We start from the raw sequence: 60,948 nt of genomic DNA, 5'->3' as shown, positions 1-60,948 counted from the left end.
CGTTTTGTTGTTGTTGCTATTTGTTTGTGTGTGTGTGTTTTTTTTTCTTGTGAAAAGGTAGTTCCTTTCTGCGTGTTTCAATGATCTCGATTTTCGTTTGATTGTTGTTTGTTTTTGACTTGTTTTGTCTTCAGTTTTCATTTCTTTTAATTAACGATGGCTTTTACGCGCGCGCAAAGATGTATGTGTGTGTGTGTGGATGACGATCCAGATCGCTCTTGGCACATTGCACTCCTTTTTTTTGTTTTGTTTGTTTGCTGTTCTCTCTTTACTACTTAATTATGCAAGGTAGGTAATTAGGTAATTCTTTTCCGGTCGTTTACCGACACTATCGCCTGCAAGCAGGGAGGAGCAGAGCGTTCCCGGAAAAGACAGGAAACGATATCAAGCACCTACAATACACTCAAGGGTGTCCTTTTGCCCCGTTTGTTGTCTGCACTTTTTTCTCTCTGCACTAGTACACGGGGAAACGAAACTAGCCAAAATTGACATAAAAAGAACTCAAAATTAGGTACTCTTCTATCACTACGGTTTTGGATACTATTTTGTTCTCAGTCTTCAATACTTTTCACTCAAAGCTGAAGTACGTCAAAACTACTCGCTTTTGAGTAAAATGGAACTTGAACGCATCAGCGCTTTTTGTTTTGCTTCCCATTTTCGCAAAGTATCCAAAAGGGAGTGTTGATGCAGTACTCAGCATTGGCTGAAAATTCATCACGTACGCCATATTGGATCAAATTGATGCGTGCATTCCGGGTAAGTTTTTCAATTTTCTCCTTTTTAACTATGTCCACTGATAACGCCAACTATATTTTTCAGAACACCCGACCGAACCGGCGGCACCGATGGAAACGTGTGCATGGATTTCAGTCGGGAAAATATTGAAACGACCTGCTGAAAATCATCTTTGCTGTTGCCGTCGCTCGGATTACAACATTTTCAATTGGTAGGTAATAAAATTATGTGCTTCTAACGATGCGTTTCTGACTGCTTGATTTCTTACCAGAACAGCATTCCCGATACCGATTCTGGAAACAAAATCTTCACAACAACGGAAGTACCTTGGAGGAGCACCGTGCGAGATCGGAACAATTAAGTGTGAAATTTGTGGCAAGTGAAATGTGATTGTATTTATTGAATTGTATTTGGATTCGAAATAAAATGAATAAATTAGTTATTGTATGCATTTCTTATATTGTAAAATGATCGAAACCCCTAACAAAATCATGAAATTTTCATGAAAAAAACAGCTTCAGCACAGGACTTGATTTTGAGTAATTTTAAACCAATATTAAGTAGTCCCGAAACACTTAAATTCATCCAAACTTATGTTCCAGTGAAATAACTCAAATTTGAGTTATATCGAAATAACTCAATTTTGACTGGTTGTACTTAGCTGTCAAGCTGAGTGAAAAATACCTAATTTTGAGTAGTTTCGTTTCCCCGTGTAGTGTACTATTGGAGGGTAATGTGTGTCTGTGTATAATTGTGTAAATTGTTGTTTTCCTAGCGAAATATCTTTCAGTGTATGTGTCTGGTTCGGTTCTATTCTCTTGAGGATTTGTTATTTTCATAATCTGCTCCGGTTCACTTAAAACTGTACTAAAAAGGGGTTTCCTGTTTTCTAAATTATTGTAGATCTATCCGTTATAATGTGTGTTTCGTTTGTTAGTTGTTCCCTATTAAGAATAGGACTGTAATTCGAGTGTAATTAATGGAATTTGTCTCCATTTGCAATTCAGCGTTTTGACATAAATAGAAGAACACTCTATCAAGAAGATTAGGCAATCGAGAGACACTGATAGCAGCGCACCAACACACTCTTATACTTCTGTGCAAAGGTACCGCCTTAGCTCACCAGGAGGCACCCTATGTATAGGACGAGGTCAGAGTTACAAATCTTTTCGATAAGAGGTCTTCGTATAATTCATAATTTATGACAAACAGCCATATAGCAAAGTAGAAAAGTGCCATTCATTGGGATTTGTATAAGGATTTGCTTGACGCAAGGAATCGATAAACTGAGAATGATACTCGTTTGAAAAGTCTATTAATGCGTAAGGATTTTTTTTCCATACAACAAGTTACATTTTTCTTCTTGTGTGACTGTGTTTACACTTACAAGCTATTACACATAATGACAAAAGTTGCGCTTTCTGCCTAAAAACGAAATTTGACCAATTTTGTTCCTACATTTTTTTTTCTTTCTTTTTTTAAATAGTAATTATAAGATCAGCTAACGGTTGCCTACATTTAGGATTAATTACAAAACGAAAAGGAAGAAGTTCATAAAAAACGAGACTACTTTTACGAGACAAAAAACAGAAAATATCTATATAAACAAAACTACACATCGTCCGTAACTTTTTGCATTTGAAATGTTTTTCCACTTTGATTCACACTCACGATTATCTCCGGTTATCTTCCTAGTAGTGTGGGTTGGGTTTTCTATTTATTCTGGTGTTGATTGAATGTCGAGATGCAGCACTCTCGCCACGTGCAAACCTAGTTTTAGTAAAACACCTGAATCTGATTCCTTTTGATTTCGCGTGTATCTTCCGCCAGTTTTGCCCAAAGGGAACGTTCAAAAATTACGTCCATATTTTGGGGGAGGGGGGGGGGGGGTCTAGAAAAGTGTGACAGTACATGTATTTGAAATAGGCAAATAGCGTGACAGAGGGGGGAGGGGGGTCTAGAAATCCCGAAAAACGATGGACGTAATATTTGAACCTTCCCAAACTAACCATTTCAAATGTCCGGCAAGTTACTTCTTCAAGCTGATTAGGAAGAAGGGATTATCTCTCTCTCTTTCTCTCTTCTTTTGTCATAATGTATAGGTGTGTGTGTCTGTATGTGTCAATCAATGTACATCGGTTCTCTGGCTTCGCTCTTTTTGTTTCCGCGCGCACTGACTTTCGTTCTCTTTCCACTCATCCACTCTTGATCTCGTCGCATCGCGTTCTTATTGGCTTCCGGTTTCTTTCGGTTCGGTTTCCCACGTTTCCCCCTCCATTTGTTTCCCCTTCTCGCGCGTTCGATTCGACTTTCCCCCCCGGTTATTAAACATTAAAAATATATAATATTTATATAGCAAAAAAAATAATAAAAATACTTCTTATCTTATGAATGGTAGGGCGCCACGTATATTGCTGGGAATAGTCCTTTCCGGTTGCCGATTTCGCCGTTCCACCAGTGCTCGTCGGAGCGATCCGTTACCGTGATGACGTCCCCTCGCCGGAAGTCCAGCTCACCGGACTCCTGCGCAACGAAGTCGTACAGAGCTTGCACCAACATCTGTGGAAAAATAATGACATAATTCGCATTGAAAAGCAAATCAGAAATATATACTAAACAAACAAGATATGCCTAAAGTTCTAAAAAAAATATACAAAACCTAATACCAATGTACAATATAATTAGGTCTTTGTATTCAGTTTACAAAACCAAATAGCATGAAATGAGCTCACCAGGGCCGGATTTACAAATGTGGGGGCCCGGGGCCACAGTGTTGTGGGGGCCCCTTGATTTTGAGAATTAATTTTTGCTCACAAATCTTGATAAAATATTAATAGTTCTTAAAAAAAGTGATAATCTCGTTGAAGAAGAATTTAAATCTAGGACAATTAGCATAACAAGAAATCGTTTAGGTGCCTACTTCATTTAATACATAACAACGTTGAGTTTTGAATTTCTAGTCATATCGTTCTCGAAATTATGAAAAGTAAAACGCACTTTTCGCGAGTGTGTTCGTGGCATCAGCATCATAAAATGAATTTAGTCGGAATATTTGAAGAGGTCTTCAGTTAACTTTAAAGCTGAAGTCTACGAAAATTTCGATGACAAACTGTAGCGCAAGCACCGAAGATAATTTGAAGCGAAATACTTGGAGCAGTTTTCGGAAAATTTGCTGATGGACTATCATGACTTCTTCGTTGAAGTTCGGAGCATAAGCTTCGGAACTAATGGAATTCCTGCCAGACAACATTTTTCTGGCGAAACTTCATGTAGCAATGTAAACCCTATTACAAACTATTGAAGTTTTTTTTTCGGAAATCTTTGATAAGTTTTCGATTTAATGTATGACTTATTTCTTATACAATTTCCTGTCAAATTTCTAGAAAATTTTTGACGGAGATCGCAAACGAATTTCAGTAAAAAATGCGAAAGTTTTTGAATTTTCAACTAATTTACACCCTTCATCCAGAAAGAAAATTTCTCAGGAAATCAATCATTACCTATCTTCTCTAAAAAAAATCGGACCGAATTAAATCAATTTGTAAAATTGTTTCAGCAGTTCTGAAATTTTATTTAAATAGTAAGATTGCCAAGCAAAATGTACTAGTTTGTCTGATTTTGATTAACTGCTTCGATTTTATTCAAATGACATTGGTTTCTATGGGGCCTTTCCCCCTAACTACATCATAAATTGGCGCGTATGTTGCTTTGTAAAATTAAACCCTGGATTTCCAAAAAGTGTACTAAATCCCAAAATAAATTCTTACAATTTTCTTGGGAAAATTGAGGCCTTATCGGTATACTTGCCAATTGACAGTAATTTGAAGCTCTTATGATAAAAAACACATTCAAGAGAAATTTCTTGACCTACTTTTCCTTTATTGTTTCACTTGTTCACATTTTTATTCGTGAAGTGAGATTTTGTGGGGGCCCCTGAAATGTGGGGGCCCGGGGCCCCGGCCCCCCTGGCCCCCCCTTAAATCCGGATCTGGAGCTCACCAATTCATATGTGTACATTTTCCCTATGAAAGTAAGACATTTTATGGCTGTTGGTATTTTTTAAGCTCCCTATAAATTATAAGGACGATATGTTTGATTTTTTTTATTAACAGGCAATCGGCACAAATCGCAAATCGACCACGATTTGATTGACGGACGGCACTTGTCAGACATCATCGACGTCAGGACCTATCGTGGCGCTAACATCGACTCCGACCATCAACTGGCGATGGTCAAACGCAGCACGGGCGGTAATAACTACAGTAAGGAATCCGGCAGAACGTGGAACGTTACGCCTGTAGATTTTCAGGCCTTTACTCACGGAAGTTCATGGATGACCTAGATTACTTATCTTTGGAAAATAGTGCTCTACACTCTACAGAACTATGCTCCATGAACCTAGATCTAGAGGATGTTACACCGCATCAGTAATGTAACAATAAACTGTTGATTACGCTTGTAGATCTTCAGGCCTTTACCTGGGAAGTTCTTGGAGGTCCTACAACAGCTTTGAAAGCTACTTCTCTACAGAACTATGCTCCATGGACCTGTAGGATAAGTAATACTCCAAGAATCACCCTGAGGAAACTCTCATTTAACCCTCTTAGTCCCATGGTGCATAACCAAACCTCCAGTCACCCTAGTCATGCTGTCTCCGAAGCAAAATTTTTATCATGATCGTCACTATTTGCGTTTAATCTTAGGTTCATCGCGTTGTTGTAGGCACTTTGTACAACACATGAGAATTATCTGTTATTACTTTGTAGACCTTGATGATCCAGCAATCGAATCATACCTTACCAGACGATCGCTGTGTGTGAAGATCGGGACGTACGAATCGAGGCCGTTCACAAATCTATCCGGAGTGCCACAAGGGAGCAACCTTGGACCACTACTGTTTTCGCTTTTCGTCAACGATGCATCTCTCATTCTTCCTCCAGGGACCAGACTCTTTTATGCCGATGACGCCAAAGTATACATCGTTGTTAGTGGATTGAACGATTGTCATTGCCTGCAGGTGTTACTAAATACCTTCGAATCGTGGTGCTCAAGAAACTGTTTGACGTTGAGTGTAGAGAAGTGCCATGTTATATCGTTCAGTAGGAAGCGACATCCAATTCGTTTCCCATATACACTGTGCGGAGCCAAACAAAAACGAATGCAATGTGTCCGTGATCTGGGTGTTCTGTTAGACGAAGAGCTGACATTCAACGTGCATTATAACGACATCGTCTCGAGAGCAAACAAGCAGCTTGGTTTTGTTCTTAAGATGAGCCAAGGATTCAGAGACACACTGTGCTTGAAGTCATTGTACTGTGCTCTGGTACGTTCCATTCTGGAATTTGCTGCTGTGGTATGGTGTCCATTTCACATAAGCTGGATAACTCGAATTGAATCTGTGCAGAAGAAATTCGTGCGATATGCCCTGAGAAATCTTCCCTGGCGTGATCCGGAAAACCTGCCTCCATACGCTGTCGTTTATTGGGGATCGATACTCTGGAGGACCGGCGTTGTGCGTCGCAAGCCACTTTTGTTGCAAAATTGCTCAAAGGTGAAATCGATTCGCATAACATATTGGCAAACATCGATATCTACGCCCCTGAGCGGCCCCTGCGTAACAGGAGTTTCGTTAGTCTCGGTAGCTCAAATACTTTATACGGGCAACATGATCCGACTAGACACATGACAATGAAATTCAGCCAAGTTTTTCCTATCTTCGACTTCAATATACAAACTTCGACGCTGTGTAACCGTTTTATAGAATATTTTAGACGTAATTAACTTTGTGCTGTTTATGTTTTAAGTATGTTTTTAAGTTTATATTCATTAAGACAATTTTTATGTCAGATGGATCAAATCAAATATAAATAAATAAATAGGGTATTGGTTCCCTTCTTAAGCATGTGGCTCCCATTTTCATCCTACGAAAAACAAAGGATTGAAGCGCTGTTTGTTTTGTTTCCTATTTTTGTATGTTTTGTTAGAAGTGAGCACCCATGAAAACAAAAAGAACGGAATCAATCGGTGCCGTAATCGCTTGTTTTCGAATAGGATGAATATGGGAGCGTGAGATTGATGATGGAACACATACCCTATGGTTGCCTACAGCAAAGTTACTTGGGATTAGAGGTGTGCGCCGATTTGAAATCGGTCGGCGGCGGAATTTTGCAATTGTTTGGCCGGCGGCGGCGGCGGAATTCACGGAAGAACTCCTAGAGGAATTTCCTGAGGAATTCTTAGAGGAACTACCGGAGGAACTCATAGAGGAATTCTCGGAGGAAACTCTGGTCATTCCATGTGCAACTCCCAGAAATACTTTTAGAGGAACTAGTAAATAAATTGCCGGAGGAGCTTTCGGAGGAATTTGTGGAGGTACTCCTAGAGAAATTGCCGAAGAAATTCGGACAGGAATTCAAGGAAGAACTCGTAGAGAAACTACCAGAGTTATTCCTAGATAAGTTCCCGGACGAACTCTTAAATGAACTCCCGGGAGAATTTCATGAGCAATTCCCGAAGAATTTTTTTAAAGAAATTCCCTGAGGAACTCATAGAGGAGGTCGTAGGGGAACTCGTGAAGGAGTTCCCGGAGGTACTCCTAAAAAAATCCCGGATGAACTCCCACATAAATTCCTGAGATAAGTTGTAGGGAAATTCTCGATGGAACTCTTAGAAGAATTCCCAGGAAATTCATGAAGAAATTCCCGGAAGAACTTCTAGAGAAATTCCCCGAGATACTTTTAGAGAAATTGCTGGGAGAACTCCTAGAGGAGCGTTCATGGAAACTACTGGATGTTATCTTGAAGATATCTTGAAGGAACTCCTTAGAGGAATTTCCGGAGGAACTCCTAAAGAACTATACAGGAATTTCCGGAAACACTTCTAGAGGAACGTCAGGAGAATTCTTAAAGGAATTCTCGGAGGATACTCCGGCATACCCAGTGCAACTTCTAGATAAAACTTGTAGAGCAACTCATAGTGAACTTGCCTGGGGAACCTCCGGTGAAACTCGTAAAGGTGTTCCCGAAGATATTCGAATTCCCAGAAGTACTCCCAGACGAGTTCCCGGGAGAACTTCTAGAGACAGTCACGGTGAAACTCTTAGTATACAATTCCCGAAAAAAAAATCGTTAAGGAATCCCTCAAGGAACTCGTAGAGCAATTCCCGGAAGAATTCCTGGAGGAAATCTTAGAGAAATTCCCACAGGAACTTCTACAACATTCCGGAGAAACCTCTGGAAGAATTTCAAGAAGAACTCTTAAAGATACTTCTGGAAGAATTCCAGGAGGAACTGCTACAGAAATTGCCGGAAGAACTCACAGAAGAATTCCCCAAAGAACTTCTAGTGGAATCACCGGAGTAAATTTCTGGTATTTCCAGTGCAAATTCTATGAACTCTCGAAGAAATTCCTGTAGAAATTTGTAAAGGAATTCCTGGATGAACTCGCTGAAGAACTCGAGGAGGAATTGCCGGAGGTGTTCCTTGAGGAAGTGCCGCACAAACTCCTAAAGGACTTCCCAGGAAGAATTTGCCGGAGGATCTCCTAAAATAATACCCGGAGTCACTTTTACAGGAATTTCTAGAGGAAGTACTACAAAAAGTCCCAGTGAAACTTCTGCAATGCCCGGAGAAACTTCTAGAGGATGTCTCGGAGGAAACTCTCAGAATTCCAGAAGAACCTTCTAGAGTTCCCGGAGGAACTCCTAGCGGAATTCTTGGCGAAAGTGCTGGAAGAATCCTCAAAAGAGTAGCTGGAGAAATTTCATCTCTTCTGGAGATGAAAACGACAAAAACATATATTTTAGAATCATTAGCATTTTCTTCAATCTTCGGAATCCGAAGATTCTTCCTGCAGCCTTCTGGAACCCCCAGTATCTTTGTGAACTCGATTTAATTCAATGGACAAACTTTTTCAATTTCAAAACATCGATGACGCGACATGCGAAGTTTAGAATTTAAAACAACTACCGGTGGAATTGAGCGTAATTTGATCTATTTTTAGCATTTCAAATTTTTAGAACTGTTGTAAATTTGGACCATAAGAATGGACCACCGCTGAAAACAACCTTACAAATGATATGTATGCAGATGACTCCAATGAATTGCTTGAAATATTGTAATGAAATAAATCAAGAAACAATATCAAGCATAACTTTTCAATCCGACGTAACTCGAGAATGTAAACAAATCCGGGTTTACTGCTGCATGCACGATTCATAAAGCAAATTGAAGAATCCACATCACAGTTTGATGATTTATTGCTTAATTTGTTTAACTAAGCATATTTTCCGAAACGACGTATCTAACTATTTTGATGTTTACAACTTTACTGATAGATACACCGTTTTGATATATGAGAAAACCAAACGACGTATCTAGCCAAAATCAAAAGTAACAGATACACCAAACTGGCACCATACAAAAGCGACGTATCTGGCATGACGTATCTCGAACCAACCCGGTGTATGTGTATTTTTGTCAAAATTCATTGTGAAAATGATATGGAATGAGTAGGTTTTGTTCTTTACCTAGTGCGTGCAATATCCCTGGTGATGTTAAGCACGAAAAAACTTATGAAAAGTCTTTTTATAAAAAACTATTTTAGTGAAATGGTCGTCAACATTGACCATGAATTTACTCAGATCAGTGAAAAAGTTAGATACGTCGATTTGAAAAATTATGCTTGATATAATTTTTCAATGCGTTTTTGAGATCGGCGTAGAAAATTGGAGTTCGGCGGCGTAAGCGGCGGCGTGCCGAAAAATAATCGGCGGCGGCGGCGTGAACCAAAAATCGGCGGCGGCGCACACCTCTACTTGGGATGTCAAGGGCCACCACGAGGTGACCTGACATATTCCGATTTCTACAACCGATAGGTGGCACTAGCTAGCCTAAAACTTTCATAAGATACACCGGGGCAAGTTGGAACGGGTGGAGCAAGATAAAACAGCGGGTTAACATGATGTTCTCCAGTTCGCATCGTACTCTTGTGCTGTGCGGACGTAAGCTCTCTCTGCTGCAGGAAGTTTTACTACCTAAAGCAATTCAACAGTACTTCTCAGTACTACCCACAATAGCACTTTTCAGCGCTAAATTTATACCTACTGATTCCTTTCCGATCCTTGCCTGGACCCGTGCCTTCGATTATTCGTTGGACCCGTTTACGGAAGTCAAATTCCGTGAAACGGTGGTAATCCTACTTGGACACCGATTAGGGAAAAAACCTCCTGGAAGGTCGCTTCTAATTAAATCATGGTTGCATCATCGAACAAAAGGAAGGGTGAATCCTTGAATTCACCGCTTCCTTCCAAAAAAGTCGGTTTCAAAACTGTCGCTAAACGCGGCAAAGTTAGAAGGAAAGGAGAACTTTCAGCTTCTCCGCTTCCTTCTACTAAAACAATTGTTTCGGATGAAAATTTCGTTGAAATGAGTAATCCTTATGAAACGCTGAACAATTTTTCGGAACAGCAAATTGAGGATGCCTCTAGCCCAGATACTTCAATTTCTGCTAAAAAACAACGGGTGCCGCCAATTGTGGTCAGCGTCTGTGAATTTGCTGGTTTTAGGCAGGAGATCTTGAACTCCATAAGGGGAATCAAGGTTTCCTTCCAAATTGCCAGGAAAGGAGACTGCCGCGTATTGCCGGAAACCCTGAAAGATCGGGATCTTCTTCTCAAGTAGCTTACTGAGAAGAAGCATAAATTTTTCACATACGATGACAGGTCTGCACGCTTGTTCAAAGTCGTATTAAAAGGTCTCTCTAGTGATGACAAATCACCTGAAGAGATCAAAACTGAACTCAACTTATTACTTGGATTCACTCCAGTCCAAGTAATAAAAATGAAAAAGAGAACCCGCTCTGAGAATCCTCGGCAGGGTATCTCTCAAGAATTTTATTTAGTTCACTTCAACAAAAGTGATCTAAATAACTTGAAATATTTAGAAAAGGCGAAGAAAATGTTTCTTGTCCAAGTGACATGGGAACATTTTCGTAAGCCTGGGGGAAATTTCCAGAACCCAACTCAGTGCCGTCAGTGCCAAGGTTGGGGGCACGGAACGAAACATTGCCACATGGATGCTAAATGCATGATTTGTGGAGGTTCTTCTCACGCCAAGGACGACTGTCCGGTAAGGGAAGATACCAGAAAGTTCAAATGTACGAATTGCGGTGGCAACCATAAGTCAAACTTTTGGGATTGCCCTATCCGCAAAAAAGTTGTCGAATCACGTGCCCGGCAGATGAATGGGAACGCTAGTCGTACCCGAAACTCTGCAGGTAGAATTTCTAACAACACAAATTCTTCCATCAACGATCTGTTGAATAATTTTCATACCGCTCGTACCTATTCGCCGGAGGTAGTTAACCACCAAACAAACCTTAGAGCGAATAATCTACCCTCCAGCAGTGGAGTGAGTAATATTTCTAATTTTGTTCAAACGAATCGAGCTACCTATGCCCATGTGGCTGCGGGTAAGCAAAATTCAAATAATTTCTATCACCAAACATCAAATTCGGAAAATGCACGTGATTCAGGCATGTCTGCTTCCGATTTTGACTTTTTATCTGAACAATTGCAACAAACGATTGATGCAATGTTCAAAACTCAAACTATGGCTGAAGCGGTTCAGGTTGGAGTAAAATTTACAAATAAAATAGTAATTGGATTACGTTTTGGTAATGGATCCAAGTAAATTTTTGAACATTTTAAATTGGAATGCTCGTTCTCTAAATGGCAAAGAGGATGAGCTATTCCATTTTTTAATGTGCATATTGCAGTTATTACTGAAACTTATCTAAAACCTGGGTCTTCAATCAAACGAAACCCAAACTATTTTATTTATAGAAATGATCGCCTAGATGGAGCATGTGGTGGAGTTGCTATCATCGTTGACAGGCGCATCAAGCACCAAATTTTTTCATCATTCGAAACCAAAGTTTTTGAAACTTTGGGTGTTTCTGTTGAAACAAACTTTGGTAAACATACTTTCATTGCGGCCTACTTACCTTTTCAATGCACTGGCCAGCAAATAGATTTTCTTAAATCTGATTTGCGAAAATTAACTCGCAACAGGCCCAAATTTTTCATAATTGGTGATTTTAATGCGAAACACCGCTCGTGGAATAATCTTCAGTCCAATTCAAACGGCAGGATTTTATTTGATCAGTGCTCTTCAGGATATTTTTCCATTCTATATCCCGATAGCCCCACTTGTTTTTCTTCTGCTAGAAATCCCTCAACAATTGATTTGGTCTTAACTGACTCAAGTCAGCATTGTAGCCAATTGATTACTCATGCTGACTTTGATTCTGACCATCTTCCTGTAACATTTCAAATTTCCCATGAAGCGATTTTTAATCCCATCAGCTCTACTTTCAATTATCACAGAGCTGACTGGGATACATATAAAGCATATGTACATCGATAGCCATTTAGATGTTAAAGTTTCATTGGAAACACATTTTGATATTAACAATGCCCTCGAAACTTTGACTAGTACTATAGTCGAAGCTAGAAGCGCATCAATACCAAAGTGTGAAGTCAAATTCGACTCAGTTATTATTGATGACGATCTGAAACTTCTGATCCGTCTTAAAAACGTGAGAAGAAGACAATTCCAACGAACTCGAGATCCTGCTTTGAAAGTAATCTGGCAGGATCTTCAGAAGGAAATTAAAAAACGTTTCACCGAATTGAGAAACAAAAATTTTGCAAATAAAGTTTCTCAATTAAACCCCGGCTCTAAGCCGTTTTGGAAATTGACAAAAATTTTGAAAAAGCCTCAGAAGCCTATTCCTGCGCTGAAAGAGGATAACAAAATATTATTATTTAATTCTGAAAAAGCAGAAAAACTTGCCAAACAGTTTGAAAGTGCGCATAATTTCAGTATAGGTCTCACTAGTCCAATAGAGCATCAGGTTGCCCGCGAATTCGAAAACATTCTCAATCATGAGAACATTTTCGACAATTCATTGGGCACTGATTTGGATGAAGTGAGATCTATTATAAAGAAGTTTAAGAATATGAAAGCTCCGGAATTTTCTATATTCTCATCAAAAAACTTCCAGAATGTTGCTTGTCATTTAACAAATGTTTTCAGTTAGCATATTTATTAACAAATGTTTTCAGTTAGCATATTTTCAGTTTATTTAACAAATGTTTTCAGTTGAAAAATGGAAAAATGCTAAAGTTGTTCCAATTTTGAAGCCTGACAAAAATCTTGCCGAAGCTTCTAGATATCGTCCAATTAGCTTACTGTCATCTATCAGTAAACTTTTTGAAAAACTTATTTTAAATAGAATGATGATTCATATTGATGAAAATTCTATTTTTGCCAATGAGCAGTTCGGATTCCGCCATGGTCATTCGACTACTCATCAACTTTTACGGGTAACGAATTTCATACGTTTCAATAAATCTGAAGGTTACTCCACTGGTGAAGCACTTCTTGACATAGAAAAGCATTCGATAGTGTTTGGCACGAAGGCTTGATCGTAAAATTGAAACATTTTAATTTTACACTATATATTATTAAAATTATTCAAAACTATTTATCGGATCGAACACTTCAGGTGAACAATCAAAATTCCAAGTCAGATAGATTACCTGTAAGAGCTGGTGTTCCACAAGGCAGCATACTGGGACCAATCTTATACAATATTTTTACCTCCGACTTACCTGATTTGCCACAGGGATGTCAAAAATCGTTATTTGCAGATGACACAGGTATCTCAGCCAAGGGGCGAAGTTTGCGTGTCATTTGTAGTAGATTGCAAAAAAGTTTAGATATTTTTTCTTCTTATTTGCAAAAATGGAAGATTTCTCCAAATGCTTCCAAAACTCAACTTGTCATATTCCTACATAAGCCAAGGACTCTTTATTTGAAACCCTCAAGTAGACATATTGTCACTATGAGGGGAACTCCAATAAATTGGTCGGAAGAAGTTAAGTATCTAGGGCTCTTACTAGATAAAAACTTAACTTTTAAAAACCACATAGAAAGTATTCAAACTAAGTGCAATAAATACATTAAGTGTTTATACCCACTTATTAATAGAAAATCAAAACTTTGTCGCAAAAACAAGTTTTTGATTTATAAACAAATTTTCAGACCGGCCATGCTGTACGCTGTCCCAATATGGTCGAGCTGTTGCAATACCAGAAAGAAGCAACTTCAGAGGATTCAAAATAAAATTTTGAAAATGATTCTGAAGTTGCCTCCCTGGTATAGCACTAATGAGTTGCATCAAATTTCTAATTTTGAAACATTGGAACAGATGTCAACTAAAATCATTGCCAACTTTCGTCAAAAATCGTTGCAGTCTTCTATTGCTACGATTAGTTCTTTGTATAATTAGTTTAAGTTAGGTTAGGGTTAGGATAAGTTGAAAAAATGTATTTCTGACACGCAGGTGAAAAATAAAGCCTTCAAAAAATCTTAACTGCAACAGCAAATGAAATGTAATATGTTATTAATTAGTATTGATAATAGCTTAAATTTATTTCACCCAATTAGGATGATAGTGTGTTATAATACACAGAACACCTAGATTAAGTTGAAGAATGTAAAAATTGATTGAGATACTAAGATTATTAAAAAAAAAAAAAAACATGATGTTCTCCAATGATGATGAAAAGCTTGAACACATAGTTTTTGATTCAAACAATCTTTTAACGAAAGAAAATTTTTGATAACTATTTCAAAACTTCGCGTTTTATTTTGCCCCATCCATTTCAACTTGCTTATCTTAGAATCCTTTTCACACAGAAAGCTGACAGATAACTGGACCTTGTACCGACTTTTCGAACCCTCTAAGCAGAATACCCTCTTCAAATGAGTGTAATCAGTTTCGTTCCTTTTAATTCCGCCCTATTTTGCTTATCCTTTGACAGATACGCATATTTCGACTACCACTTGTAATCTTCCTCAGTGTCAGTTATCCACTGAAGAAGTCATCGCATTCACCCCGCTTATATACCAAAATCCTACCGCTACTATTGTTAGGGAATATTCAAATATTACGTCCATCGTTATTCGAGATTCCTAGACCCCCTCCCCCCTCTGTCACGCACTTTTCCTATACCCAATACACCTACTGTCACACTTTTCTAGGGCGGAATTAAAAGGTACGAAACTGATTACATTCATTCGAAGATAACTGGACGTTTAATTCAAAATTCCACCGATAGGCGGTGCTGGTGAGCATGTAAACTCTCGTATTTCTCTGCATCCTGAACACTGTACTTGGAAAGATAGTGAGTTTAGCAAAGTTTTTTGATAGATCAAATACTAACTGACGGAGAGCCTTATAGTTCAAAATTCTGATCCTGATTACTTGGCACGATAGTTCTCCGACATAGTTGTTTAGTAGATAAAGAGTTTACAGTTGATGCTCCGTTTAATGCGAGATTTCGCTAAAAGGTAACGCTAGTTTGCTAAAACAATTTCTCAAAATGTTTTCAAAAGCTGTAATTGTGTGGTAGTAACGCCGCAGTGTCCCACCCCTGCACCACTTGAGTTTGACAATACGTAAATCGACATCGATCAACGATCGGCTCAGTCGGCAAACGCTTTCGTCGAGCAAGCACCGCATCGAAGCTCGGCCTCTTTCGTCGCCCGACAGTCAAGCGAGCAGGTTGTAAAGCAAGCCCTCCGCTTACGAGTGCGAACAGCAAATGGCGGAATTCCACATTTGGCGTTCCTTCCAGGAGTAAAATTTCCGCCACTTTCAGTTTCAGTTCGCTTTACTCGTAAGCGGGGGGCAATGCTTAGTGATAAATTAGTCCATTGATTTGTGAAGAAAATAACGTTTTTCCGCAGTGCGTTGTAGTGGATTTTTGCTAGTCGCGAGTGTAAATGAAAGGTGGTGAAAAACGGAAGCTGCTGCTGCCTTTTTGGAGCTGTGGAAATTGGAGACCCGTGAGTGAACTTTTCCTGCTTCGTGAATCAGCCGGAACCCCGGATACGGACTTACCGGACATTACAGGTCAGTGTTAAACTGAAATGGAGTGGAAAGAAGTGCTCTAGGATGCACGCGATTTTTTTTTTTAGGTTAGATTTTTTTCTTATACAGTACAGTCGCGTTGCGATGCGAAGTGAATGATCCCCATATTTAGGTTAGGTGCCAAAGAATGAGTTATAAGCATCTTATCCTTAAACTATTTAAATTAAAGGAAATTGAAATTTGTTAAATGCTTGGGAGCATTGTAAACGTGCATAGAAGCAAGACATAACGGAAAATTTTAGGAAAAAGACAAGTGTTTGACATTTACAACTCTGGTTTTCTTTCAATCTTTTCTACAGGGGAAAAACAATTGGAGTGAATATATTATCAGTTTTCTAAAGAACGACCAAACATTTTCATTCATATTCAAACATTTTTACGTGCCTGGGAAGATCGACTGAATTGTTGTTGAGTTAATTTAGTCTAATACTTTGAAAGGTAATTTTTTGCTTCGAATTCTAGATTTTATACGGTATTCTTGAAGTTAATAGGAATCATTTTTAATAGGTTATCATTTTTCAAAAGGTTTTAGTGTATTCATACAATTGTGCATTCCAGATGAGTAATATATTATTTCACTTTTCAAGATCGAGATTTTCAACAAGTCAATGATTTAAATTATCGTTGAATTATATGGTGTATGATGTGGTAAAATAAATGGTCTTTTTTTACATTCATAGTGATGGTCTCAACTGAACGAAGTTAAAGTAGAATGTATTTAGCGTCGCTTGCAATACGAAAAGTCTTCTTTTGTGCTTGCTTTGGAAATCCATGGAATCTTTCGGCAGAACCGCTATTTTATATTCGCTGGATCAATGGACCAGCATGACGATTATTCTTGTTGAATAATCTAACATTCCAGTAGTTTTATATAGCTATTAAACGAAGCGAGCACCGCTCTAGATTGCGCTGAATCGGGATGATCAGCATGATGATTATTCTGGTTGAATAATCTAAATGTTAACTGTTTTTTTGGCTTTCGCTGGATCAGGTGGTCCAGCATGATGATTATTCTTGTTGAATAATCAAATATTTCACTAAGTAAAGAAGGCAAACAGATTTGTTGTGCCCAATAGAAAACCGGTACGGTATTTGGTATTCGCTGGATCAGGTGGACCAGCATGATGATTATTCTAGTTGAATAGTCCGATTTTCACTGAGTAAGGATGGATAGTAGATTGTCGTGCCCAATCAAACACCGTTCTACACATACCGAGTTAAAAACATTTGTGATTTGCGCTGAATCGGGATGACCAGCATGATGTGAATTATGTGAATAACGTTCACTGGCTCAGGATGACCAGGGTGATTGGTGTGTTAGGTGGAACACCATGCTTATTTTATATACGCTGGGTCAGATAGACCAGCATGATGATTATTCTAGTTGAATAATCTAACATTCCACTAGTCCAGGATGGCTAGTGCAACTGGTATATTGAAAGACATTCTCTCATTTAGCGAATGGTACAGTTCAGCAGCTTAAGTACCCACATACCAACGTTAATTTTTTTTTCGCTGAATTGCTATTGCGATTTTTTTTTTCGACTTAGACTTTGATGCGATAAATTTCGTCGTACTCATATTTCGCTTTCGATTTCGCTGTCAATCTCAGTCGCAGGGTTTTTGCAACTCGCCCGATAATGTGACAGTTTTCGCCGGCCGTCTCAATGTTTACCATTAAGGTCTTTTGTTCTCGGTCCACCAGCTGGTCATGTTTACACAACAAAACCAGCTGGTTCACCGATGTTTACGTTCATCCTTATTGTTCTCGGCTACCAGCTGTTTATGTTTTCATAACAAAATCAGCTGGTTTCGCCTGAAACGGGGAAAGAAGGCGAAAATGTGTCATAAATGTTAGGTTAGTACCATATTAGGGCGAGTTCAATTTCGTCGCCAAAGTCTGATTATTCGTAAAAAATACAATATGATCTGCACGGCAATTATTGAAGTGAAATAATTCGAGATTCCTTTCCCTCATAGTTGCTAGAGTAACCATGTTTGGCCATGCGAACAAAGATTCTAATTTAAGCTGCCCAGAGCCAGCAAGCAAAGAAGAAGATATAAGAAACCAAAGAAAAAAACGAGCGTTAAGGAAATGCGTTTTCAAGAAAAAGTGAATGCTTAGCATGCCTTTGCTACAATAATAATTTAACATGGCGTTCAGTTGAGACGATTTCTATTGCCACACTCCACTCATGAAGAAAATTGTCACTCTCGTAGGCTCTCCTACGACTTATTCCATTGATTTCATTAAGAAAGTATGTTGGAAATCATTTGAGTTTATCTACATCACTAGAGCAGTTCTCGTTTGATAATCACCAGAAATTAATTGTTTATTGATAGTTTATGTTTGTTGATAGTTTGTCTTGGATTCGTCAAAAGTGATGGTGCCCTACAGCTGACATAAAAAAAATGGTTGATATTACCCTAAGGACTAAGAAATAAACAATCTGACAATTGGATTTACATCGTTTCCAAAAAAAATAACATTTTAGAAGCACAGTTTGATACAATAGTTCTGTAACTGTGGGAAAGATGGGATGTAGTCTAGAAAGGCACATTTCAGATCAAAATTTTACCTATGTCAGGTTACATAGATTTCAGATTCGCGTTTTATCAACTGTTTCAGATGGCGGGAAAATATGTTCGGTTGCCGCAAGGGCATGAATCAGAATATGAAGAAAATTCTGGTTCCGAGGATGACGTACTTGATGTAAACACCGAATCGTTTTCATCTGAGGTTGAACAAGCAGTTCAATCTATCAACACGGTCCAAGGTGATGACAGTCAACCTTCAACATCGTTAACAGATCACCGCCTCAGGGTGGTCGAAAAGGCCATTGTCGATATGGCCCAAGCACTCATCGATAAAGAGAGAGAGAATAAAAAGCAACATACAAATGATCCGAATTGGGGATACATCGGAAACCATCAAAACGAGAATGCAGAGGTCCATTCGGGGGGCCTGTCCATTAGGTTTGATCAACTGCGTCCGTTCCCGAAAGATATACCATCAAATCGAATGTGGGAAGAATGGCGAAAATACCTAGAAAATTTCGAAATCGCCGCATCTCTTCAACAGATAAAGGAACCAGACAGGCTCGCAAAGGTCTTGTTCCTTGCCGTAGGAGACGACTTGCAGAACATCATTAGAGCGGCAAGATTACGTCCAAATCTGGAGGGCCCTGACTGTTACAAGGTTTTTGTTAACAATGTCGACAACTACCTACGCTCAATGACTGATGCTACGACGGAGCACGAATCCTTTTTGGCTATGCGTCAAGAAGTCGGAGAACTAGCCGTAAACTTCCATGCTCGGCTGGTTGCTCGTGCAAGATTGTGTAATTACGGACGGGAAGTTGAGGAACGTTTCGTGCGATCACAATTGGTTAAGGGACTGCGAGATCAAGAAATAGCCAAAGCTGCTCGGCTATACAACTACGATACCGACTTTATCGTCCAAGCAGCCACTCGAAGCGAAGTCTGTGAACCATTGGCTGGACCTTCATCTACCGGAGCCGTATTAGCGGTCAACCACGAGACTGATTCGGAACGCATGTCACGAAAGAGGACGTTCTCTCAACGCGAAAGACAGTACGGCAGGAACCAGAATATCAACTATCGGGGCAGCAGCTACCGTAGCGCCAGTTATCGTGGCGCTGCTAACCGCACACCTCACGTAAACAGAGATAAGAGTGACAAGAAGCAAGGACGGTTTGGACGTGGTAAGCGGAGTAAGTGTTCTCGTTGCGGCCGCTGGAACCATGAAGACCCTCAACTTTGTCCAGCGCTTCGAGCAGAGTGCTTCGGATGCCGCAGTACCGGCCACTTTGCGTCAATGTGCCGTTACAAGGGAGACAGCCAGGTCCATAACGTGGAGGACAAACTCATGGAAGACGAGGTATGATATTTCTCTTTCAAGCGTAATTGATTATTTGAATAAGGTGGGTTTTAAATAAAAGTGAATTCGTTGTTTAATTTTAATCATAGAGTCTATCTGTTCGTACCCTGACCCTGGAGGATGTGTTAATTGACTGCAGCGTAGGTGCCTCCAGTTCCATTAGGTTCTTAATTGACTCTGGCGCTGACGTAAACATTATTGGCGGGGTAGATTGGATGATCTTGGAGTCCGAGCTGTCAAAAGGCCTGGCACATTTGAGCCCAATCAACAAAGAATCGAAGAAAATTACAGCGTATGCTTCTGACAGTCCAATGAATATTCTTTGTTCATTTGAAGCAGAAGTCTCCGTAAGAGATTCTGCAACAACGCCGGTGACAGCAGAGTTTATGGTCGTTCCTAGCGGACGACGCTCCGCATCCTGGGAAGATCAACGGCCAGTCAGTTGAATGTACTTCGGGTAGGCCACGCCGTTAATTCATGTGGCACAATTGAAACCCCATTTCCGAAAATGCCTGGCGTTAAGGTTAAATTCAACATCGACCCTACTGTGACACCCTCAAGAAATGCTTACTATAATGTTCCGGCTGCCTTTCGAAGTGCTGCACGAAGACGGCTCAAAGAAATGGAGACTCAGGGTATCATTGAGAGAGTCCAAGAGGCCCCTAGATGGATAAGTGGAATGTCCGCTGTCCCCAAAGGACAAAATGATTTCCGCTTAGTCGTCAATATGAGGGCTCCAAACAAGGCGATTAAGAGGGAGTATTACAGATTCCCACTCATACAAGAAATGAAAATCAAACTCCACGGCGCGAGATTTTTTTCAAAACTCGACTTGTCAAACGCATATTACCATTTAGAACTGAGCAAGGATTCTCGTGAGTTGACAACATTTCTTGCCGAAAATGGAATGTTCCGGTTTACTCGGCTCATGTTTGGAGTAAACTGCGCGCCGGAAATATTCCAGCGCGAAATGTGTCGCATTTTGGAAGGCATACCTAACGTAATAGTATACATGGACGACATTCTCGTTTTCGCGGAAACTCTTGAGCAGCTGAGAGCGACGGTTGCCCACGTTATGCGAATCCTTAGAAACAATAATCTAACCCTAAACGCATCTAAATGTCAACTTGATCAGGAAAGGGTTACATTCTTGGGCCATGACTTGGACGCTCAAGGTTTTCACATTGAGGAGTCCAAGGTGAAACACATAAAGCAATTCCGGCAACCGACAACGCACTCTGAGCTCCGAAGTTTTCTAGGTCTGGCTTCCTTTGTCAGCCCTTACATTCAGAGCTACGCAAATATGGCGGGACCTCTATGGAATGTCGTTACTGGAAAATCATGGAACTGGGGTGAAGACCAAACGAAGGCATTCAATCAGATCAAACAGAGTATAACCCAATGCACGTCATCCTTGGGATATTTCTCAGACTCAGACAAAACTGTTTTGTTTACGGATGCTTCGCCTATTGCGTTAGGGGCAGTCTTAGTACAAGAGGACATCCATGGAGTGTCACGGATTATTAGTTTTGCTTCTAAAGGATTAACCCCGACGGAGAAAAGATATCCCCAAAATCAAAGAGAGGCGTTGAGCGCGGTCTGGGCAGTGGAGTATTTCTCCTTCTATTTGCTGGGGAGACACTTCACCTTGAAAACGGATGCCAAAGGAGTTGCCTTCATACTCAACAGAACTCGCGAAGATTCGAAGCGTGCTTTAACACGAGCGGATGGATGGGCTCTACGACTCAGTCCGTACAGCTATGACATTGAATATGTGAGAGGTAGCGAAAACATTGTCGACCCATCATCCCGTCTCTATGAAGGAAGTGATGCCCCTTTTGATGACGTCAAGAGTCCTTGGGAAGTAGCTTGCCTCGAAGCCAATGCGGTCGAATTTTTGACGGAGGAAGAAATTTGTTCCGAAACCATGCGCGATGAAGTCTTGCAGAGAGTTCTACTGGCCCTGCAGGATAACGATTGGCCAGGCGATTTGAAGTTGTTTCAGGCGGTTGCTAGTGATTTGTCCATTGAAAGGGGTATCTTGACGAAGAAAGGTTGTGCGGTCATACCGTCAGCTCTCCGGAATAAGGCGCTAGAAGTAGCTCATAAAGGACATCCGCAAGCAGCAAAACTCAAAAGCATACTGAGAGAACGCATTTGGTGGCCAGGTATGACTGTTCAGGCTGAAGAGTGGGTTAGGTCGTGTTCGCTATGCTCATTGAATGGTACGTAATATAAGATTCTTTTCCATACTGTATTTGACATTTTTCAATTTTCCAGGGTTACCAGAAAAGCCCACACCTATGCGTAGAATAATGGCTCCGAAAAACGTGTGGGAAACGATTGCGATGGACTTTAACGGCCCGTACTTAAAGTTTGGTGGAATATTAGTTCTGGTCATCATTGATTACAGATCGCGATATATATTTGCACAGCCTGTCAAGTCGACTAATTTCGAATTCACCAAAAAGGTCCTTGAGGAAGTCTTTAATCGAGAAGGCTTTCCCCGATTCATAAAAACTGACAATGGTCCGCCCTTCAACGGTGATGAATTCAAACAATACTGCAATGCACGTGGTATTCAAAATGTTTTCTCGACCCCTCTGTTTCCTCAGCAGAATGGCCTTGTTGAGAACAGTATGAAGCTTATTAACAGGGCTAGGTCTGCTGCACTCACCGATAGTACTAGCTACTCTATTGAGCTTCAACAGGCCATCCAAGCTCACAACTCTTCCGCCCACTCAGTTACGGGAGTGCCTCCTGAAGAGCTGTTATCGGGTCGCAAAATCCGACGTCGGCTTCCGCTATTAACAAGTTCTAAAGTGCACCACAATGATGAGGTTATCAACCGTCGGGATTACGACGCGAAGACTAAGGGGAAAATCAATGAGGATTCGAAGCGTGGCGCCCGAGAATGCCGCATTCGACCCGGAGATACGGTAGTCGTTGCTCGACAGACGCGGATGAAAGGAGAGTCAAGGTTTCTCCCTACAAGGTACACGGTTGTAGAACAGCGCAGTGGTAACCTGACCTTAGTAGACGATGATGGTGGAGAACTAAGGAGACATGTAACTCAGACTCGGAAAGTTCACGAATGGAGGGATCGTACACTGCCTCGAGAATCTTCTGGCGAGCGACTGCAATCACGGGAAACTGCTAACGAATCAGCTGAATCGTCTGCTGATGTGACAAGGCTGGTACCAAGACCGATCAGACAATTAAGATTACCAAAACATTTGAAAGACTATGTTTGTGCAGTGGAAGAGATGTAGTGAGATAAGTATCATTTTGTCAGGATAAAACACTTCGCACAACTTTCATGTTAAAATGTTTCTTTTAACAAACACATACAAAAAAAAGAAGATTTTTTTTAAATAAACGTTCGTTGTATTCATGTTTTTTTTTCTAGTTAGATAGTTCAAAATAATTAGATTTATTCTCAGTTTTCTGCTTCAGTGCTACACATAAACTTGATTAACCCTTTCAAGACGTAATTTTCATCTTTCCGGATGCAACCTTGTTGGTCTAGAACACGTTGGTAAAAGTCAGTTTGTCAACTGGATTATGTGACCCATCCGTCTACAAAGGGTTGAAAACCAATTATAAGGAACTGTTCCTGTTTATTAAGTTTTTTTCTTTTTATGAGAAGTGGGTGGATGGGTGGTAGTAACGCCGCAGTGTCCCACTCCTGCACCACTTGAGTTTGACAATACGTAAATCGACATCGATCAACGACCGGCTCAGTCGGCAAACGCTTTCGTCGAGCAAGCACCGCATCGAAGCTCGGCCTCTTTCGTCGCCCGACAGTCAAGCGAGCAGGTTGTAAAGCAAGCCCTCCGCTTACGAGTGCGAACAGCAAATGGCGGAATTCCACAGTAATGTTCCTCCTTTTGAACTTATTTCTACCGAATTACATATATATTTTTTCGAATATCATAGGCGCCAACTTAGGGGGACGATTTTTCGGTTTTCCCATACAAAAAATCAGAAAAAATCAGGCTTTGCTCTCCCTAATAATTTGACTAAGTTGGCGCGTCTGTCGAATATCAATATATTAGTCAACTGGTGGCGTGGCGTCATCTGATTACGTGATAGAAGCTCGAATCAAATGGTCAATCAACTGAAAGCCCTTGTTAAACCAAGCAACCTTATGATTTTCAAATAACTCAACGCACATATGTACAAATGGGTAGATTATTGGTTAAATTGGGGAAAAATCCACAGCTCAGATGAGATTTGAACTCACGACCCTTATTCGCTAGACAAGTGCTTTACCAACTAAGCTACCGAGCCAATTAGGGTGTCATGATGCATCACTAAACTTTCGAACGAATCATTGACTTTTTGCTTTTCAATGATTGTTTGCCTCGCGTTTTTGAAGTGATAAAAAACTGTCAATCTTGCAGCCACGCAGCAGAAAAAGTATCATCGCAATCACTACGAGTGAGCAAATAGGATGATACTTTTCCATACGACTATTCGCTTTAGTGGCCGAGAATTATGACTTTGAAATTTCGAGCCACATATCCAACATGGCTGCCGATGCTGATGATGCTGTAAAAAACGTTAAGAGAAACCATAAAAAAAATCCGAAAAAATAGGAATACCCGAACAAAATTCCAAGAGGAATCCCCAATGAATTCCAAGAGAAATTTCTGAGTGAATTTTAGGAGGAATCTTCGAATGAATTCTAGAAGGAATCCCTAAATAAAGTCCAGGAGAAATTCCAGGAGGAAACAGCTAAGGGATTCCAGGAGGAATCCACGACGGAATATCAGGAGGAATCCCCGAAAGAATTCCAGCAGCCTCGAAGAAAATCTAGAAGGAAACTCCAAAAGAAAATCATCTTCCCCGAGGGAACTTCAAGAGGAATCCCCGACAGAATTCCAGGATAAATTCCCGATGGAAGAAACTCGAGGAGGAATTGCCGAATGAAGTCCATGGGAACCCCTGAAGGAAGTCCAGGAGGAATCCCCGAATAAATTACAGTAGAAATCCCTGCAGGAATTCGAGAGGGAATTTCCGAAGGAATCTCCGAATGTTTTCCAGGCGAAATCCTCGAAGGATTTTCAGCGGAATCTCTCAAAGGGAATCTTCCCGGGTAGAGGGAAGAATTTGCAGGAGGTATCCCCTAAAGAATTCCTGGAGGAATTCCAGAAGGAATTCCTGGATGAATTCTTGTAGAAACTCCATGAAAGATCCCTAAAGAATATCTTGGAGATATGCCTGATTATAATCCTGAAGCAATTATAATTTCATAATCATTATTGAAGGAACTCCTACAAGATTCCCTGAAGGAGCTCCTGTAGGAATTCCTGAAAAAGCTTCTGGAGAAATCTCTGACTCCTGGAAAAATCGCAATTTTAATCTACAATCTGAAGGAACCTCAGGAGCGATTCAAGAAAAATGCCTAACTTCTCTTGGAATCCCCTATGGATATCCTGAAGGAATCTTAGAAGGAACTCTTACATAGGAATCTCTAAAAAACCTCTAAGGAAATCCCTGAATTCTCCTGGAGGTATCTTTGGATACTGCCTTAAGGTTATCTTGAGGAACTCCTGAAGAGAATTTTGAAGGAAGTTCCGTGGAATCCCTGAAGAAGTTCAGAACGAATCTCTGAAGAACCATCTGCAAAAATCCCTGAAAATCCCGGAGAATTCTCTGAAGGAACTCCTGCACTGATTTATGTAAGATCTCCTGTAGGAATTTGTAAAGGAATTTCAGAAGGAATCCCTGCAAGAATTCCTAGACTAATTTCTAAAGACCTCCTGCAGGAATTCCTGAAGAAACTTGATGAAACTCCAGGAGACATTTATGAACCCTCCTGAAAGAATCTCTGAAGGGACTTCAGGAAGGATACCTGCGTGAACTCCTGTTGAAATAGCATAGGGAACTTCCGAAGGAATTCCTAATGAACACCTGCAGGCATCCCTGAATCCTCTTGGAGCTATTAGGGTTTTTTTTCTGAACGAACTCCTGGAGAGATCACCTAAGGAACTTCTGGAGCAATCCTTGAAAGAACTCCTGAAAGAATCTCTGAAAAAACGTTGTTAGGAATTGTGGAGCTTGGAATTATTGTGGACAAGCGAATGTCCCGCCTCCAGGAAGTAATTTTGTGTTCGGAAACTTGTAAAATTGAGAATGCTTGTTGTTCCGTGTCAAAATTTGAGATAAATAGCAAGCCATAGTAACAGTACCGTCAAACGGGGTGACTTGCAACACTTTTCAGCTTCAACTAACAAAAAATGTTGATTGAACTTAATTTTAAAATTCAAACTATTTGTAATAGTTTTAATAGCCGGCCCCTCTATAAAATAAAGTGAACAAGTTATAGATTGATTTATTTTTTCATCTTGAAAAAGCCAAATAAGGTCGTTTTTGATACAAGACGTCGTGCGGGGTGACTTGCAACACCCAATGTAAATCCCTTTTCAAACACGCAGATATTAATTTTTAGTTTCAAGCATATTTGGTAAGTATTCTTGCTACAGGGTGTCCATTCAACTTCAGTTTTTCTATTCCCGGATTTTTCCCGGGTGTGAACAAATGCATATTATTATAATAGTAGGACAATGTTCTTTAACAAGGAAATGAGATATATATATATATATATGTAAATGTTAAAATTGACGTCACTTTGCCTGATTTTTTTTTTGCAAATTTTATGGCAAATGTCATATAAAATCGGTGGAAAAAAAATAACGATTGATTGATTGATTGATTTGTCTTTATTAAAGAGACTTTCAGCCCTTGGCTGGTTCGTCTCTAAAATAACGAAACTTTTCTGCTGAACAGGGATGCCAGATGATTTTTTGAAAAATATGTATCACACTTTTCAAAAATCTGTATCCTATACTAACTTTGGGAGAAAAATCTGTATTCCATACAAAAATTAAATGGCCCCTCTAGCTCAAAAAATATTAAATCTGTATAATACAGATATATCTGTATATATGGCATCCCTGCTGCTGAACTACCTGGTCTTCAAAGAAAAACATGAATCAAATATTTGCTACATTATGTGAACATCTTCATGTAAATTTTTGTTCTGCTTCCATCGTCATTTTGAATAATTGTCTTACTGAATCCAAAATCTCTTGACACCGATTTTTTTTAGAATTTTAAAGAACAAATTTGTGTTCTTCTCCAATACATGCAACATTTCTTCCTCCGTGGATTCTGCCAAAAAATCTCACAAAAACCTTCAACTTCTTTCAAAAAGCTGTGTTTTCCTTATATTGCCGTAAAATATCAGAGATTGAATAGGATACTCTTCCGGGGGTTCGAGTAATCCTTCCAGAAAGTCATATTTTTACGGTAAATATTCAAACATTTCTTCACATATTCCGTTAACGATTTTTCTGTGGATGCTGCTATTGTACTCAAGAAATCTGTTGAACATTTCTTAGAGTTTTTCATGAGTGGCTTTTATTTTGAAAATTCGCTATAATTTGCCGTGTTTTTCACTCACTCTTCAGATTTTCATTTGCATTTTGCCTAAAGCTCCTCCAAAATTCTGTACAGAAGGGATAGGTACAATTTTCCTGTGAATTCTGTCAAGCATTTATCAAGATTTTTTTCAGAATTTATAATTCTAGGAATTCCTCCAGGAACTGATACATTCCCAAGTAACAATTTCATTGCTGATTGGTTTTGTTTGATTTTTATTACAGCAATAATTAAAACTCACAGTTTTATGACTACTTTTATGTAATCCATTGATGAAATGTTTTATAGTATACTTGAAGATATCCATAAAGCAAGATTTTAAGAGTAAACAAAACTCTCCGATATGTAAACCTTCTGGCATTCATTATTACCACAATAAAACTGTTCAAACTCTCAACAGATGGCGATCCGTTCGATTAGTAACGACATCTGTTGGTGGAATAGCAGAAACTACGACACTGCTAGGTTTATTGCGGTCATCATAAAAGTAAAATTGCTTTCGATCTATTTTCGCTAATTATGGTCGTCGCCATATTGAAGAATTAGCTGACGTGAATGGAAAATAGGTAAATTTGCTCAAATAAGCAATGAATTGATAGTTTGCTCACATAAATAAACTCTCTCAGCTGAGTTTTCTTGTGATTCGAGCTAGTTTTACTAACTTAACAAATTGATTTATCTCATTCCAAGATGATAATATCCACCGTTTTCGAAGCGCATTAATTTTATGATTTTGCAATCCCAATATTCACGGTAAAATTGAAGGCGCATAAGCCTACCAACACAAAAACTACTAAAATATTACTTTAAAATAACCATGACTTCTACTTACGAATAATGTATCGTCCTGAACTTACGTGCCATCGAAGAAACATCTCTGCATCTTGAGCTGGCAAAGTTTTTGTTGAAAAAAAAAACAACAACAATCGAGAATGGGAAATTTTTCAACTAGGTTTTAAAACGGTTTTATTGCTACTCTTAATGCGGTTTGCAAAAGCTCTCCGAGAGTGGTCCACTTAGCCGCAAGATGCTCTTAAAGAGGTTATCAAGAGGTTTTGATGTATAAATCAGTTTTATTGCAAGTTTTATAAAATTGGTCATGAAGATCTCTTGCAGAGCCGAACAAAACATAAAATGTTACTTGGGTTTTGTAAACGTACAAATCTCTTTGCTGGAAGTAACTACTGCAGGTTTACCGAGTTCTCCAGGAATTCCGAGACGGCTTCCATGCACTTCTTTTCGCTAGAATTTTGCTGTCAGAATTTTCCTAGCAAGGCTCAATAAGTCCTTCAGGAAATCGTCTAGAAATCTGAAAATTTCACCTAAGAAGTATTCAGATTTCTGTTACATGAATTTAACGATATCCAACATAAACTACTAAAATACCTGAGAGGCTGCCTGTCTATAAAAATATTCAGCCAGCAACTCTGTTAATGTTGCTATCATTCTATTGAAGACTTACTTGTCACTAATCCTGTGCAGACAGACACCATACAGATTTTTCCCGGTGCCTTTTACAATTTCCCGTGTTTCTCCCGTATTTTTCCCGGTGATTTCGAATTCCCGGGTTTTCCCCGGTTTTCCCGTATTTCCCGGATGGATGGACACCCTGTTGCTACTATTGTGATATTGTTTGGGCTGTCATACTTATTTTTACATAGGAAATTTAATTGTGAATTTTTATATGGAAATATTGGGCTCAAAAACACCAAGTTACCAAGTTGTAATTTAACATAAGTTTTAATGTATTTTTCAGTTCATATGATGATCGTTCAGACTTTTGCTGGTGAATTATTAGATAAACAACAATATTTCGTTTTTCTGGACTTTGAATTGTTAAGAAAATGAGTGTTGCAAGTCACCCCGTCTAGGTACAATATTTCAAAACATATGAATATAACAAAGATATTGTAATATTTTTAAAAAGTAAAATGGAAATTCATATAGGGTGACGAAGGGTATTATCGGCAGGTTTGTTCTATTCGTCATGGGTGGTTTTTGTGGGCCAAATTGCCTGAAATTTGGGCATATAACTCAGCTTGGTTGGGAAGGATTTGAGGCCAAATAAGAGTTCAACAGGTTTCAAAAAAACCCCCATGACGAAGAGAACAAAACTGCCGAAAATACGTAAGTTCCCCTAGCTCATTATGTATAGAATCCGCATATAGAATATTATTTTTGGGAAATATTGTTTTCATTCTTTTGCAGGTAACGATTCGAGGCTCACATTTTTGTTACTTTTTCAGACTAATGTTAAATTTATAAATATTTTGTTGGAACTATTTTCATAAAAGTAAAAATCGTGGCTACTACTCAGATAGTATGTGCACTTCATAGTTCAACTGAGTTTTGGTATGTAAACGTCTGATTTTTATGTTTTGTTGATAAACATAGACAGAAGACATCAAGTGTTGCAAGTCACCCCGCCGTTGCAAGTCACCCCGTTTGACGGTATCCCAAAGTTGACCATTTTGTATGAAAATCGGCGTTTAAATTATAAGGTCATTGGCTAAAAACTAACCAAACTCACCTCCTCTGGCACCATTTCGCGCAGTTTGACCTCCTGCGAGCGGGACACGCTCGCCGTCCGGTGGTAGTCGACCAGTTCGTTCAGGGAACTGAATTTCACCACCCAGAGGAAGAATTTGCCCTGTGCGTCCCGGAGCACCTTGAAGTGCTGCACCCCGTCCGAGCATTTGACCGAGAGGCTGAAATCGCCGGGACTGGACTCGCTGATCCGTATCAGGAAGGCGCCCTCGTGTTTGTTCGACAGGAGCTTTTCGGCGTCTGCCCGTGTGATGCGACCGTAGTACCAACTGAAAGGAGGAAAATGTTGAATAAAGTACAATAGGAACAGGTTAAATTTAAAGCTTTTTCGAAACTTACTCGTGATTTTTCATTTCTATGTAATTGCTTGGTATTAGCCCTTCCTTCCCGTCCAGTTCCGCCCGGTACCAATTCATGTCGTCTTCCATGTTTAAAATCTGTTGAAGAGATAACGAAAAAAAAAAAAAAACTGTTAGGATCGGTGATTCTGATTTACATCCATCAATACAAAAGCATGTTATTTCTTAACTCGTTAACGTCCAAGGTGTCTCACAGTTTGAAACGTCATATGAATTTGTTATCAACAGTCAAGTTCCAATAGAAAATGGATGTCTATGGTGTATTTCCATTGATCCGTACAACTCTAAAAGTTCGAAGGAGAAGATAACTACCCAAAAGACTGTTAGATTAGATTACGGCTACAGAAATGCCTATGTTCAAAATTTCTCCGTGTAGAATCAATGAAGAAATCTACGAAGAAAACTTTAAATGAACATTGGGAGAAATTTCTGAAAAAAGAATGGCGGCAGGAATTCCCAAAATGATTCTGGGAGGAGTTGTTACGAAAAAATAACGGAGCACTACAAATGCATATTAAAATATAACATATTGTACTGGAACACTACAAATGCGTAATAAATTAGGAAATCACATGTAGACATATACAACACAGAACATATATTTTGCCCTGTTACTGTTAATTGTTAGTGGTAACAATTTCCGATGACAGGAATGTTGCTGGTCCATCAGTCAATCCTGTAATCGTGTTTTCTCTGGCAGGTTACCTTTTGGTTCGCAACGTTGATTGCTTTCATAAGCCCAGTTTCGTGTTCAAAAGGAATCGATCAAGAAATTTCTTGACCGATTCCTGGCAGAAATTTTCTACAGTGACTGCCATTTGAATTGTCATTTCTTCGCAACTGCGTATGTACTGCGATCGAACAAAACCGGCTTCTTGAGCGATTCAGGCAAGGAATTTCCCATGCATCCCCTGTGGATGTCCCTATTAGGGAACGATTCCAACATCTGATAGTTGTTTTCTACCCAAAATGAGCTGAAAATAGGCTATCAAAAATGATATTGCTGAGATCTCCTGATGTAAAAGAGCACTATAAATGTGCATTAAACTTAGGAAAATGCTTACAAGTTAAAATAGTACATTTATCACAAAAATAATACTTATAATAGAGTTTCTACAGGAATCCCGAGAAGAGTCCTTGATGAACATTGGGAGAAATTCCTGAAAAAATGGCGGAAGGAATTCCCAAAAAAATCCTGAGAGGAGTTATTATGAAAAAAATAATGGAGCACTACAAATGCATATTAAAATAAAACATCTTGTAGAGAATCTCGAGAGGTATCCCTACTAGTAATGAAAAAAACCTGGGAGGACTGAATGAAGGAATCCAGGTAAGAACTTCTGAAGAAATTTCGGAAGGAATCCATGACACCCGGAGAAATCTGGCAGAATCCTTGGAAGTAATCCCATAAAAAATCTGGAAGTAATCCTTAGAAAACTCAAAAGCAGTTCTTTTAAATAACTCACGGTAATACCTGAAACAATCCTTGGAGAGATTTATGTAAGAAATCTAGAACCCCTGAGGAATCCATGAGGGAATCTTTAAAGGAATCCCTGGAGGAATCTTGAAAGGGATCTCTTAAAAAATCCCGGAAGTAAACCGGAGAGGAATCTTTGAAGAAATTCCAGAACTGGTCTCTGAAGAACTCCCAGGAGAAATCTCTAAAACAATTCTAGGTGGAATCCCTGAAAGCATCCCAAATGGAATAAACAAAAAAGCAATCCTTAAGGAATCCTGGGATTCAATCATATAGAAAACCCGAGAAGAAACAATGGTTGCATCACGGGAGAAATGTTTGAAGGGATCTCTGAAAGGATCCCCATAGGAATCTAAACAAAATTTAGAAAGAACGCCTGAAAGAATGCTAGAAGATATCCGTTAATGGTTCGTTCAAATATTTCGTAGCGCGAAATTTGGCAATTTTAGACCCCCTCCCTCCCCCATGTAACATCTTTTGTATGGGAAATTTGAAAATTTTGTATGAAGCGTAACACAGCGCATGACTCCCTCCGTTACGTAATATTTGAATGAAGCCTAATCGAACGATGAATGAAAAAATCTCACAAGGAATACCGGAAAAAATCCTTAAAGATTCCTGGTAGGAATCCGTGAAAAAATCCCTTGATGAATCTTAAAAGGGATTTCTTGAGGAAATTTGAAGGAATCTCAAGAGGAAATCCTGAAGGTATCGTTGAAGCAATCTTGGGTGAAATACCTTAAAAAATTTTGGGAGAAGACCCAGGAATAACCCCACGAAGCATCTCTGACAGAAACCCAGTAGATATCAATGAAAAAATTCTTTGGGAGAAATCTCGGAAGGAATCTGAGGAGAAATAACTGAAGGAATCCCTGGAAGAATTCAAGAGGAACCTCTGAGGCAATGGGAAGCAATCAGCTGCGTTTATGCTAGAGTGTCGGTAGAGGCGCTTTTCGATAAATGCGGTAAACGTGATAACAGTGTAAAGTAACAGCGTAGGTTACGCTATGCGATCGTAGACGGCGCTCGTGTTCCACGTGTTTTATACATATACAGCGGCGCCGCCTGGCACCTATCCACTCGAAACATCATGCGCCACAGGGGTGGAAAATTCCAGCCAGAAAAAACGAAGTAAACAGCTTGAAATTTGTATGGTGGTGTAATAAAGTCTTTATTACTTCGATGAATCCAGAAGAAACGCGTAGGAATAATGATTTTGTTTCTAATTTGTAACTTTTTGTCACAGGGTACAAATCGCTGCGATGCGGAACAATGCTTTGGCCGGATTGGCGACCCAAGGCTTATGAACGAGGCTAACTGGAGACCCTGAAGAGTTATAGGGAAGGATGGCTCTTTTCGACACATGGATCTTATACACTTGAATGGTTTTGTTGAAGACGCCATTTCTATATCTCTTCATTGAGTCGAAGTATAAGCAACAGAAGTTGTTTTTTTTTAGTGCCACAAGGATTTCTTACTAATAATTACATTACCGGACTAAGTTGGCCTGATAAACATATAGGGTAAGTGTTCCAATTATGGCTATAGTACCAGTTATTCGCCGTAGTTGATTTTCACCCTTTAACAATGTAAATCAACAATAAGAATTATGTGAACAACAGATCACGTTCTCAAAAGATGGTTGCACTCATTACAACTTCACATTTTGCTCAAATTATGGTAGAAATAAGTCATTTTCCTTAAAATTTCGGCTTCCTTGCACCCTTTTTTGCCATAGTGTACCAATCATGGCTAATCCCATAAGGAATGCATGCAAATAATGCGAAAAGGAACCGAAGCTGAAAAATGTAACCATAATTGGTACAGAGTTCCTATCATTGGCACACGCTGTAATAAATACTAAATAGAAGTAGTTTTGGCTCCATTTCTATATTTTTCCTGTATAGTGTGGTATCTTTTAAACTACTGATGACATTCGTTGGTCTTCTCGTTATTTTAATACAAATAGTTTTCCTTAGGTAGTGCCATAATTGGTACAAGCACCAAGCTAGCATAGCATAGCACGAATACTTGCACAAATTATGGATGGAGTTGCAAAGATGAGTACCTATATCCATTACTATTGCAGATTTCGCTACTATCTACAATAACATAGATCCACTCATCTCAACACACCTGGCCAAGTCCTTGCAAGCATTTTTTTATAAATCTTATCATCAACTTAGAAAGCGTCCAGAACTGAAACGGCTTCCAATAGATGATAGGATGGTGGAAATAGCGAATAGTCAAAAGGTGTATGAGCATAAATATAACAATATAATATTTTCCTATTACTAATCGGGAAGGTCTCACCAAGCATCTGATCTCGAAATATTTCAAAATGAAATTGATATTTTCTTCAGCTGGTGTAGCAAAAATCTGTTGGAACTTAACGTTAAAAAATGCAATTCAATTACATTCACGAGAAAATTAAACATAACTCATAAAGAGGTAACTCTAGGTGAGAAAATTGTTGAAAGGCGTAATCTGGTAAGAGATTTAGGCGTTATTCTGGACTCGAAACTAACTTTTGTTGATCATTATAACAATATTACATATAAAGCAAGTAACATGCTCGGGTTCATCAAACGATTTAGCTTTAATTTTAATGATCCTTATACAATTAAAACACTATATGTGACATACGTAAGACCTCTTCTAGAATATTGTAGTGTTGTTTGGGCTCCATATCAGGTTGCACACATTAACCGGATAGAGTCGATCCAAAAACAGTTTTTGTTGTTTGCTTTAAGGAAACTAGGCTGGGCTCACTTACCGCTACCATCTTATGCGGCACGGAGCATGTTGATTCATTTAGATAGCTTCGAAAATCGAAGAGATTTTGCCATGATTGCTTTTATAAATGATGTTATATCAAATAGAATATGCTCCCCCACAATATTGGAAAATTTGAATTTCTCTGCTCCCACTCGTTTATTAAGGAATAGAAACTTATTTTTAATTAATTACCACAGAACAGACTATGCAAAACATGGGCCATTGAATAGAATGATGTCTTGTTACAATACACATAGTGACAGAATTGATATGACTATGAGTAGAGATATGCTTAAGAAGGCATTTTTTGAGACAAGTAGGGTTAGGTGATAGGTTTAAGCAACTATTGTAATATAGTATACATATAATTGTAAAGGTCTACAAATTGATTGACGACAATAAATAAATAAATATCCGCCTTGTCGGACGATCGCGCCCACGCCTTGCTATTATTCCATTCCTACGGTAATCGTCTGGATGAAGATCATTCAAGTGCAGACAAATCTTGAGCAGTTCAATCGATCTGCGATACCGCGTTGGACAAATCATGCTCCACAGTTTTCCGTCCGTGGTCTTCTCCTGATCGTTGACACTCAGCTTTTCAATATCCTCCGCAATGCATTCACTTCATACAGAAACGAACCAAAAACCCGCGACAACTACACATTCTTGAAGGGCAATGTTAACAAACTTCCAAAAGAAATAGTTTTTCAACTTAAAGTTTTCAAATTTTTAAAATTGGCAGAAAAAATCCGGAGCACGAAAACTCTTCACATCCATTTCCAACCTACACGGGATAGACACAATGATTGGGACAAGCAAAATTTTCACATTCTAAAAAATGTTCAACTAGCTGTAACTTTTCGAAAAGTGTATTCTCAAATTTTCACTGTAAGTAGATCAACTAGTTGTGTAGCAGTGGTCGAAATTTGGAAAATAGCGGGCTTTTCTGCACGAAGTTATAAAGGGTCTAGAAAAAGGTATAATTAGCCGATAGCTAAATTCGAGCTGTTATATTTCCGGATTCAATGAACCGAATGCAATGAAATTCTGACCATTTATGACTTATATAATGAGCTATGAAAAACTTTTGACTTAATTTAAAAATCTTAACAAGAATTAAGAAGAAGAAAATTATAACGATTAGTTTATTTTTCTGATAAAACATCAAATTATAGAAAACTTCAACATCGTTTCAAAATTCACGATGCTAACTATAGTTCATATGAATTCCCTCTAATTGACTTGAATAAAAAAATGGTTTGAACGAAAGTAACAAAATTGCTGGCAATAAATTGGAAAAGAAATGGGATACACATTAAAAATAGATCAATTTACTTAAAAATCATAAAGTAAATTAAATCGCTATAATTTTTCCTATTGTTAATAATTTTAAGTTTAGTCAAACGTTTTTCAGAGCTCATCATATAAGTCATAACTGGTCAAAATTTCATTGCATTCGGTACACTAATTCTGAAGATATAACAGCTCAAAGTTGGCTATCGGATAATTATACCTTTTTCAAGAATCTTCTTAACTTCGTGCAAAATAGTTCAATCTTTTCCAAATTTTGACCACTGATACACAACTAGTTGATCAACTCACAGTGAGAATATTTGGTGCACTTTTAAAAAAGTTACAGTATATTGAACATTTATTGGAAAGTGAAAATATTGCCTGTCCCGATCATTTTGTCTATCCCCTGTAAGATGGCCAGATAAACATATTCACAGAATAATGGTATCTTCTTGTTGAACTGAGATATCATGAAATGAAACCAATTATAGTACAACACAATATAGTGAGAATACTTCTAACTAAAGATCATTCGAATAGAAGATTCAGATCCCTATAAACAACTTCGCCGAAGACACCAACTCCAAATTTTGAACCATAGTTAAGATATCACTAAAACAAACTTACTTTACATTCGAAGTGTGACTCATAAACTGTAATCTTAGCAGCAACATTTGCGCCACCTATTGGGCCAATTATGAAGTTATTTGTTCACGATGTAAGAAACATTGATGTATTATCTAATTCGTCACATATGCACCTCGAAAGTACTATCCTATAAGTAGGATGTTAATCTGCAGGTGATAGAAGTGTCTTTAAATGACTCTGAATGTCCAAATCTCGTTAGCTAGCGAGTTACAGTTGTATACCACTTAGAAGTCGACGAACAGATCATGTATTGACGGAATTTCAGGCAGTTTCTTCATATGGTGAAGATCTAGTACGTCCGTTGCTGATCGGCGGTTGACCAAGCTGGCTTTATAACTCACGAACTCATTCGTTATTGGTGACAGATGACTGAAGATGATTTTGGTATACAAGATCGTCTAATAGCCAGTTATGTTAATTGTTACTACACAGATTAACCATCATCATCTATAGATTATTCGTGATATTTATCATCATAGTTTTGCCTGTCAGAAATTCTCTATCCCCACGCTTTTCAATTGTATAAATTCTCTGCACATCATTCCGATCCATGTTAAATTTCAAAGTCTTAGATAGTCCATGCTAAATTTCAAGACGATAGGACAGTCAGCTTTTAACAGATCGGTAATCTACCCAAATGTATGAAACAATCTATACTTTGTTAATCGAAATGTTTCAGCTTTCGGACATTATTTTTTAGTTATTTAAGAACAGTACAGCTACAATGTTAAAAAATCTTTTGCCAGTTAGAGTCCGATCATGTGTCCGGTATGCCCTCCAACATAGGGTCCGATCATGTGGAATAGCCATAGGAAACGCTTGTCACCAGTTCTGCCTGTGTTCGATTAATTCTGCATAAATGAATAGATTGGATATAAATAGAACCATCTGCTCCACACTGGCACTGGGCAGCAGAGACGCAACCGAAACAAGGTCCAAGGGAAATGGTCGGTGGTCCACCACGTTTTGCGGTAGAGAATTTTGCCATGCTGTTGTCGTCGTCGTCGTCGTCATCATCGCATCGCCGACGATGAAAGGAATGTAAACACATAAATTGAACACCGAACCGAGCAGAAATATACCCAAACGTACCAATTTAGCTCCCATGCTAGTATACTAGTAGGAAAAACATACAGATTGTGATGCTGTCGTTCGTTGTTGGCTTTGCTGGGCTGATGGTGGTGAGTCCACTGGGATGTTTATTCTATCGGCGAAATGACTGGTGCGTCGTGTCAATCTATTTTTATCTGGGTCAGGGCGATCGTTTTAGATAATAATTGAAAATCGACTGTCAATTTGCTAAAAGGGTTAATCGTTGAGATGGGTTATATTCATACGGATTCGTCCTGGTTCACATGAACATCAGAGTGAACTAATCGTAAAAGAAGACAATCCAAAGGGAATTCAAATTAACATTAGGTTCAGGACAACAAAATGGCCCTAACTGAAAATTCAATAGTCCTAACAGAATTTTAGAGAAAATAGACATTAACCTAACACAATGCTTGACGTAGAATATTTCATCTGTCATCTCAGGAAATTTGGACTAGCCAGTTCAAACTTTAAGCTGGTCACATCATCACAAGCAGCAGTATATTTGGGCCATTCCGGGAATCCTGGCAACAACATGCTGCTTTCAGTACAGACTAAACGATTTATGTTCGAATGGATATCTACTTTTCACATTGGTTTTGAGCTTATCGCTGTTTGGATTTCGACCGAACATAAACCGATAACCCAGAAAGCGAAAAATATTCACCTTTCTTGTGCTCACAATTCGCATGTATGTGCAGTTCCAAAAACATATGCCAACAACAGACACAAGGGTCATATCGAACTTGTGAATCTTTTCTCTCTTTATGTGGATTTTGTAAGATGTGTGCACATCGTTATGTTGGAATAAGCGATGTCCAGTTTGATTATTTCATAGGTTTCTGAATTCCAAAGACATTTTAAAATAAAACTTTCAATTACTTCATTGAGTTCAACTCATTTGTCCATGGGAAGAGTTATTTCTCATTATCAGGTCAATATTCAAGCCGTTCCAATTGAACCAACACGAAGCACGAATACATTTTGTCATTGCAAACAATGTTGTATGCAACTGCAAACATCTGCAAACAACTGCAAGCCTCGTTGGATAAATGTACGACTCGTGCTGTAAAAATCATCATTTTGCAACTCATTGCATAAATAACTAATTTGAAGAGAAGATCATCATAAAGCTTATGTCATTTACCCAACAGAGTGTTTCAGTCATTCTTATGTATTTTTTCATCATTATATATTTTAAATACTCAATAAATAAGTTTCTATAAATACAGTCTACCTCCGAATTTGGTCAGCTTTTTTACCCAATTTGGTAAGTATTTTCTGATCAAGAAAAAGTGCTTTTTACTCAGCATTACTATTTCAAAATCAATGTTGGTTTAGATTCCTCCAGAAAAACTAGGGTGGGGCGGGGCAAGATGGGTCGCCTAAGGATGGATCACCATAACTTTGTAAATACAAATCATATTGGTTTGTATTCGTCCGCTACTCTTTAATACACTAGTTGGCTATGCTAAAAGTCGATAAAAAGTTCATTAAATTCAAAATATGATGTTAAACAAGCAGTTTTAAAAAGTGATCGATTTTGGGCCGTGAAAAAAGGGCGGGGCAAGATGGGTCACCTTTCAAGTAATTCACATTTTCTCAACGAAAAACGTCAAAATATAAGATTTGTTCCGCATTCATATATGCTCCATATTCATACTGAGTAAACAAGAGCTACTAGTAAACATTTTATAAATTTATTTGGAATATAAAAAAAATTACGATTTGAGTGGTTCAAAGGCGACTTGAAAATCGATGTTTTCACTAAAAATTTATCATAATTTTATGTTATAATTTTGAGCGTTCATTCCGCTTGATTGAAGTCGTTTTTGAGATAGTCTTGTAATAAAAAATAAATAACTTTTGAATGCTCCAAAAATACGTTCAAAATTGAAGGTGACCCATCTTGCCCCGCGGCCGTTTATATGGAGATTATATGGAATGTATCGCATAAGAAAAATGGCTAAAAACCATTTTATTTTTTATTTCCAATGAGAGTGAATAATTTTTCAATCAATGCCCCAAACTTTTGTATATTCATGCTGGTCATCTAACAAAATTATTAACATAATCAAAACATGAGTAATGCGCCCGAAAATGGCACTGACCCATCTTGCCCCGCCCCACCCTACCTATGATTTATTCAGGAATTCCTACTGGCATTCTTCTAGTTATTTTTACCAGCATTCTTGTAGGAAAGCCTGCTGGACTTGCTCCAAGAGGTTAAGGAATTCCTCCTGGGTTGTCGCCTTACAGGTATTTTTCCGTTAATTTTTTCCAAAAAATCCAAAGATTTTCCAAGGATTCCGTCTATGATTTCTTGAAGAATTCTCGCTAAGATTACACAGTAATTCTTGGTTGCATTCTTCCAGAAACTCTTTTTGTGAATTCTCCAAGGATTTCTAAGGGATTATTCCAGAGATTTTATCAAATGATTCTTCCAGGAACTCTTCCGGTGATTCATTCGAAACATTCTGCTGGAAATTCTCCATGGATTTCTGAAGGAATTTCCCTTGAGATTCCTCCAGGAAATTCTTATTTATCCAGGAATTCCTTATAGTACCAGAAAATCGAACTTGAATTCCTTCAAGAATTATTCCTTGGAATAATCTAGATATTCCAATTTCCCAGATATGTCTTCAAGAATTTCTTCATGAATCCTCACTCCTTCAGAATTTTCTACCGGGATTCCTCCTGTTATGTTTGTTGACATACCTCTAGCAATTCCCAACGCATCTCCTTCTGGGACTTCTACAGAAATTTCTTATGTTGTTCTTTCAGGAATTCCTAAAAAAACTGTTTCTAGCAATTTCTCTTCATCTTCTTCTTTCTGGCGTTCCCATTGGAATTTGGCCAGCATCTCTTCAACTTAGTGTTCTTTGAGCACTTCAACAGTTATTGACACTAATTTACAGCATTTTTGAACTCGGTAAGCTGATGATCATTTTTAGTGTAGAATCATGCCCTGAGTTCGAAAACCGGATGGAAAAAAAATTACAGTAGAGTGGACATTTTTTCGACTTGATTGATAATTTGAAATCGATTTTTGTTCTATTTTTAAGCAAAGTCGCTCACTTCATACTTCTCATTCTCCGTAATCAATGCTCCGATTGAGCTGATTTTTTTACTGTATCTCGCCTACATATGATATGTCAAATGAACGTTGAGAACGAATTTTTAAATAGATTTTTTCTTATTGAAAAAAAAAAAACATTTTTTCATATATTTTTGGAAATTTAGCTAAAATCGTCCCTTAAACTTGCCAAAATCTTGAATTTCAACAATCTGACGCAAAACCTGCATCCAGAAGATCGAAAGGTAAAATATTCAACTTTCAATTTATGGAAAAAGTTTTAAAATTGGTTGAACAAAACACAATATATTTAAATTTTAGTAAATTCCATATTTGAAAAATTGTAAAACTCGATGAGCTGAAACTCAAAAACTTTTCTACTCAAAATTTTTTGAAACACAGTTTCGAAATCAGAGCTAAATTGTGCTTAAATAATTTTGATCGTTGACAGAAGTTCACGAATTTCGTTTTATTTTGTAAACTAGTGTAATTGGAGGGCTTTCTATGTCTGCCATTTGCGTGAATTTGTTTATTGTGTGACAATGATGCGTTATGTCGAGAAAATTGTCCCGACTGGCACGAGAATCGAACCCGCCGTATGCGGTTTGGCGATCCTAAACCATTATGGACTGGAGATCCTGCGAAGTCAAATTTTTGCCAAATTTTGTATACTCTTCTATATGGTAATGATAGTTTGGCAAGAAAGTATCACATTATATGAAATATCCACTAAACTACAAATGATTGAAAATTGACCCAATCTCACCCCTTAGAGGGGGTGAGAATGGGTCAAAGTATTCGAAGTCGCCTATCTAAGAATACAAGTTAATTTTATTGATCATATCTAGTAAACCTACTTAAAATACAATGTAACCATGACGAATAAAAACATAGGTAATTTTAAAAGATGGTTAATCCACCTAAAAGGGCTAATACAATCGAAAAAATGGAAATTTGATAAAATAAAGTTTGTTTGTTGTATTAGCATTTTAGCCACCATAGTCATACTCATTAAAAGTTTCAAACTCCATGAGAGAAAGGGGTGGGGATTTCAATGAGGGAGAGGCGCATTGAAAAATGTATTGAAAAAAACATGATATTATTCGACGTTCGTTTGTCTTCCGAAATTGTGTCATGTTACCGGTTTTATGGCCCCGGTATTTCATGGGTGCCGCTACCGTCTGGTAGTTTCACGATATTTCCCTAAAATTTAAAAAATGAGTGGAGAAGAAAAAACGCTGTCAAGTATATTTTGTGAGTTTACGATATTGCAGTACACTAAAGATTAGCTGATGATCAGATTAGCTGTCCAAACGCATGGATTTATTGTTATAAATGATTTTGGGCACTAAACGTATGAACACACTCGCTTGACACTTCTTCGACATATTTTAGAAAAAAAGCGAGCTTTTATGAAGATACGGTAAACATGGCACCACTTTAACGTCAAATAGGGACTGGATAACAAGTTGAATTTTTAGTTAAGGCGAAACTGGAAGCAATTCCTCACTTTTTGGTTTTTGATTTTTTATTAAATAACGAAGCAATATTTTCAAAATCGGTTTTCATGGACATGTAGAGTATGGATCAAGGTATCTTCTGTTTTTTTTTTGTAGTGGAAAATGTTTTTCGTTTTTGCAGAAACCATTTTTGAACAAAATTTCACGAAAAAATGGTTTCTGCAAAAAGGGAAAACATTTTCCACCTTAAAAAAAAAAAAAATCAGAAGATACCTTGATCCATACTCTACATGTGCACGAAACCCGATTTTGAAAATATTGCTTCGTTATTTAATAAAAAATCAAAAACCAAAAAAATGAGAAAATGCTTCCAGTTTCACCTTAAGGTTATGTGCACTCGATAACTTGCTTGACCCAATGTCACCCCCATTCTTAATATTTAGACATAGGGTTGAAAATATTGAATTTTTAGATAAAAAGTGCATTGACAGCCCGCTTTTTTCGTTGCCTCAACCAGGTAATACCTACAGCTAACCACTTATAAGAAAATTTATGGTTAGGTACTTGTGTGAAACATTACGAAGGAGAAATTTTTTCAGAGTGATTTACTAGTAGTTTCATCATATAAGTTTAGCCACAAATTTAACAAGAAAGCGATTATTGATGAACATCTTATTCTGCATCATGACGTGTAAAACCATCTTATGTTTGAAATAATATAAAGTTTTCAATATAAATTAGCGATAATTGATGAGCTATTTCAAATTTTATGATTTTCCGTTTTGACCCATTGTCACCCCCATCGACGGTACTTTTCAATCGTTGAAAAAAGTTATGATGGATTGACACTTTTAGGATCTTTCTCGAAAAATATAAATTTTTCACATCTCTGTTATTAAATTTTATTTTTGATATCCAAAGATTTTCTACTTCTGTTCTTTAGATATCTATAATAAGATATATTAGAGCCCACTTAGATTAAAGGAAGAACACATTTAGTATTTTTTGTGCGGTATTGAAAATTGGACTCATTTTCCTCTGTATGAATGAAAATTTTCAACGTTTCAAAGGTACCTATGTTTTGAAGAATTTACAAGCATTAATATATTGTTGATAATCGCTCGAAATTTCATTCAATTCGGTTCACTGGTCTCGGTTTACATTCGGTTTACAGCTCAAAAATTAGTTGTCTAAAAAATAGTGTTTTACAAGAATGGATATAGCTTCGTGAAAGATTAACCAATCGAGCTTAAATTTGTACCAATGTCGCACATATAATAAGTTGACAAACAGTCAAAATTTGAGAATTTTTGATGCACTCTATGAAAAGTTACATCATGTTGAACTTTTTTGTGAGAGAAAAAAAAGTTGCCTATCCCAAACATTTTGACCACCCCCTGTACAATAAACAATTGACTGTTTGCATTCTTAGCTCCGTCGAAAGATGTGTTGACTTCAATTCAAGTAAACGATGGAGCGGACCTGGTACGATGGTTAGAACACTTGACTATCACGCCGAGGACCTGGGATCGAATCCCACTCCCGACATACTCACAAAATGTGGGTTCAAAGGGGTACAGGGTATTTTGTTCAATACTGGACCCTTAACCTATAGAGGACCCCTAGCAATTATTCTCAACTTTCCTGCTCAAAGCTGCTTCTATCGGTAAACTTCCACCGGGAGACCATAGCTCATGTTCCTATACAGCAATTCCATGTGGTGGAACTAGGCTGGAAAGCGGAAAATATAAGGTGATGTTGTTCGGTTTTTGTGTGCAATAGGGTCTGGGACCATTTGGGCAGGGGCATCTATTTTGGACACTTGCTGCTAACTCAGTTAATTTTAAACCGACTGACTTGATGTTTGAGATACGATCATATACGTACAATATCTAGCCATATGCAAAAATTCAAGTCAATCGGTTCGAAAATTATAGCAGCAAGCGCCCAAAATAGTGCTCCTGCCCGAATGGTTCCAGACCCTATGTAGGAAAGATATAGAACTTGTTGCGCAACCATTGGTGAAAGCTAATTGCTTAATTAATTAGGATATCATAATGCTTTTAGGATCAGACCAAATGTCAGTTACTAAGGGGTCCACTATGGGTAAAATACCCTATATCTAACAATGACCATCTCTCAGTGTGTTTAGAGTCTTGTCCCTCAACAACATGTCAATATAAACAATTTATAACGCACGCACATTTCCCACCCGGGGTCGATGAGGATTACCCATAGGTGCGGCGATAGGAAACTAGTCGGCTCTTCCAATAGAGATAATAAACTATAGAGGAAGAATGTCGCTGGCGTCGCTGCCGAAACATCTCTTGCTGGTGGAGATAGGCCGGGCTATAAGTGTCAAAGCGAAAAAGTATGCAGTTTGATAGATAGATACCCGACATGTTTGCGAGCGAGAACAAAGGAAACAGCAGCGACATTCGTCCACTATAGTTTATTAATTCTATTGCCCTTCCATTCCTACGGCGTTCTTATGGTAGTGATTTCATGTTTACAAATTTCAAACAGCTGCTAACGAGATTATATCAGGCCACGACTCTTCCTCTTTATTCGGTCAGCCTTCGACCACATCGCTGTGCTGGGCGATTCTATTCGAGAACCATCAGCCGAATTCCCACAGTTTCTTCCTTCGGAAGGGAAGTTAAGCGAGGGTCCCGAGATAAACTAGCTTCGAGCTAAAAATTTCGTTAATAAAGATAAAAAAAAATCCAAGTAATTTTTTACAGATTAGCTTTTTAAAAAACATGCCTACTAATTAAATAACCAAAATTTGAGGCCAGAAAAGTAATATCAAGGTAAACGTTACGTTATATCGAGGTGTTACTGTATTTGGAAACAAGGATCGGTATATTCGTTCCATACATATTTACTCCTCTTTGCTGAAGCTAATCGAGACAGATGCAGCAAACGGATTGTCGCTGATCAAACATGCAACCGCTTCTCCAGTGGGAAGCGATGCGCAAGTTGCTTGACATTGGATATTCGTTGCCGTTCGTCGCAGTTTGGATCGCAAGCGAATGAATCACTGGCGTAGCCACGGGGGGGGTTTTAGGGTTAAAACCCCCCCCAGAGCCAAAATTTCTGGAACAAATTTCCAGTATAAAACGCTTAGTGATAAAAAATTTTTTCGGCTGCGCCGCTATTTTGGACGTATGGTTCAAATTCAGTGTATATTTTTACGAAATTTGAGTGTCAAACAAAAAAGGTAATATTGAACATCGAAAACCCCTCCCAGAGCAAATTTCTGGCTACGCCACTGGAATGAATGAATGGCGAATGGTGAAGAATGCTGGTGAGCGATCGAAGCGGATTTCTGCATGTAATGCATACATTTTTAGTGTATTGTTGATAAAATGCTAGATTAGCAAAGAAAATAATAAACATTTTTTTTAACAAAATTCGTATGCACAATATCACTTGTATCACTCACGAATTACATCACCGCTCGATCGCTTGCGATGCGAATGTGGACGAATGAGTAAGCAAGTGTGGCTTTGCACCATTCGCCGGAGTTTGTTATCGTCGCTGACAAGCAAACACACAAACTAAAGCGACAACCGTTCGCTCAGAGAAGAGAAGGTCATCTTCGGAGTCATAAATTGATGAATATTTCATGCTGTTGGTCGCGACACCTAGCCAGTGAAATCACACTTTTTACACGGAAAATTTCAACCGTGTTGACACGAAAGAGCAAAGTATTTCGGAGGCAGGTACACAAACTCAAAAACTGTTTCGCAAAAAGATTGTGTATAACTAGAATGCATTTCGGGGACACAGTCAAAGTTGCTTATCTCTTAAACCGTAAATAGGGTACTCGGTTCAAAAGTGATGGGAATATGTATAATATCATTATGATAATTAAGAAAAATTGGTTAAACACCATTATTATGCTTTAAAACAGCCTGCAATTGTAAAAATATCTTTGGTACGGCTACCATATTATTGCAATAGTGATCGAAACAACAATTGATATGCTATCAATGAAACAAAATTTCGAAAAATAAGAGAATTTATCATCGATATGACGTCTTCTATTCATTAATTTTGATTATACCTGAAAGTAATCAATGCACTTTGAGCCATGCAGTTGTTTTGACGTGTATGCACGATGGAAACGGAATGGGCAGAAACAAAATAAATCGAGTCGATTTCTCACGCCCAAAATTTATCACTTTTTGTGTGGTCGGTTTGTACTGAGATGCCCCTCTCTTCTCTGGTTCGCTGCTGATTGTCTTCGAATGTAGAAGAAGATGAAAAGTGGGAATCAGGAAACCTGTTTGGATATTTTATTTGAAGTCCTAAACTTTTCGTATTGGTATACTATTAAGGCTTTTTACGGCATCATCAGCATCGGCAGCCATGTTGGATATGAGCCTCAAAATTTCAAAGTGATAATTCTCTGCCACCAAAGAGAATATTCGTATGAAAAAGTATCATCCCGCAGTGATTTCGATAATACTTTTTCTGCTGCATTGCTGCAGAATTGACAGTTTTTTATCACTTCAAAAATGCGAGGCAAACAATCATTGAAAAGCAAAAAGTCAATGATTCGTTTGAAAACTTAGTGATGCAGTAAGACACCTTAAGGAAGCTTTCTGTTTCTACATACCACCATGAATCAATTTTGATCTATGTGTTTTTTTAGAACTTTAGTGAAGCTTTAACATCCAGAACGTTATTGTACCGTTAAAACGAAACTCTGAAGCTTGCATAGTGAGAATGTTTATGGTCCATCCCAGTCAACCATTCGGTTGATACATTGTGCAACTGTAACTGTTTCGGGTCAATCACGGAGTAGCAACCATAGATATGTGCAGTTAGTTTAAGCATAGCTACCCGAGCAGAAGAAAAAAAACTCAATAAAAGCATATTTTGATATGGAGATCAAAAATTGATATTGGTTTGTTTGATATAAGAAGTAAAAGTACTGGAAATAATAGCTAAAATTTATTCCTCGACCAACATCATCATAACAAATTTAGCTCTTTTGAGAGCTAACCAATGGTCCACTGCACGAATTTATGCTGGCCTGCTTTTGATCGTCAGTACTTGTCCTCTGCCCGGGTAAGCTAAGCTAACGCGCACTGAAACGGCAAAAACTAGCAATAACTGATACCTAAAGAAACAATGATCAAATCTATTGAAGAGGCTTCTTTTTATGAACTGCCCAAATAGTAATGAAAAACTAGGAGTGGGTAATGTCTGAGACATAACCGCAATGTTGACGTAGGACAAAGGCTGGAACGAGGTTCCAACTTTTATATTTCCATAATACAATGTTTGTTGTTATAATAATACAAATGGAGGACTGATATGTTAGTCAAGTTGTTGTGTGATCGCTTTCGCTGAACGCATTCATAACCCAAAACATATTTTTGCTGTATAAGAGTAAAACAAATCACTCTTAAGCTAACTTTAGCTCAAGAAGCTGTTATTCAGCTGGTTCGGTTACTTGGAAAGATGTTGACTAGTTCAAGAGTTATTTCGTTTTGAAGAGAAATGGTGAAATTACTGTTCTACGAGAGAATTTTCATCGAGCGGATAAAATTATTAGATAATTGAACAACGTTAGATAGATCTTTTCAACGAAAGTTTAACGTGAAACTCTTTCGACAATACGTTGTTTTCATCCCGGAAGAACATATTAGTAGCCACTTCACTATTGCTGAACTACCAAGCTTTCAGTCTGTCGCTTTTAATTATCCGAATAATAACTCTTGAGGAATCATTTTCGCTGATCCTGGAAAAGACCGTTTATAAAACGGAAGATTTTGGCAAAACAATTGCATGAATTCATCACGCAATGCGATTTTACCCATATTGAATGCGGCCGTTTGCTGTCGTGGATGAGATTCCTGGTGCTGCCACCACGATAGCCGAGAGTCATCGCTGAGTTTGTGTGCTGCTGCCTAGCTGGGAGGTGACATCTCCCTTCTCCTTGACTGATCCAAGGAAAATGACGAAAAATAACGGAGGAAACAGCTTTTATGCCCCTAGATTAGCAGATGAAGCTCCTCCCATTCGGCGGGCTTTCCAGTTTATTCCGTTTGCATGACCCGCCCACATTGTGTCAGACGCTTCAAACGACTGCAACCGTTCTTTGAGACAATTTCTAATCGAACAGATAAATCAATTGAAGTATTAAATAGTTAAGATCATTTTAGTTCGATAAATATTAGAATTAAACAATGTTTCAGGTACAATTGTCCGAATAAGATAACGCGTTGCTAAATTTCGGGTAGAAAGATTAGTGATCGATTTTACTGTTACTGAGCCACCAAGCATTCAACCATTCACTTTTCGAATGCACTACATTTTTACCGATCGTTGGAATATATCCGAAAATTATCCGATTCATAACTCTTAAGGAATAATTTTCTCTGGTCCTGAAAAGATCCGTTCAAATAACGGTTGATTTTAGAAAGACAATTGAAAATTATCCGCACTGAATGCAGGAAGCCATCGAAAACTGCCGCCGCCTGCTGCCCTGAATGAGATTCCTGGTTCTATCAGATAGATAGCCGAGAACCGTCGCTGGGTTGGTGCGCAGCTACCCAGCTGTGGAGGTAACTTCCATTGCCGGGCCCACCGCAGCCGTGATCAGTGGATGAGATTCCTGGCGCTATCACTCGTCGCAGTTGCGTGCTGCTGCGCAGCCGTGGACGTGATCCACCTCCACCCTCCCTGACTGATCCAATGAAAATGACGAAAGAAATCAGAGGGAACAGCTTTTATGCCCCTAGATTGGCAGATGAAGCTCCTCCCATTCGGCTGGCTTGCCAGTTTATATGCAATCGTCCCGCCCCGTATGCTCCGTACACTTCAAACGATCAATCAACCGAGAAATGAGAAAACTTTCATATAACGAATAAAGTAACCAAAATATTGGAAGATTTAGATCATTTCAATTCGAAAAATGGTTTAATTAAACAATGTTTCACGAAAAATGGTCTAATTAGGATAAAGCGTTGCTAAATTCCTGGTGGAATCATTAGTGGCCGGCAACACTATTGTTGCGGGGCCACCAAGCATACAATTGTTCACTTTTCGGTTGCACCACACTTCTACCGAGCGATGGAATGAAATAATTTTCTATGGTCCTGAAAAGAACTGTTTGAATATTGGACGATTTCAGACAGAAAATTGACATGAATTTATCATGCCACGCAATGCGTGTTAGATTTCCCCGTGTTGAATGCTGAACGCCGTCGAAAATTCGCCCGCCGCTTGCTGCCGTGGATGAGATTAGTGATCGCCTTCACTGTTGCTGAGCCACCACCAAGAATTCAATCTTTCACTATTTGGTTTCACTACACTTTCTCGGTCGATGCGGGAAATTTATCCAATTTACTCTCTAGGAAGCGTTTTCGATGGTTCAGAAAAGAATCGTTTGAATTTTGGGCGGTTTTAGGAAGAAATTGAAATCAATTCGTCATGCCACCCAATGCGCATTGATTTTGTTCGCGCTGAATGCTGGACGCCACTGAGAATTGGCCCGCCGCTTGCTGACCTGGATGCTCTTCCTGATGCTATCAGCAATGCGCCGCCGTCAATCAATCCGTGAAAGGTCCGACCGATCCCCGAGGAAAAGCGACACAACTCGCACAAATTCGTTGTGGTGGATCTTTCTTTGGTGGATTTTGCTGCTGCCTCTGCCACCACCGCCGAGCAATCGATGAAAAGTATTCCTTCCTTGGTCTGCCGCGTTAGACGGTTATAAGGCGAATGCGCAGCAGCTCCTTTATCGACAACCACTAACGCCGAGCCGACACGGCCGTAAAAGAAGAATCAGCGAAAACGCAATCGAAGAAATGGGCAGCTCTCGTTCGATGCGTTCACCTCGAGACCACAAAGACAAATGAGGGAAGATGCGAAGAAGCAGTAGCTTTTATATTCGACGGAAGCATCGAAAATGTGCTCGATCGTGATTGGCTGGAATAAACATGGGTTCACTTTTCCCAATTTTTCAATAGTTTGTTATTGAAAATCAGTAAATGTTATTATTGGACATAATTGGTGTAAAGATTTGCAATCGATTGGTGCCAAAATTTTGAAATTTCATCAAGAAATGGCTGAGTTGTTCAGGCTCAAAATCTCCACTTTAAACGTAACGCGGCCGATTTCTGAAAATTTAGAATGACACCCGGTATAGAAAAGAGAGACGTAGTCCTACGTCAAAACTGAATCGATCGCGTTCGCCATTGGGTGCGATCGTCCGACATTATGAAACCTAGTGAGATCTTTCCAATTAATTATTTGTAAACTATATTGTTGTATTACCATTAGCCTGCTACACGGTTTATATGGGAAAATATAAAAAATGGAAAAACTCAAGTTCCTGTATACTTTTTGAGTTTCACTTTGGTCCCATATCAACTGTGCAAAATTTCAGATCGATCGGAAAAACTATATTTTAGCGCCCGCCATTCTCAGTTTTTCATACGATTTACTATGGGGAAAAATTACTTCTTCAAAGAAAAATCGCTTGAGGTCACCCATTGATTCCTAAAAATAAGTCGTTGAATGATTTCTGTAGATAACTTCACGGGGAATCAGACCTCCGAAGACCGCAAAGCGATGCGACATTCGTGGAAAAAGTTATTAAGCCTTACCCGATCGATAAAATGACGAGATTTTATTATTTATTGTTATTCCTTACATGTTAAAAACAACGTTGGCATGCCATTCGGTATTCAGTCAATAACTTTTTCCACATGCCTTAGATCGCTTTGCGGTCTTCGGAGGGTTTGTTCCTCGTAAAATTTCCAACAGAAATCATTCATCGATGTATTTTTAGAAGCTAAGGGGGAACCTGTGGCGATTTTTCTTTGAAAAAGTGATTTTCCCCATAGTAAATCGTATGAAAACTTAAAATGGCTGGCGCTAAAATATAGTTTCTCCGATCGAGCTGAAATTTTGCACAGTTGATATGGGGTCAAAATGGAACTCAAAAAGTGTACAGGAGTAAAATGTCTTTTCGTGTCCCACGCTAATTACCATATTCTTTATTCACTATTTTCACCATTATATGATCTCTTGAAAGCCGTTTCAGTTTTGGACACTTTCTAAATTGACGATAAGAATGATAACATCTAGACCCAACATGTGAAAAGGGCGGAACAACCATTGTACGCATCAATTTCTTCCGTCCCTCTCAGGCTTCAATTTATTTATGCAAACTTATCCCGTTATTAGATAGAAGGCAATCTGCTCCATCTGTTACTGGTCAGCTATTACATTAAAAATGGGATATGCGCTCAGGAGGAACGGAAGAAGCAGACATTCGGAATGGTTGTTACGCACTTTTTCAAATGTTGGTCTAGAAATGCTTGCTTGGGCTTGGTCAAATGTGTGGAGTGTGGAGTAGCAAAATCTACAATAGCAATATGTATTTCATATTTGCAACTCCATCCACGATTTGTGCAAGTATTCTTATTATGCTGTGCACAAAAAAAATATTGAAAAACGTCCATAGATGTTCTAGTAGGTACTAATTCAACAGAACAACAACAAATTTTCATTGTTTCGCCAGAGGTTGGGCGATTTTGTTCAAATGTGTTGCTAAAAGATAAACTATGTGCGTGTAACTTACACTCTTATGTTGCTGAAGCACTATATTCGTTTACCTGAAAATAGAAAAAAAGAAAATAATTAACATTTTTGAGTTATTCATACTGAAAAATGACGACTAACATCGTGAAAGAAAACACATTTTTGATAATGAAAATACTTTGAAAGAAGAAGAGTAGACATTTTTCCCAGGGGTGATCAACGCAGTTTACATTTTTCATAACAATCACTTAACAAACATTCACTGACCCTCCACAATCAAACCCAGTGTCAGCCTTAACTACCTTCTTCAATGAACCCAGTCATCGAAGAAGAACCCAATTAACCCTCCGTGACATGGTCGATTCGATTTAGCATACATATTGTCAATCACTTGACGCAAGCAAAAGAACCCGAAACCGCATCCATTATTGACACAGTTTCGAACGCCATTGCGTAACATTTGTGCGCGGAAAGGTTAGGTTATTTGCATCGCATTTACGCCAACCGAACCGTGTACGTACGGCTAGGCTAGATGGACGCACGAGCCCGTAATAACATACGTGCAAAATATAAATCACGGACGTGATAAGTTTGCCTAATTGTGTACACTTCGTTGAAAGCGATCAGTGGCGGCGGCGCCACGGTAAACCGTTCCCTTGAACGAACGGAGGCTTATGCTGTTGTCGTTTCTTACGAATCTCATCAACTATTGCTGCTGCTGCCGAATCACAATGAACTTCAGTTCCTTGAATTGGTAATCAATTGAGAGAGCACTATATGAGCGCGTTGGGAATCGATTTTCGAGTGAAAACTTTGTTGCCCAGGTCCTATTGTTCTATAAAATCAGATTCGGTATTATATGCTGGGAAAATTGCCGTGATTGGATTAGTTCGAAAACAGCATTGTGATATTTATGATTACAAAGAATCTTGTTAGTGTTCTTCTTTGCACAGCGTGCTCCGTCAGTTTTACAATTTGCGCCAAATGTACGTTTCAAAACTAGACAATCCAAATCAGTCAGGTACCAACACCAACAACAATTCGACAAAACAGTTACAGTTGGACAAAACGCAACACATAAAAACAAAAAAAAATGTTATTCCTGAAGATGAAACAAAACTGCAGCGTCGAATCGTCGAGCAAATAATAAACCACGTTTACCCAAATTAAAAGACTACGAATAGTAGACTGAACTCCTCAGTCGATCCTCCTTCTGCTTTTTTGTTCTTACTGAATAACACTCCAAGTAGAACAGAGCCTGCATCTCACTTGATATCCCAAAAAGATTTCCTGGTGAAGTCATTCGAGAAATCCTTGGAGGAACTTCTGAGAAATTCCTGGAGGAAATTACTGCTGTGGTTCTTTTCAGAATTTGTACGTGGATTACTTCAGAAACTTTTTTAGATATTTTCCAGTAATTCCTGCTGGAAAGATTCCTTTAAGAATTCTGGCTGGGATTACTCCAGGAATGCTGCTGTGATTTATACAGAAATTTCTGATAGAATTTACTATGAAGTTTTGTTTGTTCAGGCAATTCTTGCTGGGAATCCTCCAGGAATTCTTGGAAGGCTCCCAAGTGCGATTACTGGATAAATCACAGCTACAAATGCTTGAGAAAATCATGCAGAAAACCTAGTAGGGATATCTGCTGATACTCTGAGACAAATTGCTAGAGGAATTCTTTGAAAAACCTCTGAAGCATTCCCAAAAAAAATGTTTAGCGAAATCTGATTATTTTTTTCAAAAATTTCTCTAGGTATGCATCCAGGAACACCTGATGGGATTCTCTAGAAATCCCTGCTTGGATTGTTGAAGTTGGAGTTGAACCCCTACAAGCATTTCTCCAGGAATTTCCCTTGGAATTCCTTCAAGGAGTCCACTTGAACTTCTTCTAGGGAATTTTCCAAAAAATCCTACAAAAATTCCTCCAGTGAATTCTCCAAGCATACTTTCATAATACTGTCGGAAATCCTCAAGGAATGCCTACCGGAATCCCTCCAGAAACTTTTCTTGAGACAGCTCAAGGGAATCCTCCAAAAAAATCCTCCTGTGATTTCTCCATAGATTGTTGTTGGGATTCCACAAGACTTTTCTGTAAGAAATTACCCAAGAATTCTTCTAGCATTACCACTGGAAATTCGTGCTGGGATTCCTCCAACAATTGCTGCAGTAATTTATTGATGGATTTGTCCAGAAATTTAGTATTCCTATTGGGATTCCTCTTGATATTATTTCAGGAACTACTGCTGGGATTGCTCCAGAACTGCTACTGTGATACGTCTAGACATTTCTGGTAGGAATCCATTAGCATTTTCTGCTAAAAATGCTTGAGAAACCTCAGCAAGAATTCCCAAAGAGATTCTATTAAGAATCCAGGAAGCAATTCCAACAGTAATTACTGGATGCATTTCCCCCCAGACGAATTCTTGAATAAATCTCTATAGGAATGCATGCATTTTGGGTAGAACCTCAAGATGACTCCCTTAGCCCCCCTTGTGCATTAGGGTCATTTATAACCCAAATCGTACACTACTTCAGCTAACTGTTTCCAACGTTATGCATTAGGAAGAATAAGGAATCCCAGGAAGAAATTCTAGAAGGAATTTTCGGAGGAACCATAGCAGGCATCTCAAGAGTAATTCAAAGCGAAATTGCTGGAAATTGGTTGAGAAATCCTCTTTAAATTATCTTAGGAATGCCTGATGGTGAAATTTTTGCTTAGGTTCCCACACGGATTTTCCTGAAATTCCTGAAGAAATCCCAGCATCATTGAATGAGAAATTTGAACAGAAATTTACAAAGGAACCAGAAGTTTATTTTTAGTAAGAATACGCAAAGGATTCCTTGAAAGTATCCATTTAGGAATTCTGAAGGAATCCATGAAAAAAAACCTCTGGGTGATTTTCTGGCAAAACCTATAGAGAAACTATCGCAGGGATCCCATCAAGAATAATTGGAGGAATCCCAGCAAGAATTCAATCTCAGAAGAACTCTTGGTTAAATTGCAAGATGAATTCCTGGAGGTATACTTGGGAAAATCTCTGGAGGAACCACATGTGGGATTCCTGGAAGAAAACCAGGAAGCATTCTTGGGGAAGTTCCAAGAGAAATTTTTAGAGGAATCCAAGTGGGCATTGCTAGAGGAATTGCTGAAGGAACACTTGGAGAAATCCTCGGAGAAATGCTAAGAAGATGCCTGATGGAGCTTCTCTAGACTTTTTTGCTGAGATTGCTCCAGAGGTTTCTTTAGGGATTTCTATACAAACCATTGCAGTGATTCCTACAAGGATCCCAATAGAAATCCCTTTTGTGATTTCTCCAAGGATTCGTTTAGGATCTTCTTTTGAAGTACCAAAATAATGCTGCTAGGATTCCTTCTAGCTGGGATTTCTCGAAAAATTTTAGCTGAGATTTCTTCAGTAATTGCTCTTAGGAATCCTCCGAGTATTTTTCGAGGATTCCCAGCAAGACTTCCTGCAATCTCAAGTGGATATCTAGCAGGAATTACTGGGTAAATTCTAAGAAAAATTTCTGAAGGAATCCTTTTTAAATCCCTGGAGGAATCACAGCAGGAAATTAAAAAAAAATATTTGGAGGAATCCCACCAGGCAGTGCTGAAAAATTCATTTCGGCATATCTAAATTCAATCACCTACAGCTCATTTAAGAAGTTGAACCTGAGAATATGGTATATGAAAAACTTGTGCGGCTAAACTTGTTCTGCAAGAAAGTCACGGAAAAAATGCTATTTTTTGAATATTTCATGTAAATGTCACGGACTACCTTTGAAAAATGCCAAATGATATTCACCGTGAATATCATTGGCATTTTTCGAAGGTAGTCCGTGACATTTACATTAAATATTCGAAAAATAGTGGTTTTTCCGTGACTTTCTTGCAGAACTGGTCTAGCCGCACAAGTTTTTCATATACCATACTCCCAGGTTCAGCTTCTAAAATGAGCTGTAGGTGATTGAATTTAGATATGCCGAAATGAATTTTTCAGCACTGCCACCAGGGATTCCAGCAGTAATTTCAGCAATAATTTCTGAAAGAGTCCTAGAACCACCCCATAAATTCCTCTTAAATTCCTCCTGTGATTCCTCCAAGGCCTTCACTAGGCAATCTTATCAGGATTTCACTTAACCGTTCAGCGCGCGCGCTGTTGTAAAAAGTACAACACTACCAAAAAACCTCGCTTTTCGTATACAGCGCGAGCGCGGTGCAGTTTCGGTTGCTTGATGGCGCGCGTCCTGGAAGGTTAAAGATGCAGGCGTTATTCCAGTAAAACAAATGTAGAACTAAGTGTACTTCATCACAAATAACTCATGAACATTTCCGAAAATTCCTAGAAAATGATATAACGAAAAAGCTATTTTAAAAACGACAAATAACTCTTTAAATTGAGCAAATAAGCAACCAGAGCTGGAAAATGTCATTTTTTTATTTGATAATTTCTCTGCCCCTAGGAAGAAATGTAAATCGACTACATCGTCAACTTTCCATAACTATCCAGCATTACAGATAGGTGTAGCACACTGACAGATACTCGCACAGGAAGGGGTGGAAACTGAAAAATGTCACTACATTTTTTCCATGACATTCCTTAACATTTGCCGTCTCTGTTTCCAACAATACATTTTTCTGCAACTTTGCAAAAGACACCAATACTCAATCTGCAGTTATGGAAAATATGAGCTAATATCGCCCGTTTAATCACAAAACCGTTCGTTTGTGCTGACTCTGACTCGGACTCTGGGGTTAAATGCTTTTCTCTTTGACAGTTGAAAATAGACACAAAACTATGTTTAAATTTCTATAGTTCTTCTTCCACTGTATTTTCTATCTCTCCTTCTTCTCTTTTTCTCAGTCTCCATAGTGTCCTTTTTGCATAAGGCAAGTTCGGATGTTCTGAGTTGTTTTTTTTTTGTTTGAAAACCTAAAAAATCATGCATTTGAAATGCTGTAGGGTAATTTTCCAATTGTTGCACAGCTAAAAATTCGCCAATTGCTGCACACCTCATAAGAATAACATGGACTGTGCAACAATAGGCGAGTTTTAAGCCGTGCAACAATTGGAAAATTACCCTACTCATATTCCTTTCGTGACGAACCTGTACAATTGTGCTGTTGAATTATAACAGTTTTGCATATTTTTTTTTCATCTGTTTAGTCTTTGTTTTATGTGATGTAAACTGTTTCAATAACTCAACCATTATTTATTCTTGCATGTGAGCAAACAAACTTTTGTTTACGTTGCATGTGAGATTTACCACAACAAGTTGAACAAAAAGTGGACAAAAACCGTAAACATGAAAAAAATTTAGCTGTCGCATATTTTTTATTTACAATTTCAAAGCTAGTCAAAGTCAAAGCTAGAAATCGAAAGATAAAGAGTAGTTCTTTCAAATGAGAAGAAACAATTGTTGTTTTGTTGGGAATTCTTAAAGTGACTCTACAGACCAAAGTTGAGCCATTTGTATGGAGATTTCACTTTTTTTGCACTCCATCCCGAAAGGGATATCTGACAGCTGTCAAATTTCAAGTAGCAGTGCCATGATCAATGTGCACGTATAATGAAGTTTATGATCGTGTTATACCTACTTTTATGCGGTAATGTTACATCACATAAGTTGCAGCAAAATTGCCTCATGCGTGCAAACGTAGAAGCGATATACGTGCATTGGCGGAACAGTAAAAACGCAATATGACTTGAAGAGATATCTTATGCGATGTACGGTGTGCAAAATTGCGACGTAATATAGCATCTTACGCGACTTAATAATATTCGAGGTATTTCTTGTCACCTCAGTGTCGAAGTAATGACCTTTGGATAATCGAGCCTCACTTTACACTTAGCACCTAATGTGGAGCGGACCTGGTGTGGTGGTTAGAACACTTGACTATCACGTCGAGGACCTGGGATCGAATCCCACTCCCGAGCATACTCACAAAATGTGGGTTCTTCCTTTGGAAGGGAAGTAAAACGTGGGTTCCGTGATAAACTAGCCTAGGGTTAAAAATCTCGTCAATACAGACAAAAAAACTTAACACCTAACACCACTTGTGAAACAAGCATTATGATGACATTCTAACTCACCTCAGTGTTTGCAATTGGTTCACCTACTTATGATGTGCGACAGGCTATCTGGAGTTTAAAACGACAAAGCGTGATTTGCCGCACTGTTTTTACTATCCTTCTCTGATTAGCATCGATTGTTGATTTTCATGACCGCTAAACAAAAAATGATGAAGTTGTAGCCATAATGATGGCTGTTCTTGATAAATCGCATTATGCCAACGTAAACGATTCTAGCTTATGCGAGTTTGTATGCACACTTCAACCAGTTTATTTTTACATTCAAGCGATTTCTTTCGTACGCCATATCACGAACTACGAGTGCGTCGGCTCCTCGGTTTTACAGAGATTTTAATAAAATTGATCCCTTGTTACTTCAAAGGGTTGTAGAATCTATTGATTGGACGCTATTGTACAGTATTACTGATGTTGATGTAGCATTGGATTTTTTCAATATGCGCCTTCTACAGGTATTGGATTATTCCATTCCTGTTCGAGTTTCAAAACCAAAGCAAAATCCTTGGTTCAATAATGGCATTTCAAATGCCATAATGGAACGCAATATAGCGTATCAGTTGTGGAAAAATCAAAAATCGCCTGAAAGCTTAAATCAGTACAAAAGATTGCGTAATAGAGTAACAAATCTAATTAATATTGCTAAGAAAAATTTCATCTCGGATAGCATTGGTGGATCTAGCTCTAGTAAAATTTTATGGAAGAAATTGAAGAACGTTGGTGTCTACAATTCTTCTCGTCATAACGATCAATTCAATAATTCTGCTGATGATATCAATAATGCATTCGCTTCTAGTTTCACCGTTGACAACTCTTCGCTTCCTGTGCCACCCATCAATGAATATGGTTTTATGTTTTCCAATGTTACCGTGGAACAAATTTTTCTTGCAATGAATTCAATCAAGTCGGATGCAGTGGGACTGGACCATATTCCGTTGAGTTTCCTAAAAGCAGTATTTCCGTTTTTGTCTGAGTGTTTTTGTTACGTTTTCAATTTGTGTATAAATTCGGGTAAATTTCCCAAATCGTGGAAATTTGTAAAAGTAATTCCGGTTCGGAATAAACCACACAATTCAGATATAACTAATTTGCGCCCTATTAGCATTTTATGCGCCTTGTCAAAAGTTTTTGAAAAACTCCTTAAGACGCAAATCTTAGATTTTATTCAACACCATGGATATCTGAGTGATTTTCAGTCTGGCTTCAGGTCAGGTCATAATACTACCACTGCATTTTTAAAAATACATGACGATATTCATAAGGTAGTTGATAAAAGAGGAATCGCTCTGCTGTTATTGATAGATTTTTCGAAAGCCTTTGATCGAATATCCCACAATAAACTGCTGCTTAAGCTTTCCCATAATTTTAGCTTTTCCCGGTCTGCAATTAAGCTTATACAATCTTACCTGACAAATCGCATGCAATGTGTATCAATTGATGAGCATTTATCTCAGTCAATAAATATAGTAAGTGGAGTACCCCAAGGATCCGTTCTAGGACCGTTGCTGTTTTCGTTGTACATCAATGACTTACCTTTCGTACTTCAGCATTGTGAGATACACATGTTTGCTGATGATGTGCAACTTTACATCTGCTCTTCTAGTCTAGGCATAAATGACATAGTACGATTAATGAACGCTGACCTCGAAAGAATACTTGTCTGGTCCACCAGAAATCTACTTCCAATAAATGTTGAAAAAACTAAGGCAATCTGTATTGCACGAACGCGTCTGGTTGAGCATAAACCACCCATTATTCTTGGTGGAAATCCAATTGAGTATGTCGAGAGAGCAGTTAATCTTGGGTTTGTTATAACAAGTGATCTTGAATGGGACAGTCAAATAAGTCACACTTGCGGCAAAATTTATGGAAGTTTACGCCAATTAAAGCTATCTTCAAGCATGTTGAGTAGGGATGTTAAATTAAAGCTGTTCAAATCGCTAGTGCTGCCTCATTTTATTTATGGCGCAGAATTCCTGTTAAATGCTTCAGCAAGGTCCATCAACCGATTACGCGTTGCACTAAATAATTGCATAAGATACGTTTATAATCTTACTCTTTTTTCTAGTGTCTCACATCTCCAGAATCAGTTGCTGGGTTGCTCTTTCGAGGATTTTTTGAAATTGCGTACAGTTCTGTGTATATTTAAAATAATGAATTTTGATTCTCCTAATTATTTATATCAGAAACTGCAGCCTTTCCGTAGCTCTAGAGGCAGAAGCCTGATTATTCCGCGCCACAATTCTACGCATTACGGAAACACTTTGTTTGTGAGAGGTATTTCTATATGGAACATGCTACCAACTCAAATCAAAAATAATCGTACACTATATGGATTTAGGCGAGATTGGATTACATACTATAATGGAGAAACACAGCAAAATTAGGGAAATAGTTTATAGTTGATAAGTGTTACCGCGGTACGCTTGAATAGTGGACATCCCTATCGCCGGTTGACAAACGTCATGACGACAGCAGTGAAGTTTAGTTGACATTTGAATTAAGAAGAATACGAAGATTGATAAAGTGATAGACACGTTTCGTTGAGTTCTGTATACAAAATTTATTAAATTTACTATTTCTATTTTGAATTGCATTGATTCTCTAAAATTTGTTATCTAAATAGTACGTGAGTAGAAGGTAAACTTATTGAATTGGAGTCAAGTTTGAAATAAATTGAACTATTTGTTATGCTACAGGTTGAATTAACATCTGGAGAACTTTGCGCTTGTTCGGTCGAGACTGAAATTATAAGAAACCATTAATGTAAGTAAGAACTGAAAAATAACTAAAGCTTATAACTAAAATTTAAATAAATATCCACAGTTTTGAGCTGCGCAATCATTCGACTGCTTCAACGAATTTGTTTCTTTTCCGACCCGAACAAATCTCAAAAATTAATGAGATGTCTGATGAGGAGAGTGGACATAACCCCAACGAAACCGGCTATGACTGCGCACTTTGTGAGGAACCGAATCATGCCGACGGTAACATGGTCTACTGCCGAAGGTGTAGCCGTTGGTTCCATTTCAAGTGTGCCAAAGTGATCGAGGCGGTCAAAGATATGACTTGGAGCTGCGAAGACTGTCGACATGTCGGATGTGCTTCTAATGTGACAGAGAGCATCGTAGAAGTGACTAACTCGACAGGTGATGCCAAATCCCCCGACGCTGTGGGCCCGAAGTCGCCGTCCCAGGCTAGAACGGAGGATAAAGTGCAAGATGAGGGATCCGAAAAGCAAGACGAGGCCGATGTACAGCTTCAGCACGAACTGGAGCAGATGCGGAAGAATTTTCTTAGACAAATGCAACGAGAGAACGAGAAACGCATGATGCAGTTGGCTTTGGAACGCGAAATGCTCCAAATGAGGAAGGATGCCGAAGCAGAATATCGGAAGCAAAGGATTGAGTTATATAGGGAGTTCCAATTCGAGGACGCGCCCCTCGACCGCGAAGAGAATGCTAT

The 60,948-nt window shown here is 38.6% G+C and overlaps 1 protein-coding gene and 1 long non-coding RNA gene across 3 annotated transcripts; one reads left to right on the top strand and one right to left on the bottom strand.

The window, feature by feature from the left end:
• The first annotated feature begins 458 nt into the window (after positions 1–458).
• On the top strand, positions 459–1,177 carry LOC134289432 (uncharacterized). Of its 2 annotated transcripts, none has more exons than XR_009998519.1 (2): positions 459–946; positions 1,012–1,177. It is a non-coding gene; the product is annotated as an uncharacterized LOC134289432 (long non-coding RNA). The 2 variants fall into 2 exon arrangements; XR_009998518.1 differs by having other exon boundaries at positions 1,007–1,177.
• Positions 1,178–2,860: 1,683 nt separating this feature from the next.
• On the bottom strand, positions 2,861–59,033 carry LOC109432682 (growth factor receptor-bound protein 2). The gene is made up of 5 exons (XM_062855348.1): positions 59,017–59,033; positions 34,714–34,874; positions 29,975–30,104; positions 29,619–29,904; positions 2,861–3,294 (listed from the first exon to the last, which is right to left on the bottom strand). Exons 1-5 carry the CDS (start codon positions 59,031–59,033, stop codon positions 3,121–3,123), a joined length of 768 nt encoding a protein of 255 aa, XP_062711332.1. The 3' UTR covers positions 2,861–3,120.
• Positions 59,034–60,948: the final 1,915 nt, after the last annotated feature.

Source organism: Aedes albopictus, chromosome 3 (genome assembly GCF_035046485.1).
Source record: "Aedes albopictus strain Foshan chromosome 3, AalbF5, whole genome shotgun sequence".
Classification (NCBI taxonomy): Eukaryota; Metazoa; Arthropoda; class Insecta; order Diptera; family Culicidae; genus Aedes; species Aedes albopictus.
Note: the sequence above shows the minus strand (reverse complement) of the source record. Positions and strands in the feature narration are given on the sequence as shown.

Excerpts from the sequence above, each read along its gene's own strand:
- LOC109432682 (XM_062855348.1), bottom strand. Across the intron at positions 29,905-29,974 it reads ATAGAAATGAAAAATCACGA|TTGGTACTACGGTCGCATCA; the intron begins GTAAGTTTCGAA and ends TCCTCCTTTCAG. Across the intron at positions 3,295-29,618 it reads GCGAAATGGTGCCAGAGGAG|ATGTTGGTGCAAGCTCTGTA; the intron begins GTGAGTTTGGTT and ends ATTTTTCCACAG.